At 36.4% G+C, this 63,862-nt stretch overlaps 4 protein-coding genes across 5 annotated transcripts; 1 reads left to right on the top strand and 3 right to left on the bottom strand.

Annotated features, from left to right (window-relative positions):
- Nucleotides 1-5,276: 5,276 nt before the first annotated feature.
- On the top strand, nt 5,277-12,521 carry LOC141843269 (putative U6 snRNA-associated Sm-like protein LSm4). The gene is made up of 7 exons (XM_074731328.1): nt 5,277-5,496; nt 5,578-5,619; nt 5,701-5,799; nt 5,903-5,980; nt 9,561-9,603; nt 11,992-12,153; nt 12,245-12,521. The coding sequence occupies exons 1-7, from the start codon at nt 5,494-5,496 to the stop codon at nt 12,265-12,267; spliced, it is 450 nt and encodes a 149-aa protein (XP_074587429.1). The 5' UTR covers nt 5,277-5,493; the 3' UTR covers nt 12,268-12,521.
- Nucleotides 12,522-15,042: 2,521 nt separating this feature from the next.
- LOC141843412 (putative GTP diphosphokinase RSH1, chloroplastic) lies at nt 15,043-43,698 on the bottom strand. The gene is made up of 24 exons (XM_074731482.1): nt 43,453-43,698; nt 43,167-43,363; nt 38,632-38,817; nt 37,654-37,719; nt 28,781-28,873; nt 28,519-28,650; nt 28,341-28,442; nt 28,175-28,252; nt 28,022-28,093; nt 27,247-27,354; nt 27,029-27,126; nt 22,797-22,857; nt 22,629-22,691; nt 22,028-22,084; nt 21,848-21,949; nt 21,550-21,705; nt 20,691-20,822; nt 20,523-20,609; nt 20,385-20,456; nt 16,768-16,854; nt 16,237-16,693; nt 15,696-15,757; nt 15,546-15,614; nt 15,043-15,485 (listed from the first exon to the last, which is right to left on the bottom strand). The coding sequence occupies exons 1-24, from the start codon at nt 43,475-43,477 to the stop codon at nt 15,387-15,389; spliced, it is 2,661 nt and encodes an 886-aa protein (XP_074587583.1). The 5' UTR covers nt 43,478-43,698; the 3' UTR covers nt 15,043-15,386.
- A 1,051-nt stretch (nt 43,699-44,749) lies between these two features.
- LOC141843532 (shaggy-related protein kinase alpha-like) lies at nt 44,750-49,750 on the bottom strand. Its single transcript, XM_074731587.1, has 13 exons — nt 49,495-49,750; nt 48,065-48,242; nt 47,784-47,876; nt 47,475-47,534; nt 47,046-47,318; nt 46,448-46,522; nt 46,203-46,259; nt 45,979-46,119; nt 45,819-45,869; nt 45,588-45,683; nt 45,397-45,480; nt 45,178-45,280; nt 44,750-45,078 (listed from the first exon to the last, which is right to left on the bottom strand). The coding sequence occupies exons 2-13, from the start codon at nt 48,164-48,166 to the stop codon at nt 44,987-44,989; spliced, it is 1,227 nt and encodes a 408-aa protein (XP_074587688.1). The 5' UTR covers nt 48,167-48,242; nt 49,495-49,750; the 3' UTR covers nt 44,750-44,986.
- Nucleotides 49,751-54,218: 4,468 nt separating this feature from the next.
- Nucleotides 54,219-59,398, bottom strand: LOC141843211 (GEM-like protein 1). 2 transcript variants are annotated; one of them, XM_074731255.1, is made up of 4 exons: nt 59,214-59,376; nt 58,945-59,046; nt 56,710-56,984; nt 54,219-54,535 (listed from the first exon to the last, which is right to left on the bottom strand). In XM_074731255.1, the coding sequence occupies exons 1-4, from the start codon at nt 59,278-59,280 to the stop codon at nt 54,329-54,331; spliced, it is 651 nt and encodes a 216-aa protein (XP_074587356.1). In that variant the 5' UTR covers nt 59,281-59,376; the 3' UTR covers nt 54,219-54,328. The 2 variants fall into 2 exon arrangements, with proteins under 2 accessions (XP_074587356.1, XP_074587355.1); XM_074731254.1 differs by having other exon boundaries at nt 54,223-54,535; nt 59,141-59,398.
- Between the last annotated feature and the right edge of the window lie 4,464 nt (nt 59,399-63,862).

Raw genomic sequence — 63,862 nt, forward strand, 5'->3', positions numbered from 1 at the left:
AAGGAAAAGAAAGAAGAGAAAGAAGGGAGGGAAGAAGAAGAAGAAAAAGAAGGATTCTCTCTTGCTTGCCATCGGAAAGAAGAAAGCTTGGTGGTCTATCTTGGAGGATCATTGCCCGCATAACGTCCAAGAAGAGGAGAGGAATACAACAGAAGATCAAGAGGTCTTCAGGTGAATATCTCCTACAAGAAGAAAGGTACAATTTAATTTTGCTGCGTAAATTATTTCTCTTCTTAAATATGGATCCTGAATACCAAACACAAGAGCCCCATGATCTTAATGCATCGATCAAGCACCTAGTTGATCGAATATGAGGACTACTTGATAAGATTCCGTCTCCGAAAATTTTTGTCCGGCAAGAATTAAACGGAATGGAATTCCAAGGCTCCCATCAAAGAGTACGGGTACTCTTGGATGCATGTACAAGTAACTTGAATCCACAGGACAAGAAAGCAGCTTGGGCTAGGTGTGACGTAGTCAGCCTAGTAGAGACTGACACATAGACCATGTCCTGAACCAAGCGGGTATAAGATAGTGAAAGGAACGAGGCACGATTCAGTGTAGCTGCTGAAAAATTTAGAAATATTCTAGAATCAATCATTGATTTTTTAATCAATTGGGGATTATGATGTACTACTAGGTGCCACTCATGATCATTCAGTAATTAATGGTTAATTACGGACGGCCAACATAACTGGAACCTAGTGGGTCACACGCACTACAAGTTCTCCGAAGGACTTAAAATGGGTTTGAGAATTGAATTCTCAAAATGAGAGATAAAATCTGGTTGGACCAGACAATGAACAAAATGATGGAACTCATCTTGCGAAAACGAAATAAACGAAATTGATTTCGTTCAAATCAGAGGTCGTTTAGTTAGTGAACTAAATGTTTAGTTTTGAATCGAATTGAACCAACTTGGTTTGGTTCGTGATGGAAGAGATTTTGGTAGAATAGAGGAGATGAGTAGATTCATCTTGCGAAGATGAATTGAACAAAATTAATTTGGGTCAAATCAGAGTTCGTTTGGTTAGTAGTGAACCGAGCGAACCAAGTTTGAACCTGGTTCGCTACTATAAATCTTAATGTAGTTAAGGTTCAGCTCCGGTTTTCAACCCACTGTGCAAACCCTAATCTCCAGGTTCACTCCACCCGCGGTGATTAACCCTAAAATTGGCACTGTACGCTTCTCTTTAAAAGCTTCAATCATGATTTAGGTTTTGGTGGGTGTTCCCTATTCCGCACTGCTCCCTGCTCAGTCGAGATCTCGTCGGCAACGCTCCCTGCTCAGCCGAGATCTTTCCAGCACCGTTCCCTACTCAGCTGAGATCTCACCGGCCAGGGTGCTCCCTGCTCAGCCGCAATCTCGTCGGCATCGACGTCCTTTGCGCGACGCAACAATGACCTGCTCTCCGTGGCGCAGCACCGACCACCTCTGTGCGGCTCGCACCGGTCTTCTCCAAGCGTGCGCTGGCCGCAAGAACCGCCACCCGCTTTTGTACCGATGTCGCTGAGCCCCTGCTCCGATCGTGGCCCAACTCCGCCCAACGCCGATCGAGCTGTGCTTCCTATTCTTTTCTGATCGTAGCTAGGGCACGATACTGTTTATCTTCCTCGTGAAGATGCGCAGTGCCTTGTTCTTCTTTCCTTTGTGACCTGCTGCCGGAGAAACCAAAAGCTGTGAAAACCGTGGGATACAATAGAGGAACAAGAACAGAGGAGAAGAAGAATTGTTCTTCTTCATTCAGGGTTTAGTTTAGAAAACCCTAAGTTTCATTGTTCTTGTTTGATTCTATTTTAGTCATGTGGCAGAGGGAGAGGAAAACTTGTATTGATTTCTTTTCTTAGAGCAAGCAATTTATGAAATTGTTGCTGAAATAACCGTCAATTGTTGTCGGAAGTTTTGCCATCAGGATACTGTTCATCCTTGATCATGTGATGACTATGTGTAATCCTTTCAGAAGTTTGTGAAGCTTTCTGAGAATTATTTCATCGTACTGAAAAGGGTTTTCAATCGTTTGTCCTAAATCGACGGTCAATGGTTGACCACCGATAACTACACCGAGAATACGATTCACAGTGATAGTTAGAAAGCCCCGGAACGATCGTGATAAATGTTGTTGCATGATTTCCAGAATTAGGCTTCTCTCGATTCGATCGTCATCGATCATCGGCTAGTACTGAAGATGATGACGTGACTCGTGGCTTTCGAAGCCGTCCAGACGGGAGCTTAGCATGGATCACCAGTAGAGGCGGGACTCGGACGAGGACCGCTCAATTGATACCGATCCTGCTCAAACGTCATCGGAAAGGTACGCACAGAATTATTTAATTCTATGCAAATTCTAATTATATGTTTAGAATAATCTTTTATTATTCTAAAATTTTAATTTCCTGTCATACCTTGTATGCTGTTATTTCCTATTTACAAGCTGCACTCTCCGATCGGTACGCGAGCGACGAAGATCCTGTCTGTTGATTACTCCTCTCGATGGGTTGCTGCTCCGCCAGCTCAGCCGCTTACCTCTGACGACGAAGATCCTGTCCGCTCCTCCATCAACGAACACGTTGGGTTTAAAAGGACCTCAAGAAGGTGATCGAGAGAAACCCCGAGTTGAAGGCCATCGTGCTGTCCTACCGCGACTCCATTCTGCCACGCATGAAGAGCGACCACGATGCCGTCGCCCGATGGATCGACAACGTCAGAATCGGCGTCGACACCGTCCGCGAACTCATGCTTTACTACCTCGAGGAGAAGGAGAAGAAGAAGAAGAAGCAACGGCAAATAATTAACTACCTCCGTCTCGTCCTCATGAGAAACAGGCGACGAAAGAAGGTTGTAATGACGATCGACAAAGATGGTTGTATAAATATACCTGTCTTAATTTGTGTTTCAACTGACAGGTTGACGATTACGCCGAGACCGTCGCCGAGTTGGAGAAGTTCATGCTCGCCTCCCACCTTCTCGCTGATGATCGCGTCTCCGAGGCACTAGAGACCGCGATGGATATGCTTCGCAAGCAGAAGGAACGCATCTCGAAGCGGCAACGGTCGATACAGAGGTGGCGCAGAGTCAGCAGCGCCGTATTCATGGCCGCCTTCATCGGCGTGCTCGTGGTTTCCGTCGGGCTGGCCCTCTTTGGAGCGGCGCCGGTGGCCATCGCGGCGGCCACCGCGGGCGCGACGGTCATCAAGGCGGTGGAGCCCTTCGCGAATTCGGCGTTGGATGATAAGGAGCGGAGGCTGAAGGACGAGACGGAGGTGGTGGAGATGTTGAGGGACGGGGAGCTGCTGGCGCGTGAATTCAACGGCGTGCGGCCGCAGGTGGAGAAGGTGGCGAAGGAGGTGGAGGAGTGAACCCTATGAGGTTCGCCGGGGAATGGAGGAACGTGGCGGAGGCGGCGGAGGTGGCGGCGGCGGAGATGAAGAAGAAGATTGAGGAGGTGGAGAGCAGCGTGAAGGAGTTGGAGAAGATGAATGGGTACGTCTACAACATGATCCAGCAATTCGAGTCCAAATTCATGAGGATCATTAGAAATTAAATTAGTCAGCTATCAGTACTAATTAGTAATTAGTACAGCAAAAGAATTTGTTGATTGAAAATTATTTTCACTGTTGCTTTGTTGCCATTACTGTTATCGTTACCTCTAGCAAATCAATAATGTTAAGTATGATCATCAACAATTAGATAAAGATATCAATAATAATTTGATTGTGTGGAGATTGTGATATGTTCTTGTACATGATAAAAATTAATTTTCATATATTTTGTAAGCATGGAAAAGAGAGTTTTAGCGCAACAATAAAATTATTATCATGATTTTTTTTATGATTATGGATTCTAGTCATACAAATAGTTTTTTGTAATGTAATATAAGGTTTCATATAAAATTCTTTCTCAGAACCTTATATTTATGGAAGTTTATTGTACCGAACTGTTCTTTTTATTTTTTGTAAGCATTGAATTTGTAACCTCTCGAGTCCCTACTCCACCTATGTCTTAACATGATCACTAGTATTTTTCTCCTTTTTCAAAATCTTTTAGAGGCAGAGAAACTTCTTACAAGTTGTAAGGCGCAAAGACATACATAAAAATGATAGACGATATATATAAAAGCAAGCAAATAAAAGATAAACTCATAGAGTCGGATCTGAAGCCTTGAGTGTCATGACACTTCTCCTGGCGCTTCTCGGACAACACAAGCGGAATTCGGAGTACTGTCTGAGCACTTAAACGAAGATGGATGATAGCAATTGTTGTGAGAAGAGGCTACCACGATTCACTTTTTATATAGCTTGATCGGTACTCCTCCGGTTGATTGGACGTCCGCTGACTTAATTGTAAACTTTATCCTCTTTGAAGCTAAGTTTTGACGTTTGGTCGGTTGGACACCCTTCGGTCACTTAGAGCTCAATCAAAATTTATTCACGGCTCGACTCATGCAAAGCTGATCACATTGACTTCTGGTCGACCAGACTTTTAGTCCACTAGACTGCCTTTCGGTGCCCGGACCATGAGTCTGATGACCCAAACCAATTCCCAACTGATCCCACCTAAGTCTTCATCCAATTGTTATTTCCTACAAAACAAAAACGCAAATAATAAGAAAAACATGTAAAACTTTGGACTTAATGTACATAACATAGTAGGTTCAGTTTTAGAGTTTACTCCTCCAAAACTATAGGAAATATCACTTTTTTGAAAACTTCTTTTCTTTTAACAAAAATTAACAAAGATGTAGTAGAAAAATAAATGCAAAAGAAAGATTCGGAGAATTATTTGATTCACAGTCCAACAACTACTATTCTAAAGCCCACGATCCTTTATATTATTTTCGATTTTGTTTATAAAAAAATGGTTAATTTTGTTTGATTTTAATTTTAAAATTTTTTATTTAGTTATACCGAATAAATCAAATTAATCAAAAAATTAATAAATTTCTAAGTAAGTAAACCTATAAACCACTAATTAATGGATAAATTTCCTATAATACTTAAAAAATTTGATCATTTCAATTAATTTGATTTTTGATTAATTAATATTTTATTAATTAAATATTTAAAAATTTAATCAATTTAATTTATTTAAAAATTTTTAATTTAAAAATTTGAATTAATTAAGTTTAATTCTGTCTGATTTTAACTGAATAATATATTTTTAAAAAAATTAAAAATTCATTAATGATTTCTGATCCATCCAAGTTCTTAAATTGTTATCGGGTCGGATCATGTTAGCCTACAAAAATAAACTCGGTACTGAAGCGCCATCAAGGCAAAGGATCGGGTTAGGGTTTTGGGACTTGCAGCTCCAGCTCTTTCGCTCTGTTCAAGGCGACGCGCCATCCTCCGCGTGAGGCAAAGGATCGGGTTAGGGTTTTGGGACTTCAGCTCGAGCTCTTTCGCTCGCGATCGCGGATTTCATTCCGTCTCTGATAGCTTCGTTCTATTTTTTTTTCCGGTTGTTTCGACGTTTGATCTTCGCATAAAGGAAAGATGGTACGGTCCTTGAGCTTCCGTAGTGTTTGTTGAAATTTTTAATAGATTTTGAGCTTTTATGTGTTAATGATACTTCTCCAGCTTCCCTTATCGCTTCTGAAGACCGCTCAAGGTCATCCCATGGTAAGTGAGTCCAGTTTATGTACTGTTTGTGTTTCTGTGATTTGGGCCTCAAGTTGCTTGCTTCGTACGGGTCGGGTATAGTTGGTGGAGTTGAAGAACGGGGAGACATACAATGGGCACTTGGTGAACTGTGATACCTGGATGAATATTCATCTCCGTGAGGTTATTTGTACCTCAAAGGTGAAGCCTATTTTTCTCGTCAAATTTACATTTTGTTTGTGTTTAAGAAATTTTGATGGACTGGCTCATTTATGTTTCTTATAGGATGTGATTCTGGTTGTAGGATGGTGACCGGTTTTGGAGGATGCCTGAGTGTTACATTCGTGGGAATACCATCAAGTACCTTCGAGTTCCAGATGAGGTATGCATCCTTAAGTTGGATCTGTTTTTTCCTCCAGGTTAAATCTCTGTCTTTTAGCAGCTTATATATGAAATTCAGGTTGGTAAATTGATGTTTGAACCAAAATTCCTGTACCTTGCTAACAGATCTTTGAATTTCTTAAGTGATGGAGATCATATTTTTCTCAAATGGCTTCTGAATCGTGCTCATACTAGATCCTGCTGCATTTGGATCTAAAGTAAATAAATAAAATAAAATAATTTTATTTGTAGGCTCACTTTTATTTATTTATTTCTTGAAAAAGATAACTGTAAAATGATGATTGTCTAGATCATTATGTTCCTCCAAGGAAATGATGGGAAAGGAAGTTTCACGTGTTTCTTTTCTTCTCAAATATCCTAACATTTCTCTCATTCTGTCCCTTTACCTTTCTTCCCTACTTCCTATCTCTTCTTGGTAACATGGCCTAGAGGAAAGTAACACTATCGGTGACATAAAGGCATTCACCATTTTAACTGTAAATAACTGTGGATGATTACCTCTATACGTTCCTTTTTCTTTTTTTTTTACTTATGTTCTTAGTTTGTAATCTTTTGTTGTTTATATTCTGGAAGATACATGCATTTTTTGAGTCATCTTAGGCTATGAACCCAGACCATCTTTTATTTGAAGTAATACCCTGTTTGTTTTGAGCAATTGGACTAAATTTGGTTTATTTGTCCCCAAGGTTTCTAAAGGTGTATGCAGGTAATATGCAGTTGACCCACCCACTAGATACCACAACACGGTATGCAGCACATGTGAAGCCATATGCTGTCATTATTAAACATATTTATTGATAAAAAATGACTAATGTAAACTCAATAAAGAATATCTATGGACACATCCACACATCTAGTTTACACTTTCACAGAAAAAATGTCAACCATACAATTAAAACATAAAACATAGCAATGAATGCTAATTAAGAATGTAAAAATGATCAAAATAAATTACAAACTGCATGGCTTATGTGGTTGCTATGCCCCTTCATTAGTTACCTAGGTGACCAACACTTGCTGCCTAAGCGATGTATGCTGCCAATCCATTGATCTGCCTGGGATCTCTCTCTCATTATCTACATGATACTCTGTTCTTTTTTTTCTGGGCAAAGCTCAAGCATCATTTTAATTTTTTATAGGTATTTCTAAATTTCAATTTTTTGGGTTCTCAGTTATGTGAACCTTTGATAGTGAGATCAAATAAACTCATCACAATTAAAATTAAAACTGAGAGGACTATGAAATGAGAGATTGGTATGGTCAATAACCTGATTCTAAACTTATCAGAATATAATAGATGTGGTATAGTTATGAATTTGATAGTGAAATTTAGTGAAATTTGATGGTTTTTCATTGCATATAATGTTCTTATCAAGCAAATAAGTTTGGATGGACTGGAATCATTTACCAAATGATGCTTCTAGAAAGGGAGACAAAGGTATATTTTTTGGTTATTAAGGTTTGCAAAATGGACAATATTCAATAACATGTCGACCATGGCATGAAGTACCGAGCCATGTTGGTTGACATGGATGGGATTTGCTGATTTCCCCATTGATCAACATAACACTCGATTTAGCATAGCAAACAATGAAGAGATTGAGGGAGAGGACTACTAGAGGGAGGGTCGACGGGATGATGTTGATGGATGGGATGTGATGGGTGTGCGGTGGTCAGGTGCTTTGTGTTGCAAGAGTGAATCAGGAAAATAGATGGAAGAGAAAAGGGAAGAGAGGGGAGAAGGAGAGGAGTATTATAGAAGGAGGGGCAATGGGTGAGTGCTGGTGGATGGGTGACAATAACTGGTGGGCAGCAAGCTAACCTTGCGCGTTGCATGTTGCGAGAGAGAATTGGAAAAGGTTGCATTGAGTGGAGAGAGGAGAGGAATTAAATAATAATTCTTAACCTTTTAAAAAAATACCACAATCTAATTAAATATGATGGAATTAGACTATTGGATATATAAATTTGACTCAACTTTATATTGACCAAAATAAATTCAACTATGTCTATTTGATGAGCTTTACTTAACCCTAACTCAACTTTCATTCGACCCTAAAATTTAACATTTGTTCAACTTAGCTTAATAGTATTTAAATTTTTTTAAACAATTAATTTAAAATGCAGGAAAATTTAAATAGGATAAAATTTGGTATTTAACATTGATAAATTTGTGTTTTGGCTTTTATGATATCGAAAGATTGTATGTGCAAGCAACCAAAAAACTAGGGTTCAGCAAGACCTTGTCAAAATTTTTCTCTTCCTTTGTGTCTTCTCTTAGCTTTAGTTCAAGCATGAAGAAATATGCAGTGTTTGACACAAGCTTTACTTAAATAAAATTTATTGATTAAGTTAAAAAATCATTTATTTTCATTTTATTATTTTAAATTTATTTTATCGGAATATCATTTAAATACATAATGGTTGCAATAAGTGTGTACTAAGATGTCATATTATTTTTTTATTTTATAAAAAAATTGAAATTCGAATTTAATTTTATTAAAAAATCTTGAATTCAAAATTTTCAAATTTATTTGAAATGAATCCAAGTCATTTTTTGTTTTCGTATTTTGTATTTTTTTAATTTTGAATTTTAGAATTAAATAAATTTGATTACAATATTCAAAATTTAATTTGACTAAAATATAAAATTTAAAAAATCATATATCTATTTAGTTTCGGTCCACTCTATAATTGTAGGTACATGAATGACATAAAATCAAATAAAAATAAAAATGATAAAATTCTGAATTAATTTATTGCATCTAAGATTTTATTTAGATTTTATTAAATAAAATACAAGAAACAAAAAGATAAGGATTAAATTTCTTACCAAATACTCATGAACAAATTTTAAACACAATTACATAAAACTATAAAAATTATATTCATTTTAAATAAAATTACATCATTTACAATGAAAGCCTCTCGGGCCTTCAAATTTAAAATTGCGACAATTTGGAAGAATTTGAAAGCTAAACATCCCCTGGGTTATAAAGAACCAAGGAAGGTTTTTTTTTTCTCATTGCTTATTCTATTATTTTAGCTGCAAAAGTTAAATAGATTATAAGTGCAAATCTTATGAAATGAAAGAAGATACTTTACAAGCAACTAAAAAATAAAAGTTAAAATTTATTGGGTTACAAACATTTAGATACTTCAATCTAAATACAACTTATACAAAATAAAATTAATCATATTATTATTAATAATTCAATTAAATAAGTATTGAAACCGAACCAGCACAGTATGATTAATTGTATTGTTTTGGTTAAACACTGAGACTCTGGCACGTCCTAAAATTTTAAACTGCTTTGTTTATGCCACGGTTACTTTGATGAATGATGGGCTTCCTTTTTTCTTTTTGTTCTAATTAGCTTGCTTTTTTTTAAAACTTAATTGAGACTCCTCATGTTTGTTTCCTGGTCTAATGTTAATATCTTCTGTCAACACTGCTGCATTTTAGATCCATTGGGTGCTTCCTATAGTTTAAATAAAACAGCATGATTTTGATTAATTCCTTTTCTGTTCATATAATGGTAATCTCTTTGATGTTCTAGGTGATTGACAAAGTTCAAGAAGAGACCACCAAAAGCCGCACAGGTGATTTTGTGTGTTTTGCTTATTTAATTATGCACAATGGTATGGAGAAAGCTGAAGTATATTAATTCACGTAGTTGCGTTGAAATACTTGATAAATTTGAAATTCCTTACCACTAAAAATATATGCCAAAAGTAGACTTATTGGATGAGGAACTTGATACAGCTATCTGTAGTGAAATTTTCTCCAACATATTATATGCTCGTCATACATCTATAATACATCTTGAAATTGTCACTTGCCAACCATGTGGGCAGTTGCCAGTATGAACACTGTCTAAACTACATTAGAAAGTCAGAGTAATACAAGGTTTTCAGGCTTGCTTTTTTGTGTAAAGTCGAGTGAGGAATCTTGGATTTGAATCATGGACATTAATTGTAAAATTATGACTTGATGATTTAATGCCTTTTTCATTATTCACTACAAATCTGATGAGAAGTTGGAAATAAATCATCTTTAATCCTCTAAATAAAAAATAACCATAGTTTAAAATGCTATTGTATCTTTTGAAATGGGAAATACAGAATTGTTCTAACATTGATGACAAACACAGACAATTTTGAAATAGTGACACCATCAGCCTTGTAGTGTATCGTTGACAAAGCTGTTGCATCAAGAACAGCGATAGGAGGATTGCTATGGCCTGGGTGAACTCATCATTCCTGAAAGTTGGTATAAAGTTGACAGTTCTTTTAGAAAAATAGCTTAAAGAAAATTAAAATGAGAGGGCATATATAGGAAAAATCAAAATGAGAGGGCATATATGTAAATACATGATTAAAAGAAAGGAATTATATTAAAAAAGGGTATATTTCTTTAAGAAAGAAACAAAATGCAATGCATATTAAAAAAATAAAAGAAAAAGGAGTTTTTTTTTAAAGATAGGGACCATGCCAAAATGAAGGCAACAATAATGAACACAATTAGTGATGTTAGTTAAAAGAAAGGTGATGATCTATTTTCACAATCTTTAAAACTTTTCTTCTTATTATTTTCCCCTTAAATTAAGGTTTTATTCATTTCTTTCTCACCATCCTTTATTGATGTTGTGTGCATGATATAAAATGAGATTAGTTATGGTATTTTTGACCTCCTTTTTCTATTAGAGTAAAATATTGACAACTTTGTCCCTCCAAGCATTCTTTTCATAGTGGATTGGAATCCTAATCTCACCTTTATCTGCAACATCTTTATCAATTTCTTCATCAGTTGCAACTTGGAAAAATTCTTTGTTCTGTTCCAATATCCTCTTCTCTCGATTAGATATTCAGATATTCAATTTTACAGTCTCTTTTATTTCATTGCTTGGAGATCAATTTCTTAGTCTCTCTCTTGATATTAATTCCTCATCTCTAAGATGGATACCTCTTTCATCTGCAATATCTCACAAACCATTGCTGCTTCACAAACTTCAAATAGAATTCTACACTATATTCATCTTGAAGGGGAGACAGGGAAGAAATTTATATCAAGACCTACATCTCTTTCAAAAATCAACTATGGTCGAAGCCTTGATCCTTGAAGATCAACCAATGTGCTATGTCAACAAGCTTCTCTATTGTTGTGTTTTGTTTCTTATTCCTGTCTAGGAAGGCTGCTCTGCTAAGGCTGAAAAAACCCCCATGATTTACCCCCTTCGAGAGTGTGTGGGGCTGCCTTGGAGGGGCCGTTAAGGTGACGGCTTCACCTTTTGCCACCAGTGTATTGTTTCTTATTAATCTATTGGACTTTGTAATAAACTAGATATGTTATATATCTATGCTCTAATTTGAAGAGTATTTTTGTTCAAGTTTGAGTTATCATGGTTGTAATTAGATGTTGGATGATTTGAATCCCACATTAGATATTTAGTATACGATTATGGATCCTACATATATGATGTACTAGTTCCCTCTGAATAACAATAATGCAACAATTTATCCCTCTCAACTGACAACTGGGGTTGAATTGCCTTGTAAAATTTGACTGACTTCAGGAATTTATGATTTGGAATGTGAGTCTATGTGAAGTTGTGAATTCTATTGATTTTGACTCCACGAGCTACTCTGACTCGCTCCATTTATGTCGGGCCTGGCCACCCCCAGAGATAGTCAATGGGGCTAATTGGGATTTATCATTTTTTTTTTCATTAGATGTCTTTTAACTTCTTATTGGGAAGCCCATAAATTATCATGGATCCTAAATTCTGTATGCGAACCTATGGCAACCTGTGCCACTTCCTCTGCTGCTTCGTCATAATATTTTGTGATAGGTTCCTTCAGGTCTTATGTTCTCTTTAGCAGATGGTGCTTAATTCCTAAATTTGTTTCTGCACCAAAGTATTGCACCCGTGTGACATGATATGTTCATGTCTAACTCAGCTGCTACTCCCTTGGATGTGTTGTCTGCAGACAGGAAGCCTCCTGGAGTTGGTCGTGGAAGGGGACGAGGAGGTAGGGAAGATGGCATCGGGCGGCCTGCCAAAGGCATCGGACGGGGTTCAGATGATGGAAGTAGCAAAGGTGGTGGTCGTGGTAGAGGGGGAGTTGGTGGTAAAGCTGCTGGTTCCAGAGGTAATTGATCGCAGCTTATGCCCATGTTACCTTAATTTCCAACCAAGTCTACCTCCTATTTTCTCATCGTGCATATCGACTTCAAACACAGGTGGAGGGCGTGGCCGGGGTTGAGACACTGATAAGAGAGCTTTCTGTCCAGCCCTACTATCATTATGGCAAAGACTACTTGAAATCGGAAGACTATTTGGTGGATGTTAACTGCCGGCTGTGTGAATCGTTTACTTGCTGAAAAGCTTTTCTGACTTTTTTTTTTTAATGTTTTTGCTTATGAGGTTGAATTTAATATTTCTGATCGTGTGACTTAACTTTGAACCATGCCCTATTTCCCCCTGTTTATTTCACCATATCAAGCAAACTTTGTTATAGCCTACAAGCGGTGCATGTATTCTTTTTCTTTTCTGTTTTTCTTCTTTTTCTTAGGTTGTGAAAGATAAAAAAAAAGGAGGTAGTTCGGTGGATGAAGTGTTAATCAATGTGAGATTTTAGAAAAAAAGTTGGTTCATATTCTTTTTTCATGAAAAGGTAAATATATGTCATGAAAAGAAGCACAATCATATAATAATTAAGGATCTCTGTTTATGTTATGTCTGATGAAAGGTGTGATGTATAAGTGTTCACGTGTATACTAATACTTTTTCTATATATACATCTTGAGATATGTTATGGGCCAGTACTCATCTTTATATAAATCAGGGGGATCAAATGTCAATTGAACTCTATCGTCAATGTTAAATAGTCATTTTTTGTAGGTGTCTTCGTGTCGCATGCAGTTCAAATATCTTCTCTGACTATCCTCTCTATCCTCCACCCTCTAGAAGCCCATCTGATCTCCAGTGCAGTAAGTTGAGGCCAAAAGATGTGTTGAATAAGCTTGATCTCCTCCACCCTTGACTCAAAGTGTGGGCCAGGGTTCTCAACCTCCATCGGCATCAAATTGCACATAAGTCACCATCATTGTCCCTCTATTCACTTTGAGTAAGTGGTCACCTAGATTTACTATGTCTTAATAGCAAGTCATTTGCTATGAATTAGATAAATCATTCTAATGGATTTATTCATCTTTACAAGCCTTTTGACAAAGCTCCAATTATAAACGGATTTGAAATGTTTTTACCATGAATCATTTATTGCGGATTAGATAATTCGAAGTGGATTTATTCACCTATATATCCTCACCATCAGTGTACATGCTCTCTCACCCACAAAGTTACCCTACAATGCACTCTCTCTCTATCAGGGTGTATACTCCCGCTCCTCACCAGCTCAAGATGTACATACTCGCATATGCTCTCGCTCACCAATCCAAGATGTATGCACTCACACAGATGTCTACATAGATGTATGCATGGCTCCCAAGAAGATGCGCCATCTAACGCTGATGAAGCTCCATCTACGCTAGCAAGATACTCCCCGAAGTCAGCTCCATCCAGAACAATCCTCTCCTCAGGATGTCCACATAGTTTGCATGTATTTGAAGAGTTTGCAAGTATCTGAAGGGGTATCTCTTGCCAGTCGCATCGCAGTCCACCTCATCAAAGTATTAGCTGGTGGTCTAATCCTCCATATGAATCCATGTCATGCAACCTCCAACTCAGGTACTAAGCAAAGGATTTTTTTTTAATGGGGGTAATTACTTAGGGTTGTCGTGACAACCCTGCGTAATGTCCTCAGTTCTATATAATGTGTAATAAATAAATGTATGTCCTCCGGACCCCCTATACGAGGTAACAAAGTGCCCAACATGAACTTGACTACTCCTACTTGGGTCAATTACTCATGCCTATCCAATGATCCAGCCGAGTAGATGACTAAGGCCTAGTAGGTCGCTGAGATACAACAAAGCTCTATGCGTGTGCACAGGATGCAAACTCCCAACATCGTCTAAGGGCCCGAACGGAGGCCTATCTATATGCATGCTTTCCACCAACTCAAAAATGAATGCATCGAAATGTACCTCTCACACATGGCACTACCAACAATGCATGCTCTCACATCTTAACTAACTTATATGTGTAGTAAAATGCATATGTATGAATGCATAAAGTACATGATGAGTGTGTATGGAGCAATATCCAAAAAACTACATGCCTCTAAAATGCATCATCCTTGCCTAAGTACCTAATTCGAGTATACGTCAAACGTCTTGTAGATATGGAACTGTATCTTCTTGAAAACCAGCTCCACATCAAAACACATCCCCTCAAACATATTGTGGTTCCTTACCCTTCAAACATGATGTACTAGTATTGACATGGCAAGGTGGTGCGCCCTAGTCAGGTTAGAGGTCCCCTTGGGGAGAGATACACTCGGATCACCATCCTAATATTGTGCTCTAAAGCTAACTCTCACCACCATAGTGGATGACAATTGTTCTAAAATCTGTACCCTAGCAAAAGCATAAGGGATTTCAATAACATACATAATGCTTGCCAAGCTATGGAGAACTTGTTCCACCAGAAGCCTTCAAGCTCACTTAGTAGGAGTGTAGAAAATATTGTCAAATGCAACAAAAAGGTGATAATGTTCACCCCAAACACCCCTTGTCGCCGGCCTCATAGCATTTGTACCTGTCAAAGCATCTTGGCCAGCATGCTCTGTTCTACCAAAAATGTAGAAGCTTTCTATGGCTACCTAGAGGAGATTATTAAATGTCTTGGTCAAAGAAAAGAGAATGGACTTTAACTAAAAGCTTAAAATCAATTTGATAAGAATAACTTAGTGAGGCTGAGATGAAATAGATAATTCATTTAGTTATATATTATAGAGAGTCTAGCAATAGAGTTTCTGGTAGAGGGGCCTTTTTGTCAGTCATCTTTATCTGGGCAGTTGATGAACAATTAACAAACATGCCTCATAATGAACAATTAATCTTCAACATCATCTGCAATATCATAAATTTTGAGAACATTCCTCATAAGCTGGGATCAAAGTCAGACCAAAAACAGGAATGCTGTGATCTATAAACTATCAGTATAGTTGCAATATTAGCTTAATATGGCTCAAATGCTATCACTTATCCCATCTACCTATTTACATTTCCTCTGCTATCAGGCTAGTGCAGTTAGTTTTCCTTATTTATCAATATAAATTTCAAAAAATCAATTGGAAATATCACTGAAACTATAATTTACTCCCTGTCATTTCAAAAATAGTATTATCAATGCCCTTGCCTCTCTGAATCATCTGAAGCTTCTTTTTCTGTCTTAGTTGTTGACTTCAGCTACCCACACTCAAATAAAATTGAAATCGTCCACAGGACTGGACCAGCTACAGCCAGCAGACCATTCCAAAACACCTAGGATGACATCGATGCTTGCACAAGCATTCACCTACAGTGATTTCGTATATAAGATGAGGAAAAAGAAAGTAACTTATCAACCAACCATTACCAGGTTATCGTATAATCCTTCGTAATGAAACAGCATAACACCCATGCCCCTTCTTCTGTCAATCTCTGCCTGTTTCAGTACATTGAAGGTTAGGTTCATATGCAACAAATAGCACCAAAATAACTCACATGAAGTTTCATTATCACTAACCACACAAGAACATATCCTGATTCCAGCAGCTGTCAATGCTGATGTAACTTCAGCCATCATGCCTGCGAAGAGAGTACATAGATTAGGAGAATGGGTTTGTAGATGGAATATGATGAAGGTTGTTACTGTTCAAACTTCATAATATCAGACAACATAGAACGAGCAAATTCATTCAGTATGTAGCTTGTTATCTTTAGCAAAACGGGAAATATAGTAATTAATTGTCATTTTATGCAGGAAAGTTGCAGTGAGATATTGGATGCATTCCATCTAGACCAAATAGAAAGGAACTGAGATTCAATGGATGTTCCATCTAGACAATACAGAAACAAACTTTTCGGGTTGGTTGGACAGTGAAAACAGAAAGTGGGAGAGATCACATGAATCCATTCATCACTCCTACATCACGAATCCATTCATCAGTCCTACATTTTCATATTGCTTTCTCTCCCCCTCCCTTCCTGCTCCTATTTATATGCCTAAGTAAAGCAAGCCTTAATATTATAAATATAAAGTGTTTGGGGAATAACAATAATGCTACCTTTGCGATCAATACATGCAAAGTAAAACCATTGAACTGACTGCCCTTCCACATTGTGCCACAATGTGATTTTGCCTGCTTTCCAGCTTTCTAAACCAGGCAACACTTCTTTGTATGTAGGAATCTTTCCATATATGAACTTTGTAAGAGCATCATCACCAATCATTGGATTACCATTGATCTTCATACTCATTGTCTGCGCACTCTTGTTGGGCTTTCCATTGATTTTAAGCAGCCCAACATTATTCTGAACTGGCACGAGGTCATGCTTTGTTTTTGCAGAAGTTGATTCTTCCACAATTGCAAGAAGTTTTTCCCATATGGATTTTCTTTCACCTGGCAAGGACCTAGGGAATGTCTGCTCGTACTCATTCTCTTCCTTGAGATCAGCAACAAAATCATCTACTGCATCTGCAGTTATTTCGATTGCAGCAAGTGCAGCTTGCTCTCTCAAAAACTGGTAAAGACATAACGGTTAATGAGATAACTCATCCAATAGTAATGAAATAAATGTGAAATAAGGATTCCTACTTTCATTATCTTATGTCTAGCACTGCGAGTTTTTGCATGCTGCAGCCATTGCTGATGCCTCTGGAAAGCTGACTTGCTTGATAAAGACTAGCAAACAGAAAATTATATTTAACTAACAAAATAAAGGGAGATCAGGAAACAAAACACTCAGAGAAAGGATCAGGTAACCACACCACTTGGTCACCAGGAAGTGACATTTTAGTATTGATGAAATGAGAGCTAAATAACACTGATTAAAGATATTAAGCAAATACACTCCACTTAGTTTTTAGTATAATTATTATCATGGCAAAAGGCACAATTTTAAATACAATTACTGATTCATTACAAGAAATTATCTTGACAAATTAAATCAAGATACTAAGTTGTAGAAGTCATAAACAGCATAAAATCTACCAATTAACCAATATGTCTAAGGTAAGTGACAACTAAAAATTAACAATACATTCATACCCATGGTAAGATTATACATCATGTTGCCTAGTATTAACTTTTCATCTAGAGTTGATATGCTGGTAAACAAAAAAATGGTGTGATAAGTGCATAAAGGAATAATCTTAGCAAGGGTACTATCAATTTCTTGATTTAAATTATACTGAAGATGATTATAGAGTCTTGTGAACCAGGAAGTCCTTTCATTTTGGTTCGATGTCTCACCTAAGTGACACTTCTTGATCATCTTCACCAATGGGCATAAGCCCAGTGACCAAAGCATGCAAACCCTTCATTATACTTTCAAAACAAAATTGAAATGCTCTAACAAAAGTTGCAATTAGAATGAAATCAGAATAAGTACATTATATTTGACAACTATTATGCAACTATAAAACCCATATTTGAACATTTTTAAAAAAAAAAAATTATTGCATCCACACTTCATTTTCATTATCTTGCATTGCTAACACTTACAAAATAGTAGATGCAACATTTGAAATCTTGCGACGAGCTACGGTTCATAACTGATTCAAAACTTGTTGGGCACATCGAGTGATGGTGTCAAAGGGTGTACCAAACACCAAAAAAGAGAAGGGTAAGGAGAGGAGGAAGAAGATTATCCGCTCCATTGTGGACGAGGAGGAGATGAGGTCATTGCAAAGAGACCTCGTGCACAAATGAGAAGGGGGAAGGAGCTAGATTTTTGCACAACTGTCTCTAGATCTCACAATGAACAATGACAAGGAAAAGGGAAAAGAATCAAATCACAAGTGTTTACATTCATTAATGAAACTTCACATAGACGGTGGTTTGGGTTATTCTAATTTCGGTGGTTTGGGTTATTCGGCATGCCAATCAATAAGCATAATAAAATGTCTATGTAGTGCCAATTAGCACTAATAAAAATCTAATCAATAAGTAGCTGAGAGTTTGAGATGGACACATGAAATTGCAAGAAAAATGAAGAAAAAATATTGCATGCTCCTAAGAACCAAGTGCACTCCAAGGACAAATGATACAATTATCTTAAGATGGAAAGGAAAATTTTATTAAAAACAAAACCATAGAAGCAACAAAGAAATTAGGAAAACCAATTATAATCAATGTACTTGGGCATGTACTTGGGCTAGAATACATGTATCCAACATGGATGTGAATCCAAATTATCTTTAAAAACTTTTACAGTTTATTTGTAGGGTATCGAGTGTCAACTCGATGTGTAATTGTCTAAGGGTTGATATCCATCATTAGTACGGAATAGATGAAGAGACTAAGCATTAGAGGTCATACTTAGAAATGAAACTTATTGGGAAACTAAAGAAAACCATCCAAATATAAGTCTAAACACAAACAAAAAAACTAAACAGATAGACTGGTAAAATGGGAATCTATTTGCTTAAACTAAAGAGTGACTCCTTGTCAAAAAGCTTAAACACCATATTTGCACAACTTTAATGCTATCTAAATATTAAGTCAAAGAACATGATGACAGTGGATATGCAATTCATGCAACTATTGGGACAAACAAATTACCTAAATCAGACATAAACTATGTATATATTTCACTTAGTTCGATATTTCTTTTTGTGGATTTTTATTCCATTCGGATACATCAATTTATATATATAAGTGTAACAATCAAATAAATTTATCAAATATAGTTGACGGCAAATCCTCATGACCACCAAAGAAAGATCCTATCAGCAGTTCTTGATAAAAAAAAAAATAGTTGTTTTAGTTTTTTTTTTCTCAAAATTTTCCTGTTATTTTTCCCTTTCCCTCTATAGCTTCTCTTTCCTTGCTTTTCTCTTTCTTCCTACTTCACATAGTCGCAATCTGCTTAGAGTAGCACCACTTGTAGGCAAAGGAGACCAAGGATGGTGCATAAGAGGAGCGCCATAAGGAGGATGGGATAATAGTGATTCATCACCAACAAAAGGAAATTTGAGTGGGTTAGTGAAGTCAAAAATTTGGTATTAAGTTATTTGTATTTGGAGAGAATAGTAGTCACATAGATTACACAGTGAGGCAAACAATCAAGTACACAGATCTCAGACACAACCTCCTTCGCCTTTGAAGATTAGTGCTGCCTTGTGCGATAGTAGCATGGAGTAAGTAATGGGAAGGAGCAAGGAGGAAAGACATAAAGAGGAAAAAGGGAAGAGTAGAAATAGAAAAAGGCAAGAGACATACAAAATAGTTAAAATTATAATAAAATATATCTTCAATACAAAAGGCTAAAATGAAAGTTCTTTATCGACCATGTTGATGAAGTGTATTTGACTAATGTATATCAGTGATGGAACCACATGAAATTGATAAAAGAGATGTGGGAGTTTCTTATAAAATTAAAAGTGTACTTCCTTAATTTCTAAAACAAAGATTTTTTATAAAATTCCAAAATTAGGTTATTTACTATTGTCCATGTGACCACATTTTGGCAATTTTTTTGTGATTCTAACTTACAACCCTTGAATGAAATCAAGAAGCAGAGTTGTTGATCTGTAATCACAAACAACAATCAACTTATAAAGCATCTCTCTAGTGTCACATCTCTCCAATAGTCTGGCATTTGCCCAATTCTCCAACATGACGTCTCTCCTATGCTCTAGTATCTTCTCTAGAAGTAACATGATTTAGAGTCGCCGAACGACAGCCCAGCAGTAGCCAATCAGCTAGCACCTCTCCAATTAGCCATTCTCGACACAACAACATCTCTCAGACATCAGTCCGATTCTCGATCATTTCTCCTACTTGTTAGTCTCTTTCCTAGTGCGTAGAGTAATACAACGTAGAGTCACAACAACAACCAGTCCACATCTCTCAATTGTCCAGTTGACAGCATCTCTCAATTAGCCATCTAACATCTCTCTCACGTCTCTACCAGTGTATCTCTTAGATTTTGACTCGAGAACTCTCCACTTCTCTCCATTTCTCCTGTCTTCCCTTAGAAGTAATTATAACACTGCATCTTTCCTATCAGTAACTATAACACTGTTTTTTTCCATGTAATTATCAGCTATTTTCTTATACTATTGATTTAATTGTTCAGTGCCGTATATGATTGTATGTGATTATCACAGTGGAAACAAAAAGGGTTTATGCACCCAAGTGAGAGATAAAGGACAGTTTGATGCAGAAGAAAATTACAAAAGTAATACTTTGAGCTCTAAGTTACTCACATTGTATGTGATTATCTCAACGACATCAGCATTGACAAGCATGTGCATGGGTGAAACAAGATTACCATTGACCTGAAAAGAGATGGACAGATATACCATGATTTTGTCAAAATGCAAAAGTACTTGTTAAATGTGTACCTTTGCAGCAACCATGCTGTTTCCGATTTCAGTGTGAATCATATATGCATAATCAATTACAGTGGCACCCTTAGGAAGGTTTTTAATCTACAGCACATTGTATTAAAGGAAAGTAAATATGCAGCTATCTTGTTGTTACAGAAAATTACACTTCCTTGATTAGATTACCTGTCCTTTTGGTGTAAAAACAAAAACAAGGCTGCTCAACAGGTCTCTCATGACAGTGTCAACAAATTCCCTGGAACTCATGTTACCAACAAACTCCTGCTGCCATTCTCTGATTGCGTTGAGCCAACCAATCTGGAGAGTAATAAGGAAACTTCGACTTTATTAATGCTTTGATGGGTAAAGTTGTATAGTAATGTAGATTACCATGTTGTTATGAAATTACTGAAAGTCTTGCATAGAGTAACAAACAGATTAGACTTTAATCCTTCCAGAAATGAGATTAATCTAAAAAAGAAAAATCTTCCAGAACTACAACAATAATTTCTTCAAAAGGATAATATATTTGTAATCTGAATATTTAAAATCAAAATTGTAGTTTGTATATTAATAGATTAAACAATACTATAGAATATTTTTATACTAGTTAAATAATATGAAGAAATATATTCATACATTTACGATAAAGTATGGGGGTACAGGATGAGGAAGAGCCGACAGTGTGACTAGAGAGTGGAGTAGTGTGAGGCTATGTTGATTAGGGATGATGAGAAATATACAACTTCAAAAGGAAAAAAGGGAACCTGCAAGAAAAATTATCTTTTCCAAAAACAAAAACTTACGAAGATAAGCCATGATTACCTTCTCTAAGGTAAATTGGATATCCACAGTGCAGACTACCATGACAACTGTCACGAGAAAATTCATAAAAGTTCAACCAAACATGGAGATCCAGATTTTCAGTCACAAAATTATTAGGCAGATCTTACAAGATAATTCACCCCAAATGCACCATTAATTATCAAAATTATCACTGTGTGCCTACTTGAGTGCTTTCATATAGAAATGTAGACCTACGTACCCTGAGAGCAAAATCAGAATTTTTCAAGCAAGCTGTCTTTCCTTTAGAGTTTCTCCCAGAAGGTATATTTTTGCCTAGCATGCTTGGAATTACTTTTCCACTATAATGGGCAGCTATTCCTCTTTCAGCTATTAAATCCATATCTTCTGTTCTTATCTGTCATTCAATAAATAAAATAGCAAAATCATAACATAACTAATTCAAAATTCAAGGTACAGGGAGCAAATGTGGTGTTATTGTTTAGCATTCCAGCATCAAATCCCCTTCAGAAACAAAAAGCTTGTGCCTTAGTAGTCACCTGAACTTCCAGATGGAACATGCTTTCATAAAGAAAGGGCATCACTGTGGTATCGAGGCTTTGGTATCCATTGGGTTTAGGAGTTGCAATGTAGTCTTTCATCTGTCATGTATGGAACTGAGTTAATAAAATAGTAGAAACTATATGAGAAGTAATAACTATGCAGCTAAAGGAACTCACAGATCTAGGAATGGGAGTCCAGATTCCATGAACAAGACCAAGCAGATGGTAGCATATCTAGACAAATCAACGAAAATTTTAGGGGTAAAAATCAAAAGGGCACCCCATTTTGAAAAAAATATTAAAACAGTACCCTATCCTATTTTTCATCTCAAAAATAGCCTTTTTTGAAATAGTAATAGTAATTTAGGCAAAGTTCAAAATTGCTTATAGCAGATTTGACTAAATTGCTACATTTGCAAAACTTCTTTAAGCGAACTTCACTAAATTGGAGCGATTTTGATCAAGTTGAAGTAATTTTGACGAAGCTAGAAAAGGATATTTTGATATAACAATTCTTGTACTTCATGTATAACAATTTTGACTATGTAGGAATAATTTTGTTTTATGTTGTAGCAATTTTGGCCAAAGCTACTACAATAGTACTAAAAAGGGTATTTTTGGATGAAAAATGAGATGGAATGCTGTTTTGATTATTTTTTTAACATAGGACGTCATTTTGATGATAACAAAACTAGGAGGTGGCCTTCTGATTTTTGTCCAAATTTTTGTCTGAGCATTGATTCAAAGAAACATGCGATAGAGATTAGTGATGCCTCACCTGCTGTGCACTACACAAAGGTCCAACTCCATTGCAGGATTTTGGTTTTATAATAATTCGGAGCTGATTATAAAGAAGAGAGAGTTAGCATAGGATGAATCAGAATAGATGAGGCGCATTGTAACTATGAAAATAGTCTTGATAATTACTTAAGCTCATAAGACAAACCTGAGCAATTTGGTTGATCTCGTGAACTGACCGCTTAGATTTCAGCACAGTTTTGTACACACTGCTCAGCAATAAAAATTGCCCATCAACTAAAATAAAGATCAAGAATACTTGTAACAGAACAATGATGATAGGTTGTATGAAAGGGAATAATGAGCAATGATTTAAGCTCAGTGGTTACCTGAAAATAGAAGCTTCAGAAAAAATAAAGAACTAATAAGAAGGGATGATGCATCAGTGTTACTGTAAAGGCCCTTCCAATCTTAAGATAAATGTGAGTAGAAATATGCCAGTTTTTTATTCAGCATAAACTAATCCAGCACCGAGGAACAGAATGTCATGGATTGAAATCCTGAGCCATATCGCGCGATACCGACGAAAAATTTCTTTCTACTGACGGACCGGCACAAGCATTCCGGTCAGGAGATGCCTCCGAAGGTGTCGCGTGGCCTCAGCAACGCCTCTAGAGGCGTCGCGCAGCCTCAGCGACACCTCGCCTCCAGAGGCGTCGCACGACCTCAGCGACACCTCGCCTCCAGAGGTGTCATGCGGCTCAGCGACGCCACCGGAGGGGTCGTCCGAGTCTAGTGACACCTCCGCAAGCGCCCTTGGTCGCACGCGTGGCCAGTCGCGGTTCCTTTTATTTTTGCTTTATTTTTTTTTTAAACTTAGGTTTAATGAGATTTTAATAATCAATTCCTAGCTATAGTTGGAGATAATATAAATAGACTTTATTAAAACCCATAAAATTATCTTTTTATTTTTGTTGTGAGAAACAGGGGTAGATATCTTTTTCTCTAGTTCCCCCAGGCTTCAACTTGTTTACAGAATTGACAAGAGCAGAAGTCTCCCCAATCGGAGTGCTGGTAGCAGAAATACCCTTGTTGCTCATGGTCCTTTTCCTGCCCTCCTCACTGAGAACTTTGTAGTAAACCTGTTCTAGAAAGGGAGTAGGATCAAGACTAAGAATTTGTCTTTTTAAACTCTCAAACTCTGCATTAAACCCATCTAGAAACTTAATAATTTTGTTCTTCTTCAGAAGCTTTAGATATCTTTGATGATCATCAGTGAAAATCCAATCCTCCATCCTGTAATAGTCAAACTCATCCCACAACCCCTTCAGAGCAGCAAAATAATTGATAACAGACATAAAACCTTGGACAAGTTTAAAAATTTGACTACTTAGCTGATAAGTACGCAATATGTCATGCTTGCGTCCGTACATTTGCTCCAGTGTCTTCCACATGTCGCTGGTTTGTTACGAAGAATGACTTGTTTGATGCCAGAACTGACGGAATTAAGTATCCAAGTCATCAACTGAAATATTGTCAAGCCTCCAAATACGAAAGTTTGGGTCATTTTCATCTGGTTTCACTTTAGTACCATGAAGAACATCAAGTTTATCATGGCTTTCAGCATAAAGTTCAGCAACTGCCCAAGATGCATAATTTATCTCTATCAATTTCTTCGAGGTTATCTGAAGACCGGATCCTCCAGTTCCTGACATTGTGAAAAACGGTTGTACCTGTCCAGAAGAAGCCATAGGATCTGCAGAAATACTAGAAGTTTCTCCAAAGATGTCCACCATAAAACAAACAGAGGAGGTGACGCTTGGAAGATGCACAACGATCAAGATAGTTTAATAACAAATCAGCTATCAAAAAAACAAACAACAAAACCCGGCAATAATTTTCTCTTCAGCAATAAGAAGCACTTCTCTGTTTGGCAACAAGAAGAAATGAGCTTCTCTGTTCGACAACCAGCAAACAGGGAGCTTCTTTGTTCGGCAATTCAAAGGAGGCGCCTGAGCATGGGAAGGAGAAGGAGCTCGAGAGGAAAAGGATCTGGCATCTAGGTTGTTAGGATTTCCTCCTAAAAGCCCTAAAATCGTGATCGATCACAAACAGCCGGTTGGAGGGCTGCTTCAATCGCAATCTGCAGGCAGCAACCTCTGCACGCGGCCGGATTGCATCTGAAGGCGACGTCGCACGCGTGGCCGTGCAGCGCTTCGAAAGAGGTGAAAGGCTTGTAGCAAACGCGATGGCGATGGCGGCGGAGGAAACAAGGGAGGACGCGATGGCGATGGCTCGGCGTTGGTCTCATCGCCGGTGGTGGGGACATGGAAGGCGGCAACTTTTGCTCGCGTATGAGCAGCGAGTGTCGCCGATGCACCAGTCGGAAGAGGGTAGATGCGAGGGCGGCGACGAGAGAGAGACCCGCGGGAGGAACGTCGCGTGGGAGAAACAACGCCGGTAAGGTCTCTAGCATGCTCCCTCTTTTGGCGTGAGCGGCAGCGTGCGATGGGCAGAGGCGTCGAGCAGAGAAGAGAAGAGGCGCGACAATGGCATCGCGTAGAGAAGAATTGGCAAGCGGCGATCGGGGGAAAAAAGAAGAGGAAGGAAGAGGAAAAATTAGGGTTTTGGAAAACCTAGCTTTGATACCATGTTGAAATTATCAGTCGTTAAAAGAACACATGTACAAGACTTATATAACCAACATAACCCTAAGAACACAAGAGGAAAAGACCTGTCTACCCTTGTTTCTCACAACAACTGTTAATCACCATGGTTTTAAATATCGACCTGTTTCAAAGTTTCAATTTATGATCGAAATAATATAATTTCGGTATCGTATCATGTTGATATGGTTCGATATTTTTTAAAATACAAAATATATTATTTAAAATTAAAAATTTTAATCTAAATATTTAAAATTTTTAATAATTCACATCTCAGATACAATCAGTTCAAAACACCATTTAAAATTTTGAGCCATGTCGAATTTTCAATTTATGATCGGAACGATATGATTTCGACACCTTATCATGTCATGCCAATATAGTTTCAATACTTTTTAAAATATAAATATATTAATTAAAAACTATTTTATTAATATTTGATTGTTATAAATATTTACTATTGAGTTATATTTGAGATATTGACTTTAGAGTTTAAGTTTTGATATTATCTTGTGAAATGTTTGATGCTTATTGAGTTGAAGTCCATCAAGTAGATATGATAAGATCAAATAGGTTTAAATTGAATTTAATTTGAATTTATTTTGATTAGTTTAAAATTAAACTAAATTTATATGTACAATAATTTAATTCACAGTAGCATATTTTATAAGATTAAAAATTATATTATATTTATTATGTTCTCTCCATCTTAAAGAGGTAACCTTTCTCTGTGGACAGATAAAGGAAAAAAATTAAACATATTTTAAGAGAGATCCATCATTAAAGAGGTAAAAAGGTTTTTCCTCTATATTGACCCTCATGGACACATGAAGGAGAAAAAAATTAATGATGGAGGGAAAAAACATAACAGGTTAAGGAGGAAAAAAATTAAGAGAGACAAAAGAATAGGGGAATGAATTTGAATTGGCTGTCTAAAAATAAAAATAGAACAAATAACTAAATAAAATGGTCGCGAGGTTGCAGCTTCTTCTGCAATGCCAAGAGGTCACAACTTCATTAGTGATTGCAGAGGACACCACGAGGTCACATCATCCTTGTGGTTGTACTTGCTCCATTGTAGGTCGGTAGATGGAACGGAAAATTTCACCTATACAGATCGGCACAACAAGTTGATTCTTATACAGATAGTCTCACATAAATTTTCCATCTAAATTCCATAATAAGTCCATGGAGGAGAAGGCGAGTTTAAAGGAAGTGGTACAACATATAGAAATGATAGAAAAGGAGAAACCAAGGGCACAACTCTATAAGAGAAGCAGTGGAAGAATGAAGCTAAATAATTTGTGCTGGGTGCAGACAAGTGACTTCATACAATATGGGCAGGAAGTGCAACTAATACAGAAAGATGTACAGGAGAGACAAGGGGAAAAAGTAGGTTTAAGCATTTTGGAATTTAGTGACAAAACCAACTTCACACAACACACACTACTAGTGGTCGTAATTTTTTAAATGAAGAGGAGCTACTTTTCATTAGACATGTGGGTTGCAATCAATACTTTCCCCCTTTCATTTTCTATGCAATCAACTAAAGAAAAAGATAATCAATCCATTAATCTGTTACTTTGAATATGGCAAGAACTCAAGACACTAATTATATTCCAATTTACTTCTCGAATTTCTACCCATGTTTTCCTTGGCAAACCATTCCATATAATTTGCTTGACAAGTCATCCTATGTATACCAAGTCATAAATAATTGAAAATATTACATATGGGAATTGAGAAGTACAACAGACTCAGAATTTCTGCTGACCTGTAAAGTTCCTTGCATACAGAACGCACTTCTGTTGTCACTGTCACAAGATCCAAAAATTGATCCTCCTCAATTCTTTGCCTCAAAATCTTCTTAGCCTGAAATATTGTGGAAATAATTTCCTCACTGCATGTATGGAGACTAATATGACATATAGTAGCAATATCAAACATTATGTTACTTGATCCTTTTTCATTCGACTTCCAAGAAAATGTTACCATGTCAAGTTCTTTGACATAATCTTTATAAAGATCTTCAACTCTTTTCTTGAGCTCCACAAAGACATCAGGATTTATATACATGAAAGACAGATATTCTAATTCTGACTGCAAAAAGGAAATTGACAGTCAAAAGTTGTAAAAATCACAAAATGGACAAATAAACTAATATTTTGACTTCAATCATAAAATAAACAATGCTAAAACTATCCATTTTATCTAAAAGTCTAAAACAACAAATACTAATATGGTTGCTTTAAATTATACTACAGAGCAGTACAGTGGTCATGCGCCTGCCGTTCAAGTGGAGTCGTTTTATTTTTATGCAGGAGCTCACACTGAATAAACTTAGACATTTGCATAAGGATCCTTACTTGATAGGTAAGTTATTAATCATTTCAAAAGACTTATATATTGCTCAAAATAAGAACACCTTACTTGATAGGTAAGTTATTAATCATTTCAAAAGATTTATATATTGCTCAAAATAAGAACACCAACCAGAACAATATTTCAGCCAGGAAAAAAACATATATTCAGCCTTTCACAAAAATGATATCTGACCTGTCAAATTGTTAATGAAAACTATTATACTAATCTATGCTCCTTGGACAAAAAGGAACCTAGTTGGCACAGTTGTGAATCTTTTGATATAAGAGACAAGTATATAAATAAAAGCATTTGAAATAAGTTTGGATGCCACATGGATAAAAATAAAAATGACAAAAAGTAAGAAGCTCTAGCAAGCTTTGTACAAAATTCCTGGCGCACATACCTTAATTTGGTACATCCCTAGAAGCTTGGCTAGAGGCGCAAACACCTGAAGTGTCTCTAGTGCAATACTGGACTGATTACAAAATTGAAGATACTTATTAGGAAGCCAAATGACTCAGAAAGGAGTAGTAGATTATGTGAGAATGCAAAAAACCTGCTTATGTGGTGGCATGTGGGATAGTGTGCGCATATTGTGTAAACGATCAGCCAGTTTGACAATAATGACACGGACCTACAGAAGCATTCAATCACACTACTCTCAATTATAGGAGGTAAAAAGCAACTATTCATTGACAAGAATAAGTGTATAACATGAATACCTCTTCTGTCATTGCAAGAAACATCTGTCTCAAATCATCAGCTTTTACATCTTGAACTGAACTATCTGCACCTTTGCACTTCAGTTTTCCTAGCTTGGATACCTGTGTCAGCAAATAATACTGGAAATTAAATCAAGAGTTTGAAGTTCCAACAAAAATGCTTAGGATGATTTTCTACCTTAGTCTCTCCCTCAACAATGTGCCGTACAGTACGACCAAACTCTTTCTCTATCCTATCAAAGGTAACAACTTTTGTATCTTCAACGGTATCATGCAATAGACCAGCAGCAATTGACTCCCAATCCAACTCCTAAAAAACAATAAAATATCAAACTGCAATATATACGATAATATATAAACAACATTAAAGCACACCTTGTTTTGATAAAATTTCTTGATGAAAACTAAAAATAGGTATTTATATCCTCTCTGCAACTTACATGCTCTCCAAGTATCCTTGCAACTTCAACTGGATGAATGATGAAGGGTTCTCCACTTCGCCGTTTTTGGCCATCATGAGCCTCGAAAGCAAGCTGCACTTTCAGATAAGCATGTTTAAATGTGATCTCTGTATTTACACTTGTCTTGTATATACAAATTGCACAGGTCAAGCTAAGAACTCAAGAATGTACAGGTTAAATGAATACTCAAAATGTATTAAACAAATCAACTTATGGGTGGCTAAGTAGTGATATGGAGTTAATGAGTTAATAATATCATTATATGTATGATAATCATTTGAGGTAATATCTATCCATACTGACAGAAAATTAAGGTTGTCGAAATACAAAATAACTTTAAATGTTTTGAATTTTATTTTTAATTAAATTGAATAATTTTAATTCAATCTAAAAACATTAAAATAATGATTTCCAAAAGAAAATTTGTTCAACTTAAAATTTATAAGTGAAATTGGTTACAATTTTCTAATTCTAAATTTATGCAAAAAAACCTGCTTTGAAATATTTTATAAAATTTTATTCAGCATTCATATAATCTATAATGTGTTAACATATACAAAAGGTCCACATGGAGATAAGATAACTGCTGATGTCATATTTTCAGTATTCCTTTAAACTTTGCTTCTATGGAAATCTTGGAATAATTTTGCTCATTGAGTTTTTAGGTGTTTGTTACAAAATTTAAAAGTTTGTTTTTGTTTTGACTATTCCACCTTATAAGTTTCTATCATATAGTAGTAATTATTTATATCTAGAGCAAGTTCATCAAATTTAGTTCATATTGTTAATAGTTTGGTGAATTTTTGAATTATGATAGTAAGATTTGGATAAAATAACAAGATATATTTTAAAAGAAAAGAACTCTATATCATACAGAATAATTTTAAAATCTTATAATTTGCAAAAGTATAATATTCTATTTAATAGAATAATATTACAGGTAGTAAGTTGTATGAATTCCGTGGATTGAAATCTCGAGCCGTATCATGCGATACTGGCGAAAAATTTCATTTCGTTGACGAACCGACACCGGCACAGCACCAGCACGCATTCCAGCTAGAAGACGCCTCCGAAGGCATTGCCCGGGCTTGGCGACGCCTCCGGAGGCGTCATGTGGCTTAGGCGACGCCACAGAAGGTGTTGCCCGGGCCCGACGACGCCACCGAAGGCGATGCACGGACCCGACGACGCCTCCGGAGGCGTCACACGGGCCGCGCTCGCCCCCGGTCGCGCCCGTGGCCAGTTGTGATTCCTTTTGTTTTTTTTATAAACTTAGGTTTAATAAGATTTTAATAATCAATTCGTAGCTATAATTGGGGATAATTTAAATAAGTTTTATTAAAGTCTGCAAAATTATCTTATTAATTTTTAAAAAATTATTTTTTATTTTTAAATATTTAGATTAAATTTTTTTATTTTAGTTAATATATTTTATATTTTAAAAATACCGAAACTATACCGGTACGATATGGTACCAAAACTGTATCGTTCCGGTCCGAGATTGAAACCTCGGTACGATTCAATATTTTAAACCTTGATTAATTTATAACAAAATATTTAGGAAATACTAAATGTATGTTATTTCATTCGGTTAAATTAAATAAAATTTACAATTGAAATTTTGCCCTCAAATGCTTGACATAGAAATAACATTTTTAACTCGACCATTATCGTTAAATCAGTCTCAATAGCCACAACACAATTGAAAAGATTGAGAGACAAACTACAACCATGCCACATGAAAAGATGCATGAAAAATGACTCTGCCATCATATGACTTGTAAGCATGCTTTGAAATCTCATAGTATCCAAGGTGGCACTGTCAAATCATATAGTTGCGATAAATTAGCGAACTCGATACTACTCAATACATGTAATCTATCCTATGTTGTTTTGTCGATGAGTATTGTGTACATTCGACATCATATGACTTCTAAGCATGCTTTGAAATTTCATATTATGCAAGAGAACATGGTTGAAATGTATAGTTGCAATAAAATATCGAACTCAATACTACTTGGTACATGTAATCTATCGTATGTTGTTGCGTCAATGATGTTGATTAGTATCATGTACATTCGGCATCCTCTGACGTGTTATAAATGTGTTAAGATAAATTAAAATAATTTTTGTTATTTTTTTGTAGCTTTTGACTCTATAATGAAATGCCAAAATTGAACCATTCTAGATGGGGCATAAAGTCTAAAATTAGTGAAATTATGTATATAGTTATGCTCTCTTCTTATTTTTCATCTCCTTCCTCCTTCCCTTCTAATTCCTCATGGGCACTGTATGTTAAAACACTGACATGGTACTAAAATAATATCGCTCCAATCAAAAATTTAAAACTCTAGCACGACTTGTTTTGAACCTTGCTTCCAAATGACCATTAGTTGCTCTCTCATTATCATTATATGTAACAACATGATTGATTCTTCACAATCATTATTAGGTGTCGAGTTCACATTCATCATCGCTCGCCTTAATGTCTCTAAGTGATATCATTTTCTTCTCTTATGTTATCGTTGACTTTGAGATTCTAATCTCTTCTATCTTTACCTTATATGAGAGCAAGGAAATGAAAAAGAGTTCCACTATGGATTTTGCAAAAAGTAGGGTAGAACCTAGCTTCCACTAAATTATATTACATTGATGGATGGAAAGCATATAAAAGTAATTACTTTTGTTGTTTACTTCTCATGAACTAACTAGAAACTCATGATAGAAAGACAAATATGCCCAAAATATTCAACTTGTTATCACGACTCCACCCTACCAAGAAGTCCTTAGTTTGGTGTTTACACTATTAGGCTGTTTTTGCCTTTGGATTGACAATGCCCTTCATCATGAACACCTTGCAGTGCGTCTTACTAATTGTTGCCAATAGTTGATTTCTTTCTTACTCTTGCAGCAAGGTTGAATTCCCATCTTGTCTCATTTCTCAATCACACAACCTCTCCTCACTTCCCTAACGCCACAAGGTCAAGTAATTTGGGAAACAAATCTAAGGCATAAATGTCTATGGAAATTTCAGTCATTGCACATTTGTTTCCATATGAATTTGAGGGAAAATTTTTGGCTATTTTTTTGATTTCATGGTATTGTTCAAAGTTCAAACTCCCCACTGTGTTTTCAAGCGAGGTAATTGGAGAAAAAATGGTTAGAGGCACTTTACGATCACATAAAACACCTGATGCACACAAGTTAATCACTTCCCTGCAGAATAAGGCATAAACAGGATGTCATTGCACATTTGTTTCCATATGAATTTGAGGGAAAATTTTTGGCTATTTTTTTGATTTCATGGTATTGTTCAAAGTTCAAACTCCCCACTGTGTTTTCAAGCGAGGTAATTGGAGAAAAAATGGTTGATTTCGCAAGCACACAAGTTAATTTCTGCAGAATGAACAGGATGTTATTCTTTTATAATGATCCTTTCTCCAGTTTAATTTGTCATATATTGGGTTTAATTTTCAGACTTAGATTTTCATTTGATTAATTGGGTTTAGCATTTAATGAGTTCTGTTTTGTGGAATCATATAAAATAAGATTCATATCATTTAAGTGGATCAAATTTAACTGGGTCATTGTGATTCTTTTAAATTCTAGTGCATATTTAAAAATTGTATTATTTTACATGCGAACCGCAACATATAGTAAGATATGAATTATATGATGTTGACAACTACAATCTAGAGTCAAATCATTTGTTTGTATGTTGGATTGAATTGATTAAAAATTAGTAATTGATGCTTTTAAAAAATGATGTTTTTTTCAGAAAACTTTAGATACTAATATATATTAAATTATACTATGCTAAAAACCAGAATTAAAAAACTAAATACTTCTCTATTGGCATGCATCCCATTGGTAAAAAACTAAAAAATGAATTCCACCTGCAAATAAGGAAATAGTCCAATGTAACTTTTGCAAAATTGATTAAAAATTGCATTTATATACTAATCACTTCCCTGTTGGATAATTTAATGGAAAACATAAAATATCTAAAATTATTTTATATTTTTGTTAATTATCTACAAAGATTAATAATCATACATCAAAATTATTTTAAAATATTAAATATTATTATTTACTTGAAACTAGCAATTTTATTCTAATAACTTAGTTTTTCATTAATTATTAAATTTAATATAGACTAGGACATTTAATAATACATGAAAATGTGAACAAATAACAGATATAGTTGATTATTAACTCTAAAATTACGTTAACGTAATTCACTAGGCAACATGTGTGCAACATCTTGGTCAAAGACTTAAAATATCACATTAAGTGATTGGCATATTGAGTCACCAATTGTAAATTAAAAAAAATCATATTTACAAAATGTTAACTTTTCACTTCCACTTCCTCTTCTCTATCGTGTGCCTTTGGTGTTCTTATGAGCCACAACTCCATTCTTATACGTGTGCAATTATCATTGTAGTTGTACAAGTAATGCTTCATGAATAAAGGTAAAGTCTAATAGCAATATGATGTAAGGTGGATGTTTGATAGTGGCAAAGAATCATTGTAAGATCAACATTGTAGGTTAAAGACTCAACAAAAACAACAGCGAAAGGTAACTCGTAGTTAAGAGATGGCAATTGTGCAAAGGGAAAAAAAATATATGGTGCTAGGACTCGGAGAGTAGGGGTGGACTTAAAGATTGAAGATGAGTTTATGATAGATCATGGAATTGAACAAGAGCTAACTATAACAATTACCTAAGTGGAGAAGAGTGCGGTGAGATGCAAATTAGGAATTGATTTATATTTCAAATTTAAAATTGTAGTCAATTTTGATAATTATCCTATTTTAAGTGTCAAATGTTTAATATCTCTTATTTTGATTGGAATATCTTTGAATTTGGTTGGAATATTTTTAATTTGGCCAAAGTTCCAAGTATTTAGATTATTTTAAAAAAAAAAATTGGTAGGATTTTTTATTTGCAAGTTGTAGGTAATTTATTTCATAAGTTGTTTGAGTCTATCCACTATAACACTCATCGAGGTAATTCCTTTGCTTCTAATAGTATCATCATGTGACTTTGCTACTTTGACTACTTGCACAACCACTTACTATCCTAGCTTCTGTCAGTGCTGCCGTTTATAGAATAATATCCTTGCACCTACTTTCTATCTATTGTTACCAATAATCCAAACAAACCACTCCACAGTGAATCACCTTCTTTTCCCCATTCTCATCTCATGCTAGAAAAGGGGATTAGAGATGCTCTCGCCTATCTATTTCCCCTGACCAATGCACCGGATCATTCATACCACACTCCTCTATATTCAGTCGTCACCTCCACATCTCTCCAGCAAAATCTCCCAGTTAGATTAGCCACCTTCGATTAATTTGCACAATAGAAGCACTCACAATGAAGACAATCCTAATCCCAAAATCCCTCTTCATCAATTAGTTTGATATTTTTCAAATAAAACCAACTACTCTATGTCCAGATTAGTTGTGTACTAAAAAATAAGAAAAAAATTACGGTCCACAAAATTGCATATGCTCGAAGTAAATTGGAAAACTTGTATATGAATCTTGATGTGAAGTCAACATCAAGTAGGTTCACTTCACTTCGGCGAAATTGTAATCTCTCTTTGTAAACTACTTCTGATTATTTAGTTGGTCAGTTCAAATTTTAATTAGTTTTTTTTCACAATTTTCTTTGTGCCATCATATATTATTCATAAATCACAAAACCCCATCATGTAGGTATTGTGATTGTCATACACCAAATAAAGAAAAAAAAATCCATAATTAGCATAACTATACTTACATGCTAGTTATTATATTGTCATTCTTTGCGTTTTTTTAATTGAAGTATTTAATTTGCCCCATTATCTTATTTTATAAGCATCATAAATTGACAATACTTAGAATAGCACAATGAGAAGAACCCTCACAATCCCTCTAAATACATGGAAGATGAAGATGAGAAACATAAACTCATCTATCATGTGAATGATGAGCATAAATTCATGAGAGAATTAGAATGTTCTATCCAAATAATTATTTTACAACTAAGTTTGTTAAAAATTATAAAAATTAACGACTTAGATAACTTTTAATAGAATTAAATTGTTGACTGCATTACTATGCCAATATAATTCTAGTGGTATCACCTAAGAAAAGGGATGTCTAGGTTGATATTGTTTGAAATCAGCTAAGATAAGAAGATTCTCTCTAACTCATCCTTTGATTACATATTTTAGTCATAGAGAGGAGATAAAAAATAATAATATAGAGAGAGAGGGGGGAGAGAGAGAGAGATAGAAAGAGGGAGAGAGTGGTTGTGGAGATGGAAATAATTGAGATATATTCATATCTTGTATGTGCCTTCCAATTTAAGTTACGCCAATCCAATCCCAACTCCTAATGATCAACAAAGATATCTTTACGAGCATGTAGAGAAACCAGTTCGAAAATCAAATGGCCTATGTGCATCATTGAATCTCAATCTGAAACTTATGATGTTGATCTCACAAGAATGCTACAAAAACCACAACCATCATTCAATGCACCACACTATTTTTGTTTTAGTAAGGTATAATCATTAGTCAAAATACTTTTTATATGTTAGTGATTTTTTCTTCAAATTTTTGATTCAATTGACTTAGATATATAAATGGAAATGAACAAGCTAATTAGAAGAGAAATTATAGGATTAAACCCATTCGAGTTGAACTGTACACAATTTGAAGTGTTTTGAGTGATGGCACAAAACTTTTTTACGATCATACCGTTTTAGCTAGAAACTTAAACTCCAACACTAAACAATACTTTAAACTTTGTTTTATGTTATCTAGACATAACTGTACATGTGGACAATAAGTGAACAGGCAAGAAGAGTTTTGTGGCTGGTCTTCCATAAAACTTCAGCATCATATGGAGCACTCTGGCAGTTGTTAACATGGTATAATACATACCATGATACTGCCACGATACTAATGATATTACATACAGCAGATGTCAAATGTTACTATAAGTACACTAATAACTGTATATGTGGACAATAAGTGAACAGGCAAGAAGAGTTTTGTGGCTGGTCTTCCATAAAACTTCAGCACCATATGGAGCACTCTGGCAGTTGTTAACATGGTATAATACATACCATGATACTGCCACGATACTAATGATATTACATACAGCAGATGTCAAATGTTACTATAAGTACACTAATCATGTAAAGCAGGCACATAAATTTTGTGGTGCCATCTTAAATAAGCAGTTTCAAATAATAGACGATTTAACATAAATGGGTGAATGGCTTGGATGAAAATAAGAGACAGATCAGAATAAATACTATATATGTTTCACGTGCTATTTTGCGTAGTTGTATCACAATAGACTAAGTATATCCCACTTATTTCTCTCTAGAAAACTCAATCTTGAAGTTTTGCAGTTCTCAAGATTGCCAGAAACACTGAAGAACAGTCTCACTCAATGACCATTCTATCATCTTCTCGTCTATCCTTCAGCCATGCCTCTCTTTCGACTTTCTCATTTCTTCAGCTTATGTTGAACAGTGGACATACTTCCTAGGAAAGTGTGCAAGTCAAGTTCAAGCTGATATAAAGTTTTTCCAGCCAATTTTGCTGATTTCTAAAGGTGCACTTCTCAGATAAATCAGATCAAGTTTCTGCCAATTCCAATCTAAATGACAACCAATCAAGATAGAACTCAACTGTTTTTGGAAAAAATGCAACTCCTACTATATGACTTCCTGAGTGGTTATTATAATAATCAGTTTATTTATTCAATTCCTGGCTTGAAGAGCAAACACTTACTATGAGTAGAATCTTATGGTTTTAGCTCCTTCCAGATGCCTTCTATGTAGATTAAGCTACCAAATCTTTGATTACTACAGTTCACCTCGAACAACTTAATTTAATATGTTCAATTAATTTTTTGAAGAAAGCTGGCACATGGCATTTTTACAAAACATTGGTTTGGTACATGCCATCCTTTAAAAAGTTAACATTGAAATGGATTTATAGGTTGTTCTGCCATTTCCAATCTAAATGATGGCCGAACAAGATAGAACTCAACTGTTTTGGAAAAAGAGGAAACTCCAATATGACTTCCATAAGCGGCTATTAGCATAATCACTTAGTATATCTTCTTCAACTCCTGGCTTGAAGAGCAAACTCTATTTATGAGCAGAACCTAATAGTTGTAGCTCCTTCCAGATGCTTTCTATGTAGATTAAGCTACCAAATCTTTGATCACTAGTGTTCATTTCAAACAACTTAATTAAACATATTCAATTAATTTTTTGAAAAAGCTGGCACATGCATTTTTACAATGCGTGAGGTTCGTACATGTCATTCTTAAATAAAAAAAATCAAGATTAACATGGATTTGTAGGTTCTGCTGCTGATTCCAATCTAAATGATAGCTGATCAAGATAGGACTCGACCATCTTGAAAAAAGGTTCAACTCTTTCTATATGACTTCCATGAAGGGCTATGGAATAATCAGTAGTATATCTTCTTCAATTCCAGGCTAGAAGAGGAAACACTAATTTTGATTAGAACCTTATGGTTTTAGCTCATTCTAGATGCCTTCTATGTAGATTAAGCTACCAAATGTTTGATTCCTACAGTTCATCCCCAACAACTCAATTTAATATGTTCAATTAATTTTTTGAATACTGCCGGCACATGGCATGTTTACAAAACATGAGGCTACATGCCATTCTTAAAAAAAACTAAGATTGACATGAATTTATAGGTTCTTATATGTTCAGCAAGCATAAACAGGAAAATATATAATAAAACAAAAAATATAATAAGCACCACTATTGGACTGTATGCACACTTAGTTCAAGTAGTTACCTTCAATGCATCGTTTACTAACTTCAGTTCCTCTGGTGCAAGATAAGAAATAGTTGGTCTCAGGTCCTGTTTCATCAAAACCTAAAACTTGTTACACATGATTATCAGCTATTGAGGGTTGGGACTGCAAATCGCTAATCATCATTCTGTCTAAAAAAGAAATAATTTACAAGAGAACCCCGAATGGTTGTTGACCTAAGTGATGCGGAAACAGTTGAGCTGAAAGAGAACTTATAACAGCCAGTAGTACATCTTAATATCTTACTCACAGAATCCAACATTAAAATGAACTATAACAGTACCTAACTTGACTGTGAACAATTTCAGACATCTGATCACAAGATGGGAATTTCAGATAGGATTTTAGGATAACTATACCTCTGATTAATCAGCTTGTCAAAAAAAAAAAAAAAGATGAGCAATAACACCATCTGAAGTTGCTATTGATCCTCAAAGAAGTCAAAGATACAGGACAAGTCATGCCTACCAACATAGTGAGGGAAATGTGGATGAACCATAAAAGAATTATGATGATAAGTCACCCTTTCAAAGGAATATTCTAGTTTCCCTCTTAAACATTTAGCCCAACAGTGATTAAAATAATTGTCCATAACAGATATTCAACACTTATATGAAGTATGAGGATTATCAAACACTCATTCTAACTAATAAAGAAGCAACCTATATTTAATGCTTGAATTAAATATGAGGATTACAGTGACTGAAAATAATTTCCAAAGTTTTCTTATTCAAGCATACAAAATCCAAGTGACATATAAACGATATTGTTAATAACCACAATAGATGAATGCCCCATCAAAATGCTTCATCAAAGATGATCCTGCAAATTACATGGATTGCTATCACAAGGGCCAAAAAAAACTAAGAATAGAGTGAATAACATAAAAAGAAACATGAGCATGTATCAAGGTCATTAATTACATAAAGTAAGAAGGTGATCAGAAATCATGTTCTTGCCTCCCATAATGAATCTGGAGAAATTCTATCAAAGTGGCCCACATCTGATGAAGCACAACCAATCCTCAAAGATTTGCTTGGGAGAGGAGCAATATCTGACATGAAAGACCACTCATATCCACCAAAATCTATAACAACATTACATCCGAACTTCCTCTCATTAAGATCTTCAGATCTGTAATTAGCCTATGAAACAGGAGGGATGTATGAAAAAATTAACAATAGTAACGAAAACTTAAAGTGTTAGCTGTCAGTTGAGGCTCGAATTCAAATATAAATCTAATTGCCAATTATAACTACAATAATAAATGGTAGCTATTTATAAGTTGCAAATACTAAAGTTGAGTGTAGATCCTGACAAGTAGTTATCTGCTGTTCACATTCAGAAAGAAAGGAAAACTAATACACAATTATCGGTACAAGGAAAATGTCCGTTTTAGTACCAGTTTCTAACAATTACTTGCTAAAGTTTCTTCACAAAAACAAGAACTCAAATATCTAAAATGTGGCACTTTTCTATGTATATTGCTACTCTCCGAAAGTCAGTGTAAGAATAACTATTGATTTTTGGATCATAATCAGATCCAGTAGTGTGTATTGGTTGTGAACCACAATGGTTAGCAAGCGAAGAAGGTTTTGTTCTATCTTGCTCTCCCAAAGAACTTTTCCCACCTTAATTCAAATTCAGGAAATGTATATTCACAATTATATCATCACTCTTGCAAATTGCAAATTGCAAGTAGTTGGCAAAGACTGTTGGCTGATACATATTCAGAAAATCAAAAGGAAATGTATAATTTGAATCTTTCAAAAAAATTGAGGCATGTAACAGAATATAATCGTTCATCAAAAACATGTACATATCCACTACATATATAGAGAAAAAAATTCTGATGAATGAATTCATTCAACCATGTTTCAGGCATGTGAATGGGACAGCATCATGCAACACAAAATTGGAAGTGCATTTACAACCAAAGGAGAAAGAAGGTAAAGGAACTTATTGGTTTATTTTCTTTTAGAAAGAATAAGGATAATTAATATAACAAGTTCTAACAAGTAGACAGTGTTTGTGAATGCATAAGCTGCTGTTGTAAACAAGTCTCAGATGGACCTGCACAAGCTAGTTTGGAGACAAATAAAGAACATAGGTAATTGATAGTTGTCCACTTAAACCCACAAGAAGGGTCAGCTATTTGATACATTTATTTAACAAATTATGACTTGAACTTGGTTCAGTTCATATGTGTAGCTCCAATTTATCCACCTTAATGAAAACCCGGTGAACTGAATTGGATTTTCAGAAACAATTTATAATTAAGCATTTGAACTCTATGTAAAAGAAGCATTAAATGTAAAGCTTTCTGTAGATAGAACAAAGCTTGCAAATACAAAGAATCTCTGTAAGTTCATCTCTCAAAAGAACAAGCAAGGAAGATAACAAAAAAAATATACAAAGAAAACTGAATGTAGTGAACATAATAGGAATTCCGAAGTATGCAAATTGATATTTCATCATGGAAGCCATAGTTGATTAAAACCAATAAGTACTTAAATGGAGGCGACCATCATGATCAGTAACATCCAACTATTCTTAGTTCATGATTAGAAACAATTAATGTTTGATTGCTAGTCCTAAATACAAAATGTTAACTATAACTTACCATCAGAACTACACAAAAGGAATATATAAAAGTAGCTACAAAGGCCGACAATCGCATGGCATAATTATGAAAATGTATCAAGACGTGATCAATGTAGGATTGATATTGCTGCTAGTGTTATATTCCCAAAATTTTTAAGGGGTCAAATTGTAATTTTGAAAAATTGTGGACTTTTTTTGTAAACGTGCAAAATAATAAACCAACCCTAAGTTTTCCCTCTCCCATGTGTTACCCATCTCTCCACTTCTCCCATTCATGATGCCACCTTCTTCCCACATCATGTCACAACCGTCGTCACACTGCCGCCCCCTCACGTCACTTGCCGCCACCTATTGTCATAGCCACCCTGCAACGTTGTCGCAGGTACCTTACATCGTCATTGCTCTATGGCACTGCCACCTTCCAATGTTGTTGCCCTCACAATGCTATTGCCTCGTGACACTGTCGTCTCACGCCACCTCCACTTTGTACCACCTTCCACCGAAGTTTCAGAGAAGGGAACACCTATTGTCATTGTTTGTATCACTATCAGTCCTCGATTTCACTCTCTATCACCATTTTAGCTGTCATCAAGCCACCCTCACCTCTTCACCATCTCAATATCCCATACCAAATTTAAGAAGTCCCACAACCAATTCATCACTAGAATAAGGTTTTAGTATGATATTTGATGCTACAATGGAGGAACTTCAAATTCACCATTTGTAGGTGACTGACAAATGTTGCTAAAGCTTTATTAATCTTGTGTCTAATGGAATATATAGTAATATCAGTGTTCTAAATAGCGGTTGAGGCGGTCGCCTAGGCAGCACCTAAGTAGGAGGTGGGCATCAACCGCACCGCCTTTGTCGTAGGCAATGCGGTAGGCAGTCAACATCAACAACTCACTCCTGCTTGGAACAGGCGGAACTGCCATCGCCACTGCTATCCGCGAATGTGTTGCTATCCAGACGCATCACCCAAGCTCGATGACTCATCCGGACACATCGCCCGAGCCCAGCGACTCATTCGAATGCATCTCCGGAACAGTTCATCAAATAATTTATTTTCAAAAAAAATTCAACAACTTATATATGTAAATTAAAGGTTTCAGAAAGGATAACTAGTTTTACAACATATAATTATTTTATAGAAAATTAACTAATTATATATCTTTTATATGACTTCATATTCACATGAAATGGCATGACCCACATTAGAGTATTAAAATGGCATGACATGAATTGGGGCTTTAATAAAAATCACAAGAAGAAAACTCAACATTAATAAGGGCATCATAGGAAACTATAGATGATGTTTCTACATATTAGTGTTTGTTAAATTAGTTAATTGATATGTTTGATGAGCTTAAAGATTAACAAGAACAAGATTTAAGGCTAGTTATACACAATTCAAAAGAGAAGAGGGCATAGTGGGACCACAATGAATACACAATAAGGGCAAATTCACAATGTAAATTACATAAAACACTTCCCGGTTGTTGTCGTTCTATGTAGTCCATCCAATTTCAAAATTTCCACTTTTATTCCTTTTAATCTAACAAAGCATATTTAAATATGAAAATAAAAGAATGTTTTCATACACAAACTCAACAAGAAAAAAGACTATCATATGGATCCTAATTTTTATTTATCAAATTTTGTTAACTTCATTGTCATGCCTTTTAAGTGAGAATTAGAGGCAGTTCATGTGCTTGTACATATAACTTAATCCATTGACTCATACTAAGCATTAAGATAATAACTTAGTTTCCAAAAAGTTGTAGTGGCATTCTATCCCTCCTTTCAACATGCTTAACTTGGTCGAAACTGATCAGTTGATTCTATAGTCAATTCACAAAGACTTCAAGGATCTTGATATATACAAAAAGGGAATATCTATCATATCTATGGTAAAATAGAGACTAATACGAGCACCTTATGGATTCATATAGCATGTGATCACTTCTTTCTCCTGAAAATGTCATACTTTTTGGTTTTAGGTTCACAAGGTTTCTAGCTTTGATCGCTACCCATCTCTAGAGCTTTTATACTCCTTTTGGCACAATAAACACAATATTTTGAACTTTTATTAAAGGAAATATTGAATGGAAGAATAATCACTCTTCAGTGAGTCACTCATGAATCCAAATTTTATGTGATTTATCTCTCAGCAATTTGGCTTGCAAACATAAATCTCCTCCAAAAGCCCACATCATAAGAAGCCAATATTTTCATCAGATTACATAACGGAAAGTGCCATAATTTTAAATCTTCATTGACACCTCAAAAAATGTTTGAACCGGCCATATCCATGACATGAGTTGGTGATTGAATGGCCTATCCGAAAAGAACACCATCTTTGGTAAACTTTCTTGATCTTGACCAGTGAAATTCATGCTCTGGCCACTATAATAACCATCGACATCAATTGTTTTATTTATACAAGACACTGAAAATAAATGTTGCATTCTTTTACATATTGCTATCAAACATTCTGCAATGTCCATAAAACATTTTCCATATTTCCAACTTAATTGGACTATGGAATTACTCTTTCTGTGATATTCTCATAATGGAAAGAATTAATTCCACCATGTTCCTTAACTGCTGACAAAAGAGAATAATCCTTAAAAAAGTTAGAAATGAAGAAAAGACATAATAACCTTCTCTAATAAAGTAATCGAACAGAAAAGAGAGAGGAAACTGAATAACTTTGTTCGCTTATCCTTGAGCTACTTTTCCAAACTCGGAGAACAAGGAAAATACAAACAACTTCCAACCTTCTCGATACAAAAGGATAGACAATCACGCAAAGATAGGGCCACATAGTTCCAACATCCTAACTTCCAAAAAGAATTAGAAATCAAGCGATAACCTATAGAACACTCACATGGCACAACCAGCGCGGTCTTCGCATCACCCCCTTCGCATCACGGTGGTGTTCTGAGCACCGCGGCAAGGTCGTACTAGCCAGAGAACCAGTAAGCACCCTCGGTGCCTTCCACGCACAAGACAGAACACTGCACTCATACCGCCCGCTTCCTTCTCCTTTAGAAACCTTGCAGAGATTTGCACACTCCACCAGAACTGCGAGATTAAATGCACCCGAGATTTGATCCAATTCAAAACTCCATCAATCAGGATAAAGATCTATTAAAAATCGAGAAAACCCCCACTAGAACTCGACGACGACGAAGCCATCTTGCGACAGGATTTGAGAATGGATAAATTTCATGGACTTCGAGAGATTAAAGCTTTTGCAATCACCGGCGGCGAACGAAGTTGAAGATGAGTCCGAAGAGGATGAACGGCAGAGGGAACGACAAGCGATTGAGATCGCCGGAGTAAAGAGGGAGAAAATAGAAGTGGAGAGATGGAGAAGGGAAGGAGACTGGAGAAGAAGGGAAGAGGAGAGGAGGAACACGATACAACGAGAATGAGAGGCCACTCGAACCCCGCAGCATTAAGAAGATATTTAAGTTGATTCCAAGTTCTTTTTCTTCGGAATTGATATGACGACAGAAAAACACAAATGCCACGTGGATATTCGTTGAATATTTCTCAATAAAAAATTATAAAAAAACAAAATCAGCAATATTTTATAAATAAATATATTAATGTCATGTTTATTGGAAAAGGCAGATTAAAAATTAAAGAAAAGTTTCTACATGAAACCCTTTCCGTTAATTTCGGATGAATTATTTATTTTTTTCCTCATTGACTTTGTGAAAGGTATATGGATTCCATAAAAGAACTCAAAATAATTACAGATAAAATTGTCAATCTAACAAAGTAACAACCATCAACATTATAAAAAATCATATTCACCATGACAAAATAAAATACATAAAAATTGACATTTCATTTTAGAAGAGCAAAAAGGTATGTGAAATTCTTCTATATTTCTTCATGATATCAAATCACAGAATACTTACAAAAGCTCTCTTAAGAATCAACTTCCAAGAATTATATGACAAATTGTGCAAGTATAATAGGTTCAACCCAACTTGATGAGATAGTTTAATTTAGACCTATCAGATTTTATTAATTTAAACCGATCAAATTTGATTTGATTATATTTCATTTCATTTCATAAATATGAAAGACGACATGTAAAAATAAATAATGATCCTCATGTACAAATTTAAAATATCAAGAATTTCAAAATCTTCATCTCTTAGTACTTTTAACTATCCCTATTCGATTGTCCCCTGCTTTGCTTATGGTTTTGTGTAACATGAACGCTCTTGTTGGTCACTGTAAAAGAAATGAATCTAATGTAAAATGTTTACAATGACATGATATCATCCATAGCTTTCCATTGATTGTTTTCCATTTGTGTCAACTCTTCGACTTCATGATAAAACATTGACTGTGGGGTTTGGAGGCCATCATCGACCTAGTAAGGTCAGTTAGATGAATCAAAGAGACGGTTTTCCACACCAATTCAAGTACCAAATATAACAGTCAGTCTCATAGTCAAGTCTGGATGATCGAAACATAGAAGGAACAATCTGATCCATAGCTAAATCAAAACACTAAAACAAACGCAACATTTGGAATACTAGTGTTAGAAGTTATCGTATTAAAAAGCTAGGGTTAGGTCAGATCTGCTAAATTTCAACAGACGAGCAAAGATTTCACATGCACCTCGGGCTATAGCTTCCTGCCCATCATTTCTTAGAAAAAGTGCCCTTGTGTAACAGGTCCTCATGCAGCTTGTAGTCCTACAAAGGCACATTGCTTTCTTGCATGCTCTGGAATCAACTTGGCTGCCATCTCTATTGGGGCTCCCTTCAACTCTGGCGACCAAAAGAGGATTTGAATGAGTTTCTCCTAGTCCAACACATTTATGCTGATAATATTAAAACATGTAGAACTAATGAATTCCTCAGACTAACCGTGAGGCTTGAAATTAAAGAGCGGGGGTAAAAACCGGCCATTTGGTAAGCGAGTATTTGGATCGCGTAGCTCGTTAAAGAAAGGATGGACTAGTGCTTCCAACTGCATCCAATCCAGTTTAACATTTAGAAGGAAACAAAGCTAGACAATGCATGTAGAAAAATCAATGAGGATATGGCACTGCAATTAAGTAATTGAAGTATATTGTGTATACTAACTGCAGTGCATCGTAAGTTCGGGGAGTATTGTAAAAGCCTGGAGACAAGATCCACAGCTTCAGGAGGCATTTGCTTATGGAATATCTGGCAAAAGATGGCAACATTCAAACTTTATTGAAGATGAAATGGAAAGGAAATTGCATGCAAGAATTTTCAAGCATCAACCATCAGGAAAAGTATGCTGGCACTACCTTGTGCCAGGGATGGGCCTTTATCTGCGGGAATTTGTATTCTGTGTAGTTAGGGTTCATGCATTTGATTTCTTCCCTTGTGGGTGTACCAAGGACCTGAAATGAGAAAAGCAAGGGAAAATAGCTCAGTCAAGAATCCAATGGCTGATTGAAAATCCAAAGAACAGAGAAACAAAACATTTAGTAGTAGCCAAGACTGTCAAATCACGCTTCGCAATTAGCAGTTTTTACCTTTATAATCTCAACAAGCTGGTCGACTCCACTTTCTCCAGGAAAGAGAGGCTGTCAAAAAAAAAAAAGAAAACTCATACCAGCATTTCATGTGGGGCAAATAAATGCACAACTAAAATCATAAATAGATATTCCTAATAAGCAAATTTTCGAAGGTTACCTGTCCAAGCATGAGTTCAGCAAGAACGCAACCAGCAGACCAGATGTCAATCGCACTAGTATACTCAGTTGCACCAAAGATAAGCTCAGGAGCTCTATAGTATCTAGAACAAATGTATGAAATATTTGGTTCCCCTTTTACCTATGGTAAACAAAGAACAATTCATAATTTAATAATACTAAATTGTTTGACATTGATTTCACATTTCCAAAAGAAAAACATACCAAGACTTTAGCACTGCCAAAATCACATATTTTCAGTTGATGAGAATGTGGATTTACCTACACAAAAGTAAGTAAATCAGAAAAAGCCATGCCAATTACAAAAAAGTAGTTGAAGAAGCTATTCTAAGGCAACAAAATTAATTCATAGTGATCAAGGCACTTATGTCCGAAATACATATTCATCAAATCAGCAGTAGAAAATGTAAGAGACAAACTAAATCAAAAATTCTAGAGATGAAATATACCAAAAGATTCTGGGGTTTGATGTCTCTATGGCATACTCCAATGCTTCCATGAAGATAGGCCAATGCCCTACAAATCTGTTGTATTCATAAAACAGTTTCAGAAGTGGTGTCTTCCCAACAAGATATGAATATACATTTTAAGGAAAATAAATAAATGAACAAACAACTATTTAACTTGTAGTATTTGAGATTGACTCAGTTCCCTTAAAACTTATGCGCAAGCTGCCATTATGTAGATTTATGCAACAATCAAAAATATTCTTAATGTTCACTTGGCTTTGCCAGTATAATCTTTTGTTAAGGAAATGGAGCGTAGGAAATGAATCTACAATGGAGGGAAGGAGAGAAAAGGGAAAATCTCTCCTAATTCTCACAAATTGGTGGGCTTGTAAATTATGTGCAGAGGTGAAGAATGGCAAGGAGGTATAGTTTAGTTTCCACTTAAAAACTTTCCACAAGAATGCATTTTGAAATGTAACAAATTCTTGAACAGAATTTATCTAAGCAAAATACAGTTTGTAAAGCACATCAACCAGTTAGAAATATCCAAGAAAGAAATGATGAAATCTCAAACACTAAACCCAAGTCTCCAACTAACCTGGTACGTATACAGCTTTACATATATTAGCGGCACTCGTTGGTTCATCTTGTTGTAGTGTTTGATAACTCGATGAATTGTCTCTGGAACATACTCCAGTACAAGGTTCAAGTACAGGTCATCTTTCTCAGTAGCTGAGAAAAAGCAATGCTTCATAGAGATGATATTTGGGTGGTCTAAAATGCGCATAGTCTGCAATTCTCGGTTCTTGTATCTTTTGTCTTGTAGGACCTTCTTAATGGCTACAGTTTCACCAGTCTCTAGGCATTTGGCCTATAAAACAAAAAGAAAATGTCTTTGATATTGTCGTCTGCAAAAAATATTGGAAGTTTAATATATATACTGCACCTTTATGTCACCTAACCAAGGACCATAAAAGCATCGCAGAACAATACAGAATTAATAAATCTAAACTATTTCACAGCTGACCTGGAAAACTACACCAAATGATCCACGTCCCACAACACGTTCAGCCATATAGCTTATGGTCTGCCAACAAATTGAACAGTGTGTAGAGAATGAGCATGTATTTGCAATGTTCCATGGAAAACAACAATGAAGAAACAAGGAAATTTGGTGTGTTAATTGTTTATACAATCAATTCGTCTAGATTACTTAACCCATCACAATATTTTGATTCACTTGTATCTTGATGATCATACTCCTCATCAAAAGCATTGATTTCTTTAAAAAAATGGAAAATGTGATAATTGTGGCATTCATGCACTAGAACAATACCTGTTTTGGCTCACCATTTCTTCCCCCAATAGTTGTTACAATTATATGACCTGCTTCAGTCCCATTCCCATCAACCACAGTAGCTTCAGTTTCCTGCATTAATCCAATCATCTAGGTGACTTACGTAAATGGCAGATCTAAATCTAATCTCAGTCAGCGCACACAGTACAACTTTTGAAGAGGGGGGGGGGGGGGGGGGGGGGGGGGGGGGGGGGGGGGGGGGGGGGGGGGAGCATACAGGACAACTGTCGTCAGACTCATAACTGATGTTACATATCTACCTTATCATCCCTTAGTTTCATTTCTTTCATCTCATCTGGCAACTTATCCATAGCACCAGTTGTCCCACTTGTTCCTTTAGACAACAAATTCATAGAATTCATGTGCTTGAGATAGAAATGTAAGGACCTCCACCTCTCAATCAATCTTAAGTACGTTGATAAAAATAAAACTACATTCCTGTTAAGAAATGAAAGGCAAGTATTAGTAAAGCATAGAGACACAAACTTTCTTTTAATGCAATAAGATTGTTTGCAAACTGTCTTATTCACATAAAAATCATTCCATAAGACAAAAATTTAACAAAATAAACAACGAGATTCAATAAATAGGTCTTTCTTTCTTGCAAGAAATTTTAATATCTATCCATCCTAGTAGCTGGATAGCAAAGAGAAAATTGAAGAAACAAGATTAAATAATGTACCTTAAGGATTTAGAACCTTTGATCTAGTTTTGATATTAAATCTAGTCATCTAGTGTCCAATAGGAATCATCAAGAAGCAAGCAGCAAATCAGAGGTTTGGCAAGCAGCAAGCATGTTTCATGTACTTCTGAAGAGTTCAAAAACATGATATAAATTCTAGCATGGTTACCTGAAAATAGAACATTTAAAGGAAGTCCTGAAATAGTATTGAATTTGCAATTGATCATCACTTAATGCATTCAAGGAATATTGCGCATTACATGATTAACTGTTCACTTCATCATACCACAATAAGTTTTACGATGGGTAACACACCCTATCTTCGTTTTGTTACTAGCACAAATATTTTGCATCAGTGCCAAATCACTAGCTAGCTGCTTTACTGCATCTACATGCAACTTTACTTTCCATGCCTCAGTAAATAGTGCAATGCCAAGTGCAGATTCCAGAATACAGATCTAGCAACGAAAGAAATTATGCATATACCAAGTGATACTGCCTGCAAAGTTTGATTGTTGATCTAGCAGGAAATGAAACAAAAGCATTGGCGTAATATCAGATTCAATATTTGCAGAAAGTCCTAAGAACATTGTGGATTTCAACTTCAAAATGAAGAGATCGAAATTTTCCCTCGACCCCCTCTCCCCTTTAAAAAAAAAAATCCTGCAAAAACTCCTACTGACCACAAATTGTTGCCTTCCCGAACGAAAAAACTCAAGTTATTGCGATTGTTCCATGCAAAATCGAGCTGCTAACAGGATGCGACCAGACAGTACAGATTCTAATAAACCAAAGAATTTAGAGAGATAGAAAAAAGTAGGAGATCCTACGATCTAGCCAAGCAATAGCCAATCCACCGATTACAGCGGATAAATCTCCAAGGAAAAACAGTTATGCGGACTAATCCGAGAGGCAAAAGCGCTGATCTCGTCGTGAAGTCTCAATCCAACGGGAAGCACAAAATCAGGCATAAAATATTCAGTTTTGATAGCGACGAAGAGCTCTCACCAGACCAACCATCGATCCTTGGATGCCTGTCGATCTTCTACGCAGAAGGTTGCACAGAACACTCAACTGGCGCTGCCGCTGCTTCTTCGCTTGTGAATCCCTCTACTCCGGACACTCCCCGAGCCAGTCTCCTCCGGAAAGAAACGAGGGATGATTGACGGCCGACCAAAGGTAAAGGTGCTCCTTCCTGGTACAGTGCCCTCTCAATTATTGGTTCAGTATTTTTTTTTGTTGAAATGTCGGAAAGGAGAGAGAGAGAGAGGAGGGGACAGCCAAAAGAGAGCCAGGGGCAGCCAGCCACATGACCTTTATTTGACTGTTCGAATCTTGAATCATTCATTATTTTGACCGTTCGTCCCCCCTAATGATCCATTTGAAATTACAATTATACCCCCGCCGGACAAATTCAATTAAATTTGATGATTTTTAAAATTAAATATTTATTTTCTTTTTATGAAATTCGCCACCTAACCATGGTATTTAATTTCTTGAAATAGATTGATGTAAGTTCAAGAAGTTAATTATGACATAGCAGACTTGTTGAAATGGGAAAAGATCGAATTTCGATGAAGTCGAAGTAATTACAAGCAAAAGGATTCGTTGATTGACTCAACAAAATAGAAAGGATTTTTGACTACAAGGAGGTACCCGATCGAATGAAGGTCAAATTGGTTGACATCTGACTCAAGGGTTGAACATCCGCATGGTGGGAACAACTACAACGCTCACAAGAGAGACAAGGCAAATCCAAGATCACCAATTGGGAAAAAATGAAGAAAAAGATGAGAGCTCAATTCCTTCCTTTAAGCTATTCCCAAATCATATTTCAATGACTTCACTTATTGAGGCAGGGTGCTGTTGATGCAGTTTGTCCTGATTGTTGTTTTGATGTTGACACAAATTTAAGTTCATTTTAGTTGGACAAGAATTAAGTTCAATATATTCAGATTGACCAAGGACCAGATGGAGTCGGAGAGGGCTCGGTAGCTCGTTCTCCGGACTAGGTCAGAGAGGGCTCGGTAGCTTGTTCTCTGAACCAGATGGAGTCGGAGAGGGCTCGGTAGCTCGTTCTCCGGACTAGGTCAGAGAGGGCTCGGTAGCTCGTTCTCTGGACCAGATGGAGTCGGAGAGGGCTCGGTAGCTCGTTCTCCAGATTAGGTCAGAGAGGGCTCAGTAACTCGTTCTCTGAACCAGATGGAGTCGGAGAGGGCTCGATAGCTTGTTCTCTGGACCGGATGGAGTGAGAGAGGGCTCATATTAGGTAGCTCTGTACCGAACTATGGTCGGAGAAGGCCTGGTAGCCTGTCTTCGGACCGGATCATTGTCAGAGGAGGCTTGGGAGTTTGTTCTCTGAATACATGATCTAATGTGGTTGGCTCGGGTGAGACCCAAGTTAACCAAGTGATCAGATTGCATGAGCTTTAATTTCACTTTGGTGTAATCGATGGGTGAATCGATTAACCAAGGGATAGTTGGTTAGTCGACCTGATGATCGATTACAGAGCATTCTGTAAGAATTTACAAAACCCACAGAACACACTATAATCGATTGGGCAATCGATTATGGCCAACGGTAATCGATCAGTTGATCGATTACAAGCTTAATGAGGAATCCAGTTGGCGATCGGTAATCGATCACCTGATCGATTACCATATCTTAATCGACCAACGGATCGATTAAGATATGTGGTAATCGATGGTTGCTTAGGCTTGATCGATTACACGGTTTACAGAGAAAAGGATTACGACGTTTAATCGATGGCCTGATCGATTAAGCCATTTCTGATCGTGTTCAGACTCTGCTCTGCTCATTTCTGATTTTTGTTGCTTTTTTGATATTGCTTTGCTAATCCATCTCTGAGTTTGCAGATGAAGTTTGAACTCGAATGAAGAACAGGAAGAGTCAAGGTTTGGCTTTCTATTATGGCAGTTTGTCGACCTTTGGTTTTCAGGTAAAAGACAGCGGGAGATTGAGCTGCACAGAAGAATGATCAGTGTGTTGAGAGGAGCGTGGTCCAGCAACTGGAGGAGACTGGAGGAGAGACATCAGTGTGGTGCTGGAGAGATCAGATGGCTCAGCAAGGTTCAGTGTGCAGTGGACTCAGGCGACCGTTGAACGAGCAGAAGTGAGGAGACTAAAAGAAGAGATGAAGGAGAAGAGAGAACAACAACAAAAAACGAGACTGTGTGTGTGTGCTTGCTGTGCTGTGTTCTCTGCTTGCTTGCGTTCATTGCTCTTCTTTGAAGCTCTCTGCCTGAGGTGGTGCAAGGAGCTGGTGCCTTGCTCTCGGGAAGTTTCTGCTTGAGGTTTTATGTGTTGAGGCTGTGCTGTAAGTTCGTTATTTATTTGACATCAATCTTCTTCTTATAATCTCTGTACTTAACATATATCCTTGAGATTGGCTGTGGAGAGGTCACTCCATCGAGAAGGAGACTTCATCTAGCCGGATTCATCTGGGGTGTGATCTACCGAAGATCAAGGGATCATCCACCTTACGGACACGCCGATGAGTAGGGGCAAGTTATCCCTGAACCTCGTATATCCTAGTGTTTGCATTGTTCTCGTTTTATTAGCTATTTTTCGCTACGTACTAAGTTTTTGTAGGAGAAAACTGATAGCAAACAAGAGGCTATTCACTCCCCCCCTCTCTAGCTATCTCCCGATCTTCAACAGGTGCGAGATTGGTCGATGAATATACGGAATAGTTCTACCAGTTGATTGCTCGAAACGACCTCTCGGAGATCGAGGAGCAGATGGTGGCACGATACTTGGGGGGTTTGCGCCAGCCCTTGCAGGATGCCCTCAGTCTTCATTCATTATGGACCATTTCAGAGGCATACCAGCGTGTGCTGGTTGTGGAGAAACAACACAACCGGAAGCCGATAGTCAGAGGTGACCAAAACAGTCGATCCCACCCTCAAGACTCACGTCCTTCACGTCAACAACCACAACAAAAGCCACCACAGGTTAATTCTAAATCTACTATATGTTATCGTTGTGGTGAACAGGGTCACAGGCCAATGAGTGCAGGACGCCTGCTCCTGCTCCTACTAATCAGAAGGACAAAAATTTATTAATCGAAGAAGACGAGAATAATAAGAAGGAGACAATCAGAGAACCTGTGTATGATGAGGATGAAACTGACGAGGTGCTTTATGGCGATGGTCAGGAAACTTTAGTTGTTTGCAAGAGTCTACTCACTCCAAAGGACAACTCGAAAGATAACTAGTTGAGAACCAATATCTTCCACACCACTTGCACTGTTGCTGATAAAGTATGCAAGATGATCATTGATAGCGACAGTTATGAGAATGTTGTGTCTGATGAAGCTGTCCAAAAATTACAATTGAAGACCGACCATCATTTGAAGCCATACAGGTTATCATGGTTGAACAAAGACACTAAGGTAACCGTAGATAGACGATGCCTTGTATCATTCTCTATTGGCGGTAAATATTTTGATAATGCTTGGTGTGATATGGTGGCTATGGATACATGTCATATATTGTTGGGGCGGCCTTGGCAGTATGATTGTAGTGTTATTCACGATGGACGAAAGAATACCTATACTATACACATCAAGGGCAAGAAGATCGTATTAGCGCCACAACGGGAAGGAACTACTTCAATACCGCCAACCAAGAATACTAACTTGCTATCTGTTTCCAAATTTATAGATGAGATAGAGTCTGGAGACGTAGTCTACGCTTTGCTGCCTTGTAGAGACAAGACCATGATCGTCGATGTGGCTTTACCTGTAGAAGTACAACACCTACTAGCAGATTTTACTGAGCTGATGCTAGAGTACTTTCCGTCTGGTCTACCACCTATGAGAGATATCCCACCAGATTGATCTCGTTCCAGGGTTGAGTCTGCCCAATCAACCCACATATCACCTCAGTCCCAAGGAGATCGAAGAATTACAACGACAAGTGATGGATTTACTAGAAAGGGGTTATACCCGTGAGAGCATGAGCCCCTGTGCAGTTCCTGCTCTACTGATCAAGCCACAATATATGATTAGGTTAATTTGGACTAGAAGAGAGAATCAAAGCCGGAAAACCAAATAGATGAGAATCTCACAATGAAATAAAAACGAAACATCTGACGTGTGATGAAATAAGTAGACTTTTAGCAAGGAACACTGAACACTAAAATAATTGTTTGTTTCACTTGGAAGTGAACATTAGTAATAATGCCAATTAATGGGGAATTAAAATAAAACAAGAACAAACTATTTTATGCCACTGAATTCAGAATTTAGTTGAAGCCACAATCAAAATTTGATGATCACAGAAGTCAAGAAGTTCCAGGAGGGTATACTTGCTGCTCCTAAAATAATTGTTTTTCAAATATATCTGAAATGCGTCTCTTAAAAAGTTGAAGTCTCTCAACTGCTTAATCTTTATTCCTTTTCACGTATTGATGATATTGGCCACATACACACCATATGGGAGAGACCATGAGGAAAACAAACTATCATAAGAACAAAAGGGTACAGCGAGTGACTTGGATATATTTCTAACTGTGTACATCAAGAAAATTTTGCTGACTTATATTTCAGAGTGAAATCGAATGAATAAAATAAGATAATCCTCGTGTCTAAATCAAACTCCAGCTGTAGATTATTATTGGTAACACCTGCCTGAAGAGTGAGGAAGGCTCTACCTGTGTTAGTTTCTGAACAAGTACATAATTCCAGATGATGAACCTCAATTATTGTCAATTGGCACATAAGCTTATTGGATTAAGGATGCAAATAGTACTTGAATTATAATTAAGTTACCAAGTTTTACAGGGTAATTACTGTTTTCCATGTCCTTACGGTGCTGCCTAATGGTAGGAGTTGTGCCTCTGAGGAATATGAGGACTCTGGTGCAAGGCCTCCTGAAGATGCTTGAGAGCTTTGTCATAAGAAATAAATCCCATGAACCAGAATTCGTGGCTGTCCTTGGTGACAATTTGAATGTATTTCTCTGAAGGGTTGCTTTTGTTAGTAGAAGGGTTGACAGCCTTCAGCTGATCCAGAGGAAGAACTACCTGCTAATTGTTAGTTAGAAGAATTATACATGATTTGTAAAGAAGCATAAAATAAGAGAGAAGTGTGACTACAAGTTAGGGAATAAATCAATTTATGTAATAAGAAAAAGAATTAAAAAAACTGTCTTCGTGTTCTGATGGCATCTTCAAGTCATTGATAATTTAGTTGATGGATGACTATTTAAAGGAAAATGGTGAGAGTACAGTAAAAAACACGCACATCCTCATTTGTATCATAGTCATCTGAGCTCAGTAGAGATGACTGCAGCTATCTTAGATAATCACTTGTCTGGTGACATGATAGGATCCATTGTAATTTTCATTTCTGAAAATTGTCATGCAAAACAAGATGAATATAACAACAATCAAGTCTTATCCCACTAGGTGGGATTGGGATTGGCTATATAGATCCTTCTATGTCATAAGCATTTATGCTCTATCATATCATCATTTATATTTAAATAAATTTTATCTTATTTTATTATTATTAACTAAATCTTTTTTTATCTTCTTCTTCCTTGTTTGATGTGCACATTTATCATAGCTTTACATTGTTTAACTAAAGCATTTATTGGTCGTCTAAGTATATAACTGTACCTTCTTAAATATATCTCTCAAAGTTTTCCCTCAATAGGTGCAACTTGACTTTCTTTCTAATATTTTCATTTTTTATTCTGTACATCCTTGTATGTCTGCACATCCACCTTAATATTCTCATCTCTACAACTTCCATCTTCTGTTTATGTACTCGAGTCATAGTCCAACATTCAGGTCCATATAACATAACGGGTCTAACCGTTGTTTTGTAAAACTTTTCCTTAAGTTTTAAATATACTTTACGACCACACAAAACACTCGATGCTCTCCTCTAATTCAACCATCTCGTTTGTATTTTATATAAGACACATCTCTCAATCTCTCTATCCTTTTGCAAAAATAATCCTAAATACTTAAAACTCTCAATTACAAACAACTCGTCATCTCCTGTCTATACTTTACTAAGCCTAAAATCTTTCACTTCTAACATTTTCGGCCAAGATTCAAGTTTAGCATTTACTTCTTCATGTGTTTCATCTACCAAAATAATATAATCTACAAACAACAAGCACCGTGATATTGTATCTTGGATGTGTCTAGTGAGTTCGTCCATGATTAGTATAAAAAGATAAGAGCTTAGTGTTGATCCTTAATGTAACTCCATCTTTACAAGAAATACTTCGGTTAATCCGCCTAAAATTTTCACTTTTATTATTACACCCTCATACATATCCTTAATTAGTTCAATATACGTTAAACTTAAATCATATATTCTATAGAGTTTGGGAGCTCGATGAGAACTATACAACTGTAATAATATGATGCTTGAGACACTTTTTAAATCCTTATCCACTTGATTTGTTTACATTCAAAAATTATAACAATAGCAATTTGATAAACCTCTAAATGATTTTAGGTTGGTTTTACTTTTTTAATCCTTATCTGCAAAACTTGCTTAATTTTTAAAAATTATAAAAATAGCAATTTGATAAACCTGAGTTATCTTCGTTTTTCCTCAGTATATTGCATGCTATTGTATATGCTATTTCACTAGAAGTTCAATCAAAAGTTTTGCTTTTGAGATCTCTCTTCATCCTTATTTCCTTCATCATCTCTCTTCATCCTCTCTCTTTGTCAATGTCCTGATCCAAAGTCAAATACATTAGTAGCTGTGTGATAATCAAAGGCCAAAGATATTATCAGGTGTATGTTGATTTGAGGTCAAAGAGATTGTTGTCTGCATGTTGCCACAGTTTTGTTTTGCCAACGTGCAAGTATTATCATTTGGAGCTCATCATTATCATGTCTAGTCATGTGTTGCTTATGAGAGCTTTCCTTGTTTATCTTTCAAGCTGAGCATACATGCTTGAGGGACAATTTTAAGAGTATTAGAGTTAATCGATTATTAGGTTTAGCAAATTTAGTCCCACAATGGCACTTCTAGATTTAGGGATTTATCATGTCTTATACACTTATAATTTTTATCCCATAATGAATGCCACAGAATATCTTCCTTTCAAAGAAACTTAACAGAGGCATACTTATTGTGCTTATTGTATATTATGCGAAAAGAACAATGCATGAATGAAACAATCCAAATACACAGTATCAAGAAAGAATGAAAACTAGATATATACCTTATAATATGCCCACTGTTGCTGCCCATTATGAGAATCATAACAAAGAGGATTATCACTGCAAAATGCAACCCTAGCTGTTGATATATATAACATTCCTATCACTGGACCCGTGGAAGTAGAAAGATAACAAGCATATACTTTCCAAAGTTGTTCTCCTGGAAAACATCCAAATGTTTGTTGGAAAACTTTGTCACTCCCACCTTCTGCAAAAAATTTGGTTCCTTGGGAAAGCCTAGTCAAGGCAGCATCTGTGATGTTAGGACTTGTTCTAACTGTCAAGAGCAAAGGAAGTAGGAAGATCAATCATCTATCCACGTATTAAAGAAACATTTGCTGAACTTTCCAAATCAATTTAAAACTATAATAATATGATCGGCTAAGTAACTGATCTTGGATGCCACATATCTGTTGTAATACCTCAAAATGGGTTATTTTAAGTTTGAAAGATGGTGCTTCAAAATGTCGACACAATAGATATAAGCTACACTCCATAATTAACACGATAAGCGTGCAACCAACTTAAATGTCAGTTGAAGCAAGAGGTAGAAATAAAGTTTGAGGTGATCAGACATTGTCTACATACTGCTTCAAGTAAGAAACATTAATCAGGCCATGATGGTTAAGATTTGATATCTTATAAAAGCTTCTGCATGCTAGGACATAGTACTAACTTCATAAATGTTGTGTAATATCAAGGGCAAGTTATAGACTTTTCTCTTTATAAAAATATATAACAAGTTAGAAATATATGATCAAAGAATTGAAAACCAATTGAACTAGCTTACCAACACCATACTAATCTAATAAGTTGAATTCCTAAGACAAGATTTAAAAAACTTATGATAGAGTCTCGAGAGAAATTATGTGAAAAATTATAGACAATAAAGGTGTTAGCATAGCATAAATTGAAATAGTTAAGGAGAGTATGTAATGACAATAATGAAGACTTCAAATAGATTAGCAGAAGTGTTTCCTATAAAAATAGATTACATAAAGGATCAGCTCTAAGTCTATATTTTTTTACACTAGTTATAGATAAACTCACTGAACACGTCCAAGATATATTACCATGATATATATTGTTTGCAAATGACATTGTTTTGGTTAATAATATACGTAAAAGAGTAAATGTTAAGCTCAAATATTGACAAGAAACACTAGAAATAAAAAATTTTAGGATTAGTAGAGTAAAGACAAAATATATGAAATTTAAGTTTAGTACCATTAGGCATAGCAAGACAATTGTTAAGATAGAAGATGTCAAGTTACTTATAACTGAGAGTTTTAAGTATCTAGGATCATTTTTACAAAAGGATAGAAGGGTTGATTGAGATATTTTACATAAGATACAAGTAGGATGGTTGAAATGGAAGAATATTCGTTATGATTGAAAATACCTCCAAAGCTTAAAAGAAATTTTTATAAAATGGCAGTTGTACCAGCTATATTATATAGAATGAATGTAGGCTATGAATTAAGTACACAGGCAAACAATGAGAGTTGTAAAGATGAAGATATTAAGGTGGTTGTATGAACAAACGAGAATCGACAAAATAAGAAATGAGAGCATTAGAGATAAAGCCGAGATCGTACCTATTGAAGAAAACTCAACACATGTAAAGTGATATGAACATATACTTAGGTGACAAATAAATATCCTAGTTAGATGATATGAGACCATAATAAATACACATTAAATGAGGAAAAGAAAGATCATAAACACTTGATTAGCAACGATAAATATAAATGAGGATATTAGTAGGGAATCAAACTCAATGATGTCGAAGGATCTATATGGCTGACCTCATTTAGTGAAATAAAGGCTTGATTGTTGTTGTGGTTGTTGTTGTTGTAAACAAGCCTAATATGATGGTTGTCATATTTAAATTATGCATAATATTTATGAATGGAGACACTGCTTTCAAACTAGATTATCATCACTTAAGTTCAGCTACATCAAGTTTTGTAATTTAAATCTGTTTTTCTTTCTTTTCTTTTTCTTTTTTTTTTTGCTGAATTAATCCAGCAACTCGTTGATAAATAATAATTACAGATGATTATACATGTCAATATAAATTTTATAGTTTTGCTTAACTGCTCAGTGCTCAACAAGTAGAAGGAAGAGAAAGTTAATCCATTATGCAAAATGGTGTCTTTGGTCTCTCCATCCACTGATCCTGCACTGTCCTAATATGCAGAAAACAAGGATTTCTCTATGGAAAAGAAACATACGATGCTGCCAGACGTTCCCTGCAATTACGGTAGCCTTCCTGGTGTTGTCTTCCAATTTCCTTCCGCATCGATCCAGCACCATTAAGATCCTCTCAGTTGCGCCTGGAACAAATGATCAAAACAAAAAAAAAAACCCAAAATTTTATTAAAAAAACATTAATCAAATAAGCGGTCGACAAAATAAATTTATACAAACTCTTGGTAGGAACAGCGGAAGCGTTCACATAAGGGTTCGATGGAGAAATGGCCAAGTGGAGATTGTTTCCTACACGAGTATTGGAAGCGCCAGGGAGGGTTCCTGCGGGCGGAGTCGTATCGTAACTGATGGGTACCCATCCAATGGCTGTCTGTCCGTCGGGAGGAGCAGCGGCGCTGTGCGGAGAAACTGGAATCACCACCATGCTTCCGGAGGTTGCGCTGATCCGTCGATGGGCCGAGTGGAAGAGGGATGGCGCCGAGGCTGGATGGGAAGGTCTTCAATGGACATGGATGAGAATGGATGGAGGAGAACCTGATTCGGTGCGCATGAGAAAGAGGAATCCATGGGAGAGCAGCGATGCGGTTCGGCGTCGTGCGTACGCAAGAACCAAGTTACAGTTTGATTTGATTTATGGGGGACGGTTCGAATTATTATTTATATTTTAAATTTTAAATTATAAATATGAAAATTTAAAAAAAAATGTGAATTTATTTAAGTAGAATTGTTACGCTGTCCGACGAAGAATCTGTGGCCCGTGCGTGACATCTGCAATCCACCGCCGCTGCCGCCGCACCGTCCAGCCTCCGCCTCGGCCACGATTGACATGTCACTCGCCGGCGCCGGATTCCGACCGGATAGTGGTCGGAATCGGGTGAATTTGATTGGAAACAGTCGCCCCTCATTGCGTAGCCACTGTCAACGCCAATCGGGCTGGATTCTGGCCGAATCGCGATCGGAGACCGATCGAGAAAGGACCGGTGTCAGACTGCAATTTGACCGGTCTCTGGCCACGATTTGGCCGCTCTCCGATCGCGATTTGGTCGAAAACGAAACTGCAACTACCAACCCTGTTTCTGATCAAATTCCGTCGGATTCCAAGTACTATCCGCCCGGAATCCGACGTCGGATGGAGTGTTTGGCGAGCGGCGCGCGGATTGCGCCCGAGGCGGCGGCCGGTGGTGGGCGGACGGTACGGCGAGGGCGGCAGCAATGATGATGGGTCATTGGTGTAGCGCACAGGTCACAGATTCCTCGTCTTTCATTTAAAATTTTATTTCCAAAATTAAATATTTATTTTACCAAAATAGCATTCACTATCTATCTCAAATAATTCTCAAACGTTAATGTTTTATAATTATCTTCATTTCTATATAATAATGTATTATACACTATGACCATCTAGTCTCACATTAAGAAATTCAAGATAAATAGGTCAAAAATTAACTTCACTAAAAGAAAAGAAGAGGTTATTGGCTAATAATAATGAGTGATAATCTCTTTTTTTTACCACTAATCCATATTATCGGCCAAATAAATTTCATTAGGCTTTGGCCAATAATCTATAGTCGAAAAATATTATTCGTCGATCAAAATTATAGTCTATATTTTTTTAATAATTATTGACAAAGCAAATGACCGATAAACTTATTTAAAACTAACGACCAAATATATATTTGCCAGATAATTTTTAAAAATAAATGGATGTTAAATATTTAAAAAATAACGAGCAAATATATATTGGTCTGTAATTTTTTTAAAAAAAAATTATAAGCTAAATATATATTTGGCCGGTAATTTTTTTAAAAAATACGAACCAAATATATATTTGACTTGTAATTTTTAAATATTTTTATTAGTGTGTTTTTGTTGATATATATAAATATATATTTGATTAATAATTTTAATTGAGCTATCGGCCAAAATACGTTTGCCTACTAAATTTGAAAAAACAATACTAATCATTTTTATCAATTTATCAGTCATTCCTACAAAAATAATAGTCGATAAATTCAAAAAAAAATAGTTAAACAACCGATAAAAGGTGAATTTTAAATAGAATAGTAAATTATCCAAAAATGATAAACGACATATCATGTTATACAAAAGTAAATGTCAAATAACTAATAAAAGGGTATTGAGAATTATTTAGATCAGTCCTCGGGGCATAGCTGAGTTGGTTACGACATAGCAGACTTGCAGAAGAGGGCAAGAGTTCGAATCCTAGCGAAGCTAGGTAATACCCTCTTGCGTTGTGATCAATGCAGTTTCTCGATTTACCTCCTCATCCTCTTGCGTTGTGATCAATGCAGTTTCTCGATTTACCTCCTCACAGATGGTTGTGGGGCTGCTAAGGTGACGAATTTCACCTTTTTGCATAAGAGAATTATCTAGACCATCTTCTCCTTCGTGGATGGAAGTTAACTTAATCCACTAGATTAGTGTCACATGAAAAGTTATTGCAACCGTTCTTGTATCTTGACTTCTTGTTGGGACCTGTTCCTCTTACATCATCCTTAATTTCATTCTTCAATTGAGATATCTACGCCTCTTATTCAACAATTGTCTCTCGTATAGCATCCATCTCTACTAATGTACTAGATGTTGTAGGAGATGCATGTGAAATTTTGTATGTCTTTGGTGGTGGTTTGGGTTCCAATCCTAATCCACGAACATAACCAAACTTAAGACCAAGTACATCTTGGTGGCATTCACAAGCTAAATTCTTGAATATAGGATCTAATCCAACCCTCGATGGGGTGAATAACATTTTATAAATTTTAGGATTGATAGATTAAATTCTAAACCAACAAATACAAAGTAAGTAGTAGAATAAACAAATCTGCCCATCTTCCTCTTTCGGCACATGATCGACTTCAACCTGCGATTACATCTCCACCTAAAATACTATTTCCCGAGTCTTCCAGTCCACCAATGACCCGACCAGGCAGGCTAGCTCGTCAACCCGGCTATTTTTTATTCTAGGAATGTGCTTCACAACCACCTCCAGGAAATGCTCCTTGGCCTGTTCCACAACTTCACAGTACTTCTACAGTCTCTCATCTCTAATGTCATAAGTGCCCCTCACTTGATGCGCCGCTAGCTGGGAGTCTAGATGGACTATAACCCGAGCCACTCCAACATTCTGAGCCGCCTGAAGTCTAGTCAACATGGCTTCATACTCTGCTTCGTTATTAGAGGCTCTGAAGCATAGTTAAATGGCTAGCTTTATCTCCTCTCCATGTGGGGATATCAGTACCACTCCCACACCACAACCTTCATTGCTCATAGAACTATCAACATAAACCTTCCACGAACCAAACTCTTCTTTGTACATAGTCTCCACTAAGAAATCTATCAGGGTTTGGGCCTTGATGGACTACCTCAACTAATACTCCAAGTCATACTCGCTTAGCTCCATAGGCCACTTCACTAACCTCCCGGTAGCTTCAGGATGGGTAAGAATACATCTCAAAGGAGTGTCTGTCAAAACAACCATGCGGGTGAGATAAGAGGTAGGGCCTTAGCCATCATGCTATGTGAGCCCTAAAGTCAATTTCTCAAGATCAGTATAGCGAACTTCTGCTCCTTTAAATAAGTAGCTAAGATAGTACACTAGGAGGTGCTCAAGACTTTCTTGATGCACCATTACAGATCTTATAACCACTTCCGACGCCACTAGTACACCATTAACTTCTACCTAAGATAGGGTTTCGCTAGGATAGGCAACTTTACTAAGTAATCTTCAACTCCACAAATGTCTTCTTGCAATCCTCACTCCATTGGAATCGAGATGCCTTCTGCAGGACCTTGAAGAATGGTAGACTCTGATCTACAAAACGAGAGATTAACTTGAACAAGGTGATGACTCTGCCCAATAAGCGATGCACCTCCCAAATACTTCTGGGTGATTGTATCTACTGGATGGCCTCTATCTTCTCAGGGTTGGCATCGATGCCACGTTCTATCATCATGTAGCCTAGGAACTTGCCTCGCCGCACTCAAACACATACTTCTCTGAATTCAACTTTATGTTATAGCTCCTCAGGGCAGAGACAATCTCCTCCAGATCTAGTACCAGCCCCGGAGCCACAATAGATTTTACCAAAATGTCATTCACATAGACTTTCATGTTCCTCCAGAACTGTTTGCTAAGCATCCTATCCATCAGCCTTTGGTAGGTGACTCTGACGTTCTCCAACCCAAATGGCATCACAACATAGCAAAATGTTCCATATGCAGTAAACAAAACTAACCTTGTCCTGATCCACCTTCGCCAAAGGGATAGGGTGGTACCCCTAGTAGGCAACTAACGTGTAGACGAATTGGTACCCAGCTATGGAGTCCACCAGTTGATCGATGCGAGGCAAGGGGTAACAATCCTTCGAGCATGACTTGTTTAGGTCATGGAAGTCTATACACTACTTCCTCGAAGGCTTCAGTACCAACACTACATCGGCGAGCTAGGAAGGGAACATCACCTCTCTGATATGACCAGCTTACAATAGTCTCTAAACTTCCACTCAGATGATTCTGTGTCCTTCTCCAAACCAAAATGTCTCCGCTTTTGCTTCACAAAATAAGCAGCAGGGAGGAGATGCAGTTGATTCTCCATCACAGCAGAGGGGATCCCTGTCAAGTCGCTAGGGGACTAGGCAAAGATATCCGAGTTTCTGATCAAACACTCCACTAAACTTGTCCTCAACTCTAGTTCCAACTCCTTGGATATGTGTGTAACCTTCTCCGAGCATTCAGCCACAACCGTCACCATCTCTATATCCTTGGATTGAAAACCATTTGGAACTTCTTCATAAACCATACACACAACCTCTGTTGTCGACACTACTCCCACTCCTAGACTTTCAGTGTGGGTCTTCTTCTGATCTGCATGTATGACCTTCACATAGTACGTTTAGGTGGCCTACTAGTCCTCACAAACTT

Source organism: Curcuma longa, chromosome 12, assembly GCF_044706935.1.
Source record: "Curcuma longa cultivar G26 ecotype Majalengka, Jawa Barat chromosome 12, ITB_CL_G26_1.1, whole genome shotgun sequence".
Classification (NCBI taxonomy): Eukaryota; Viridiplantae; Streptophyta; class Magnoliopsida; order Zingiberales; family Zingiberaceae; genus Curcuma; species Curcuma longa.

Excerpts from the sequence above, each read along its gene's own strand:
- LOC141843269 (XM_074731328.1), top strand. Across the intron at positions 5,620-5,700 it reads CCGCTCAAGGTCATCCCATG|TTGGTGGAGTTGAAGAACGG; the intron begins GTAAGTGAGTCC and ends GGTCGGGTATAG. Across the intron at positions 12,154-12,244 it reads TAAAGCTGCTGGTTCCAGAG|GTGGAGGGCGTGGCCGGGGT; the intron begins GTAATTGATCGC and ends CTTCAAACACAG.
- LOC141843412 (XM_074731482.1), bottom strand. The coding sequence starts at position 43,477 with ATGGCTTCGTCGTCGTCGAGTTCTA. Across the intron at positions 43,364-43,452 it reads TTCGTCGTCGTCGAGTTCTA|TTCTGGTGGAGTGTGCAAAT; the intron begins GTGGGGGTTTTC and ends TTAATCTCGCAG. Across the intron at positions 15,615-15,695 it reads TCAGGATATGTTCTTGTGTG|GCAGAGATTGACAGAAGAAG; the intron begins GTTAGTGATAAT and ends GTACTGAAACAG.
- LOC141843532 (XM_074731587.1), bottom strand. The coding sequence starts at position 48,166 with ATGAATTCTATGAATTTGTTGTCTAAAGGAACAAGTGGGACAACTGGT. Across the intron at positions 47,535-47,783 it reads GAAATGGTGAGCCAAAACAG|ACCATAAGCTATATGGCTGA; the intron begins GTATTGTTCTAG and ends ATTTGTTGGCAG. Across the intron at positions 46,120-46,202 it reads TTGGCAGTGCTAAAGTCTTG|GTAAAAGGGGAACCAAATAT; the intron begins GTATGTTTTTCT and ends TGTTTACCATAG.
- LOC141843211 (XM_074731254.1), bottom strand. The coding sequence starts at position 59,345 with ATGGTGGTGATTCCAGTTTCTCCGCACAGCGCCGCTGCTCCTCCCGAC. Across the intron at positions 59,047-59,140 it reads TTCCGCTGTTCCTACCAAGA|GCGCAACTGAGAGGATCTTA; the intron begins GTTTGTATAAAT and ends CATTTGTTCCAG. Across the intron at positions 54,536-56,709 it reads AACAGTGGGCATATTATAAG|GTAGTTCTTCCTCTGGATCA; the intron begins GTATATATCTAG and ends AACAATTAGCAG.